This window comes from Botryllus schlosseri, chromosome 6, assembly GCF_051294905.1.
Source record: "Botryllus schlosseri isolate E-star chromosome 6, Bs_hap1, whole genome shotgun sequence".
Classification (NCBI taxonomy): Eukaryota; Metazoa; Chordata; class Ascidiacea; order Stolidobranchia; family Styelidae; genus Botryllus; species Botryllus schlosseri.
The window spans coordinates 16,696,244-16,759,827 of NC_137241.1; the positions used below are offsets into that span (position 1 = coordinate 16,696,244).

Here is a 63,584-nt window from a genome sequence, read left to right on the forward strand (position 1 = left end):
GCAAACCCCGGCACGCGTGCCATTAGTGCTACGCGAAATGATTTTTCATGGCACGCGAAATGATTTGACGAAAACGACAACCGTTTTGTTGCACAGCATGTCACATAAGTTTTCGAAATGAATAAAGCTAAAATTATATGATAAATAAACATAATACAGATTCTTTTTGGGGCAGGTTTTAGTTATCCTGAACATATTTCTGCGCTCCGCGCGATTTACGATGATCTAGTTTCTTGATTTTGGGAAACCCACGAAAATATATATACGACAACCTAATATCGTATGAAACCGTTTGGATGCTTTACTCTAGAAGTGTACATTGTTGTCCATTTTGGTATGCGAATATTTTATATGAACCAGCAATTTGGCGCTGGGCCTTTTCGCGCTAGGAGTCGCAGGTTTCGGCAACATACGACTCTGTGCGCTGTGTGCGTGGCCAAAATGATTTTCGGCGGTAAAACATTGACATGAAATAACCATTGCATGTCAGCAAAAATGTTCGACATTGATATGTCCGTCCACTGTCCAGTGTCCAGGCGCCAAAATGACCATGCGAATAGTCCAGCTCCCGCATGTTGCGACGCACGTCTCAAATGATACCCACATACGAAAATAATGATTCTCGTGTCGAAATGCAAATTTGGAATTCTGTTCGTCTCACGAAAGGATATATTGTTTTAGTTTCGTCTTATACGTGTAAGCGATTCCAATATATCTGGAGCAATGACAATAACCTTTGCAGACAAATCTAGAGTCTGAACAACTTAACTGTGACATCAAACCGACTTGCATGATACAGGATCGGCACATTTTTATATTCAGGCCACCTCATCATAACATGTTTGATGGGCCTGTCACTTATTCGCTATACCGAACACGGTAGACTTGGGAACGATCAAGGCAACCACAGAAGATCGATCATTGCGCGACTAATTATATATTACGCACATATTACGTACATCAGACGGTAGGTTTACTGCGGTAGCGGCCAAAATTTATACTCTTCGCGACCAATACAGTAGGAATCACATCTCACGCATCGAGCCTATTAACTGCAGCAAAGTTGATAGAGAGCGATTTTCAACTTTAAGATTGTTGAAAGTTCACTAGTGGTTACTACTTCGGAAAAAGATGTATTGGAATATAAATAAGTCAACTCCAGCCGAGCAATGTCGATCATCGGGCAATATCCAGACACCGTTTGCAGTAGGCCTAGACCACATGCTTCAGATCACGATACCCAATTTCGGTCGAACTAGAGACACTGCCCCTGGCACAAGCAGTGTAACAGCGTATAACAAGGCGTCCTTATCCTCACTGATACGTCAGCCTTCCATTTTTATCGAAATACGTAGGGAAAAAGGTAAGAGTGCGCTTTCCTCACGCGTACGATTAGATCAATGGACAATTTCCAGGCCGAGTCTTGCGCAAAAACAGTGAATTTTGCTAATATATATTGAGGAGTAGGCTGATCAAGTGATCAGTCGTTAGCCGTCATCGAAATCGAACTGGCTATCGCGCTTGACATGGGGAATGGGGATGTAAGCAAATGGCTGGAAAAGGCCACAATTTCACGGTGAAATTGACGTCGGAGAATATAAAATAAAGTAAATATTTGAATGCAAACCGAGAATCTTAGTAAACTGTTTCATGAGATCATCATCTCATCACCTATCTCAAAATGAAACCCAATTTAAATTAGCACAGACCAACACCGGCTTTTGCGTGAAATCCACAATGCGGTATAGTTAGGCCTATGTGTCAGATCAGCGTACATCTCTATACCATACACTTCACTCGACCTCGATAACGAAATTACTTCCCAAATCATTGAGTGTCAACCTAGGGACTTGGCACAGCGTTCGATACTACCATCAAGATATACCGTCCAAAAGCTCTTGACCGATGTACGTATTGAGCATCGTTAAAATCAATTGAGACCAATACCGGTTTTGCGTAAAATCTGTTACCGATAATTGGTGAGTCACCTCTCAGTCGACTTAGGAAACAAAATTACCACCCACATAGTTCAGTGATAAACTTAAAACTTGGTACAGCGTTCGATACTAACATTACGACTTACTATGCGAAATTTGATGACCGATCTCGGTGTGGAACATCGTCAAAATCAATGGAGATCAATTCCCGCTTTTGAGTAAAATCTGTTTGCGATGCGATACATGACGGATCAGCACACAGTCAACTTTGGAAACGCAATTATTACCCTAAACTTTGAGTAGCCACCCTAAAACTTGTAGCAGCGTTAAACACCACCATCACGACATAACGTACCGAGTTTCAAGAATTATCATGTTGCGAAACACCGTCAAATCCGACTTATACCAGCAAAGGTCGGCTCAACGCATAGGACGGTAACAGAGTTCAGTTATGTATACCATTGTTACATCACACTGGAAGGGTGACTCGCCAAGTTGTCCCGTTTGCTCGGTAATTTGATGAATAAGAGAGAGTAATTCATCGTTTCTTTATTTGTGAGCGCCTTTGACAGAACAGACAGTGAAAGCTTGTTACAAGCGCTACCGCGACAAGCCCGGGCTAGGCATTTACAAAGCGAATACACAGAAGAAAATTCGATTTTCGTAGAGACTTCGCTATATATGGGCAATAAGCATTTACAACCGAAAGCACAAAAAGAATGCGATTTTCGCCGTGATTTCGGTAGATATTGATTGCTGAGCGTTTATAAATGGTAAATCATTGTTATTGAACAGAATTTTAGGTATAGCGCAATGCTCCAGTTGCCCTATATAGGACGGGCCGCCACTGACATTTCCTATGATTTTAAAGTAATTGGCGCATTCGCCGGTAGCTCCGGTTGAAAATATTTTTGGATTGGATCTGAAATCTATTGCAAGAAAACTTTAGCAAGAGAATGTGGCAATTAGGAATGATGAAGAATTACGATGCATTAATGCATAAATATAAAAGTTGATCAACAATTCCTTGAAATCGTGGAGTAAAAATCACACTGGAATCTGAAATGTTGAGAGGATATCTATTCTAGTACCGTCATAATGTCCTATATCACGGATCTAAAAGGCTGGCCGCACTATAGGACCGTCGGTGTCAGGAGATTATGGTTTGTTCGGTCTGTGCAGTGTGCAACGATACGTTGACACCAATTCGTTAGGTGGTATTAGAGAGCAGTAAAGAGGTGGCAAGGCAACACACGAATTCTAATATTTCCAGTACAGAACTCTGACTCCGAATCCAACACCGTCTCCAGTATTCCAGTAAATCTACTCGTCAAATTATACGTTTATTGTATTTTTAGTTATTACAGCAGATGTATCAATCTTTCCTTGAATTAGAAAACATTGTGTCGCTGAAAGAAATTAAGTTTAGGAAGGTCAGTGGCGCCTATAGACTTACGTTAAAAAATTAATAACTTCTGTAACTACATAGCGCTTTCTAGTAACATTTGAGAATTGAGATTATTTTGTTTGATTTTAAGTAGTAGAAGTCGGAGTTCGAGCATCATAACTAATTCCGACTGCGACTGATGTCCTTGCCCAACTCCGACTCTAAATGAGTAGTTAAAAAAATTCTGTGACACCGACTCCACAATCCGACTGTCGATACCACTTCTTTACAAACCTATCACCGGGATTGCATTGCCACCGCATATCCATGAATTGCCGTATAATAGATTAAAAAAGACCTACTTAATCACCTCTTGTCATTATATTAACCCTGTTGGCCTACCTCGCCCAAACATTGCTTCATGGATCATTTGCTACCGTCGTTTACTTTTAATTTTTCTTTTTTAAACTAACGTTTTTTACAGCCAGACTGTATAGAGTTAGCCTAAGTGTTCGATGTGGGTGTGATCAGACTAGTTGGCCCACAACGTCGTATCCATCATTCCTATCTAATACCGAATACTGTGCAATGTGCATGCATATTTTCTGTAGCACCATCACTGCCCTCAGTTGTTGTGTATTTTGATTGGATGAAAAAAAGACTCTCTCTCTCTCTCTCAATGACGAACATCGGCGCCTGGTTTGGAAATTGTGATTGACGGCGAAAAATTTGTGACGTGTCCGCTATGGAAATGCATGGATCACTGTATCACAGTTCGGCAGAAATGAAATTCTGATCTAACGTGGATCCTGTTTCCGTGTCTGCATCCATGAACCCATTCATCGATAATTTAGTAATGGCAACTGTTACCATGTGGCATATTAACATTGAACATTGAACTTGTTCAGTCTTGAGAGATTATGTATGAATCTCGGAGGTGCAGATCTTCAGTATACAAATGAACAATAAATTCATATCGAAGTAAACGCGAAGATTTTCGAGAAAGGGGAAACGTCAGCAATAACTGTCTGTTATTTTGAATTATCTACTAGTTGTCTATGATTAGCACCACTGGCGAGTGTCAGCTAAAATATTCGATGTTATTCCAATATGAAAATTCATGTTTTCATTTATTCAGGATTACCTAGGGCTCCGGTACTGGAATCTGCGATACTAGAATAGATAGTGCATACTAAAGGGAGCATAAGCTAAAATAAGAAGGGGACACCCGGATTTGAACCAGGGACCTCTCGATCTGCAGTCGAATGCTCTACCACTGAGCTATATCCCCGTCGGCGATGGACACGAGTTCATTGTCTGATTCAAATGTTGACATATAGCGTGGTAGATATAGGAAATGAAGAGAAATTACTCTTTACGTCTTCGTAACATGTTATAAATATCTCATATTTTTCGAGTTAAGTATGCATGTCCAGTTGTCCACATATTGTATTCTAATATAGTTCATCTTAATCGATATGAAATTTTGGAAAATGTCTATATGAAATATATTTTTATGTATAAGTAACAAGTATTCTAGCAATATTATAGTTTCTGTGTAATCTATTTCTGTATATACTATTCCTTATCGAGTCGATCTCGTTGTTATACTATATGAATCCGATTAAGCACTTGGACATTTTTGACAGGTCTCATCATTGTATCGAAAACCGCCAATCAATTGATACGGATTTGGCCTAGTACGAACTTATTATTTCCATCAAATTAAATTGCGCAATAGAATTCGACGAGGATGGGAATATTTTTTGCGTAAACTGCCTTGGCGGTACTTGAACAAATTTGTGACTCAGCACTAATTTTCTTGCGGTATGTAGTATTTCATTCATACACCACTGCTTTAATTCCCATCGACCGCGAATCAATCCTCCACCTGTTACTATGACGTCTTTGCTTTTCGCTCCCTTCAAGCGGCAGGTCCCGTGCGAGAGGCGTAACTGCTCCCCGCCTTCCAGACGTGCTGCTGGTCGATACAATTTTGCTTTGTTAGCCAGAGTTGCGTGTTTGAGCGCACGGCAGAAGGCATGCTTTCAGGGTCTAACGCAACGCCCTCGCGCGTTGAAACTGTCAGAGGGCTGGTAGCTTTGTTTTAAATTCTCATGGAGAGGTAGCAGCACAGTATTTATAAGCTGGTACTATGCTAATACTACTATACTCCCGGATGCGAGGTTAGTTCACTATACTCGTAATGAGACTAATCTGTATTCCTCGACACGGTTGCGATTATTATTAATGGGAGGGAAGTCACAGCATTCGAAATAAATTAATCACGATGAATAATCGCCAAGCACCTCTCTTCTTTGTAAAAGCATTAGGGCTAGCAGTTTTTCAAAACACTCTACGGTTCCATTCTCGTGTTCCATTGACACATGACGAACGTTTGAAGTCTTTGAAGACCATAGTAGCACGCCAATTTCTGAAAGAATGTTATATTGATTGGATACTATAACTACTTCGGTTTTCATTGATACGACGTCATACGTAGCAGAGATTCAAGTGTTTATGGTGCTGGGTCAGAGACAAGGTCAGATTATCGACATTAAAGTCGAGTACCGGCTTCTTATACAATGATTTGTCGTTCGGAAGTTACTTTTTTGAATTATTACTAAAAATACCTAGTGATGGATTAACGGCCTACATTCTTAGTCCAGAATAGGTTGAATCTTGGAGATCTTATTTATCATGCGATTTGAGTTCTGTCGACCATGCATATGTTTACGTCGTTTGCGAAATGACGATACTACAACTTGAGGATCAAAATTGGAAATTGGCATTAGTTCTAGGTGGATTACAAATCGATATAGACCGCGCATTACTATTTGAGTTTGTGCATGTTTTCGACATAACCTTGGGGCGAAGTAAGAGGTGAAGTTTGTTTTTTGTATAATGGAATAATCATTCGTTTCTAGATGATAGAATATATCAATATACAGTGCATAGTTTGATTGTCGATTGTTAAAAGCATGTCGAGGAGAAAAGGCGTTCTTGTTCCTAAAAACTCATTTTTGGATACCATAGCCACTCGATTTGCCGGTGACCGTGAGTATTATACACTTTGTTAAATATTAGAATAATCACCGATCATATTCACTACTGTTTTCTAACCAGCGTTTTCATGTGAAAACCATTTTAAAAGTGATCAATGTGATACATTTTAGGAGTAAGATCAATCACTAGGCGTGTGTGTTATGATTGCTGGAGGACTGCATATACCACACGGTATCCAAGTTACGCATGGTTTCGGGGTATAGCGTATTCCGTAATTCGTTGATATAAAGGCAAAGTGTAGATAATTTCCGGGTAGTCAAAAATTATGTTCCTTACCCAAGTTTCGAGTCATTGTACCCATTCTGTTGGAAGTCACAATTACTCTACAGGTGAACTGTACCCATAAAATCAAGTACTGCCAATGTCATGACGATTAATAATTCATAGGCATGAATGACCATTTTCAAATTGCTTTTCACCACATTGCGTGAAATGATATTCGTCAATATTGCAGGCCTTAATTCAGGGTAGACGATGACTATGTTATTCTTTCTGTACAGATATTTGCAGCATAAACAGACACAATATAGCTTTTTTAGTGCTGCCAGAATTACGATTCTGCCGATTTGATCCTCTGATAATTTCTATCAATGTAGGTAAATATATAACGGAATAAAAAGACTTATAGAATGACAGCCGTCTAAGACGCCATAAGCAGCTATGCCAAATGTGTATACCTTCAAACAACGTAACTCATAACTCTGTCTATATATACCACTACCCTTTGCAGGATAAAATAGTCACCGCATGTTGTCAAATAGCAAAACACGCGCAGATGGTCCAGTGGTGTCAAATAGTCGGATTTTAGACACCTTACACGTATATATAAGCTGTTTTTTTAATAAGATCAGCCTAGTTTTAGGCTGTTACGTGGATTCCTGCATTCTTCTAGATGCGTACCTTTCGATAGTGGACAAATGCGTACACAATTTTAAAGGGTGGGGGTTCGGATCGGAGTCAGAGTCGCGAGCCGGGGTCGGGACATTTTGGGCTACTTAGACATCGGAGCCAGAGTCGCACTTTTCAATTTGTGCGAGTCGGGAGTTGGAGTCATAGTCGCGAAATACGATATCAAGGATTCAGGAGTCCCATTATTTAATTGAGGAGAGTTGTGAGTCGGAAGCGCTGTTACGATTTGATATATTGAGAGAGTCGGCGGTTGAGTCGAAGAGGATTTGTGCCATCCAGCATAGCCCTTTTTCGCCTCCTATTTGTGATTTCAGTTCTTTAGATGTCAAGACGCGAGAAATTTCTCCGAGATGCGAGAATTTTGACAAATGGAGACTTCGGTGAAAAGAAAAAATCTTGCTATGTTGATCTGCTAAGAATTTCCCCTAACACTCCAGAACTCGTGGATTAGGTATTATTCTAGCCATAGAACTTGAAATGTCCTAAGAAATTTACAATACGATTATCGCATCTATCATAGAGTGTGATGGTCGTTACAATAAACCAAATACTGTTTCGGGACAGACGTTAATGCATGACAATCGAACCACTCCACAAACATAAAATCGAGTGACTAGTGGACGGTGCATGACCTCCGATGCAAAATTGAGCGGATCTCATAGGATTATTAAATTGCGCCCTCTTGGGATGCGGTAACGCTGCAACGAAATCAATTTTCGAAAATTTCGAACGAGCGATAATAATAATGATTTCTACTTTCGAAACTCGCAATTGTTATATGTCTTTCGAGTGATATCTCGGCGATGAATTATTTACCGTCAAGATCGATAAACGATGTAAATTGCAGCAAACTGATGTTTGAATGATTGACTCTAAACTCATGACGAACTATCTATCAGCAGTACGGATGCGGAGAAGAGCTGTGACGAAGCTATGGTCTTCTAAAATTGCCACCATTGTGACAATTTGCAACCTATGGCAGTACTATATTACAAAAATCTGAGAATCTGAAACGAAAATTCAGCTTGCACCCGTTTTCAAGGTTTGCGCGCCATCTATCCGTAGTTAAATCAATACGCATTGATCGATCCGTGGTGCGATCAGTGTCCGGGCTTAGCCTTGTTGATTAACCATAGGCCTATTTATTGATGTATCGTGTGTTGCATGTTGTACTATGCTAAATGCTATCGACCTATTCTCAGTTGGGACGAATTTATCACACCACACATAAGCTGGATGATACTCAGTCGCTTAGTTAATAATAGCTCGGTAATTTTTGTTCTTCTAAGCTTGTATATCACTGTACAGTGTACAATGTACATACATATTTACATAGTAGACCAACAGTTTCCAAATGTTAGGCCATGACCCAGCGGTTTGCCATGGCGTCTCGTGAATGTTGAGAACTGTCATTCGAACTAACGGCGGGTAAATATCTATTGTTGCTCACTATCCATTCACAAGTAGGGTTATAGTACTTGAATCCAGTTCATGATTTAATTGTAATGATTCGTGTCGAGTGGTAAGAGACGATTTATTCGTGTAATGAAGTTATACGCCTCTTTCCTGTAAAAGTAATATATTGTCAACAAGAATTATGGTTTCGTTACTTTCGTCCCACCGTGGGAGCCGCCTTGAAACCTTGAGATTCGCAGGCCTATCGCAGCATTTAAATCACAACAATAACATTAGCACTACTAAACTGTCAAGACGTCATCAACCCGCAACACTGTCACAAAGTACACTGAATTAGGTGCGGCCGAAAATATACCAAATGCGATGTATAACTCGCCTAACTTCTTTGTGGTCGCAAGAATGGAACATATTTGGACTTTCCGCATCACCCATGCCGTTATGACGTCATCATTAGCGACACTCAATCTTGCCCAGCCCTGCTAACATGATGTTACTGATATTGAATACTCTTGTAGTTATTATATACACTTTATTTTGTTTTAGCATATATATTTATCGATATTATTTTCTTCGTTTTGTAAATTGGGTGAGGAAAAAAGAATTTTCTTAAATATGATTTGGGATACGCGCTATTTATGAGATTGATATCAATTCTTTATTCATCATCCCTCGCAGGCGTTAATTCCCTTCGGAAGCTACCTTCGTTCCTACTGAAGGTTATACCAGTGGAGCTGATTAGGCTCGAATGGTAGTCGTCTCGGCATACCGCGACTACTGAATCAGCGAATAGATGGATCAACAATCGATACGTGGTTTTCGCTATTTCCACATACTATAAATTGTATATAGTTCGCACATATAGAGTACCCCGACATGATAATCAATTCATCTAAGACGTCGTACAGTTTGGGCGTATTTGTATGCTACAGATAGAATAAGTTTTTCACATTCTGCAGAATGCGAGGACCTATTATTACTACTTCCTCCTCTAATTATTTTAGAGTTATAATTTTATATATTTAGTTTATTGCTAGTGAAAGTTTTTATTCGAAATATCACTCTAACAAATGGAGTAACAAGCTTCTGCTCAACCATTTGCGAGATTATTTAAGCACGGATGTTGATCAATAGGCTTATTCTTCACCAGTCACTATTGATTTATTTTACTCTATATACATACACGATGTAGAACTGTTAGTTTAAAAGGTTTTTAAAATCTGCTATAGATCTAAACCATCGATGACACATATGGTAATGAACTGAGGTTGAATCGTTGACAAGCCGCCTGTCACCTGTCATTCATATGTATATTCTGGGAAACTTAATCCTAGTGCAGACTTGTCGCTCTTCAAGATATAAAACGTTTTTCATATTTAGAAAGCTGCTTTATCCTGGGAACTGCTCAGGTGAAAGATGTCAATCCTATTATTTACTGCTCGGATGGATTTTGTACACTTACTGAACATCCACGCTCTCAAGTGAGTTCTCCGGGACGGGGTAGATGGAATGAAAATGTAGATAAAAATTGTCATTCGATTAAAAAGTGAGTCAAGTCCGGGTGTTTGCTACGCTTTAACCATGATGATGTCAGGATATTGCAAAATTATGATTAATGCGTCTGAACCATGCTTGGCAACACCGATATTGCTGGTTGCGCAATGAAGGCCCTATACAGTGGAAGTATTTATGTATGTTCTGGTTAGGGTTTCATTTCAAAGAAGAGGTGATTTCAAACACTTAGTTTTAAACCTGCTTTGAACAGTGTTATTAACATTTTCAAGATTTTCAAGCTCTGTATAATCATGTCATAATTGTGTAAATACTTTCGAAAAAACATGCAGTATGAACATTCGGACGACTTGCACTAGATATAGTCGACAAACAAGATATGGAATGGTTGTAACCCTCGAAATTGTAGTCGGTTGAACAGATATAGAAAATAGTTATATTTACTGGAGGAAACCGATGTTCTGATGATGATGACCGCCGACCGAGATAGTGCTGCATGACGATCATATTGACAAAATATTTTCAATTGAACTTCGTAAGGAGCCATATAACAATGCTCATACTATGTGGCGCAATAATTCAAGATTTGTGACGCCATGACTAAAAAACAACAAACAAAACAATACAACACATGTTTTAAACATTTTGGTTTTAAATTAATCTTTTTGTTTTAAATGCAACCCTAGTTCTGGTTCAAGAGGGGATCTTACTTAAATTATAGATCTGTAAAGATTGTCATGTGAATTCGGCAATTGGTGGATTTGGCATTGGAAATGTGATCTAGGGCGATTTTTTTGACATGTAAAAATAGTCAAAATTTTGTCAAAATTGTAGCGTTAGGTCAAAAAATGTCAAAATTGTTTATGAAGTCAAAATGTTTTTTTGCAACCTGAATTTCATTTGTATCGTAGACTTTGCACTGTCGGTGAACTTCTTATTTGACATTTTACAGCTTATAGGCTACTTAATAGGCTTACCGTTGTGGACGGCCCATTGTCTGCCCATTGTGAATCATATACATTCAAATGAAACGATTAGGTTCACATTGTGTTATTCTCAACGTACCGCAATATCCTAACTGAAGCAAGACTGCACGGGCATTGCATGGTTCTTATATCAAGAAACGCACGATAAAAAATTGTGACGTGAACATTATTGTCAGAATGAAGCAACACGGCGTGTCCCAAGCAGTGTACGCGCACAACTTCAGTGTTGTCAGCCAACAACTGCTGCTCATGAACGTTCTTTCCATTCTTGGCAACCTACTTAGTAAGGACAGATACTTTCTGCCCAAGAATGTAGGAAAGCCTCTTTCGTTGTACTACAACAAATATTAAGTATTTCTGCCATTATATGAGATATAATAACTACTGGAATTCTTCATAGGGCCAGATTCCGTTAAAATCAAAAAAATTTCATATAAAAAATTCGTCAGTTTTTCAGTCAATTCTAACATTATGTGGGAAAACACCTAATTTGCACACGTTAAGTCAAAATTTGGTCAAAATCAAGTTTTTTAAGGTAAAAAAAAATTCAAAATTTTGATTTTTCAGGTCCAAAGTTTCCGTGTTTTAGGTAAAAAAAAATCGCCGTAGTAATAACTGATATTATTGTGAAAGAGATAGATAAATATTCTTTATTTGTACTGATACATTCGGAAATATCTGTTTCACTGAATAGGATGAGTGAATCAGTGTGAATTGTGGTACGGTACTTGTTGAATGCGGCACTTGATATGTATTTGGGTTAGGATTATATTTTAGTTTCAGTAGTTAAGTTAGAGTTGGGTTCTGCGGTCAGGGTTTAGGTTATATTTAAAGTTAGGGGCATGGCAGGGGAAGGTTAGGAAAAGGATTAGTGGCCGCTAAGTGCCGAATTGAACATGCCGAATTCACGAAGTGCCAAAGTCATTGGCATCCTCTGTATCACAGAAAAATCATAGTATAACCAATGATCATGCAAATATATAATTGTCGAAGTGTTTCCGTGACTAGACATTTGAATCGGGAAAATCTGAGTGTTGCGTAATACTGCTCTTACCAGTATTACACTAGCTACGGAATAAGTGTGTGTTTGTGTAAGATAACTAACCTACGGTCCTGTTTCGGTTATAATAGGCTTACCATATTTTGGAAATGTAAAAAGAGGACACTTTTTCAGAAATTTCAGACATGCAAAACTGGAGAAGAATTCTCAAAAACCGGTAAATTTCTCCCACTTCGTGATCGGTTGACTAAAAAAAAAAGAAAAAAAGGTCATCACTTCTGCTCAGAGCTCAAAATAACGTCTTTCTCTCCACATTGCCAGGTGGATGACTAAAAAAAAAAGGGTCTTCTTTTCGCTCAGTGCTTAAATCACCACTTATCTTTCCGAAATACCCGCCGGAGCTTCACTTCTGCGCTAATTTACGGCATATCACTCGCGATTTCCTCTAAATCTGACCTAAATTTTCAAAAAAGAGGACAAAATCTCAAAAAAGAGGACAAAAGGGCGTCCTCCGAGGACACTTTCAAAAAAGTCAAAAAAGAGGACAAATCCTCTTGAACGAGGACGTATGGTAAGCCTAGGTTATAACGATAACACTGCATAAACATAGATGATAATAATTTTGCCTCGAAATTCATTCTAGTCCAATGCATTGTGTAGGTGATGCACAGAAGCTGCTCTTGCGACTTTCTGTTTGGTCCCAAGACCAGCATAATTCAGCAGAGAAAAATATGGCAAGCGCTCTCGCAAGGAACGGAATTGAAATGCGAAATATCTCTATACAAAAAGAGCGGTGAGAGCAGTGAAACGTTTCGCGTTGATACAGAATGTTTTTAGTAAACCTTCTTAGGCTCCTTATTCCGTTGTCTACTGGACATTGTTACCGTGAACAACCAACAGAAATCAGGCGTACCACGCGTTTTTCTCGTCTGCTTGAAAGAAGACACGTGTAGCAAAATAACGATCAACGATGATTCCGACGACCAAGAAACCCCTTCGACGATGCCTGACGGACTTCCGAAAAACTGTAAGCTGGATTAAACCTCGAAATCTCAGATCTATTTCCAATTTTGCGATCATCAATGAGCAGATTCCACACCACCGGATTCACCAGCAGAAGTAACAACGCCAGGAGCCTTCGCACAGCGTAGACGGAGTAGAGCCGTGTTGTACAATCTACTGGACGGAGACATTGATACGCAAAGGAGGAACGGCCTTTCTCCGGTTTCCACGGTATATATATATATATTCGTAAATTTTGTTTTCATTCTCCAAATCAATAACGAGACACGGAACCACAGAGGGATGGTAATGATAAACAAACGCAAAATCAGTACGTATATCTCTATAGAATACCGACTTTCGGGTAGATAGATACGCTACTCCCGGTGGTTACGCTTGGACAAGCAGTGTCTCTTATTCCTGAGCGTTGTGAGCAATCTAAAAGTAGCATGATTGTTAGTGCTACAGCAGGCGGCCTGAGTGCTGAAATCGGTCTGAATTGGTCTTAATCGAAAGCTAGTGCCGCACTGACTTCGAAAATATAAATTAAAATCTTGTCAGGGCGATGGAAGCACCACAAAATGACACTTCGAGTCTGAAAATCGGCATTGTTCCAACAATGGTATCGCCGCAACACAATTAACATATAACAATGACCTGGCCAATTTCGTCAAGCAATTGTTTGGAGCAATGCCGATTTTCAGAATTTCAAGGCTGTTTTGAGGTGGTACCATTTTCATGACAAGTACTTTATTTGTATTGTCGAAATCAATACGACACTAGCTTTCGATTATTACCAGTTTTATTAATTTTCAGCTCTCGGGCCGTTATATACAGCGCTACCAATTATGCTGCTTTTAGATTGCTTAGTAATAAGAGAGAGACTGCTTGCCCGAGCGGAACGACGAGTTTTACGAGAGTTGCGTCGTATTCATCCACATTTTAGTAATCTATAATATTTCCTTCGAGCTTATCAAGCGGGTCATCGTTCCATGTGTCATCGTCGGTCAGTGATTAAGAAATGTAAAGTTACGATTCCTATTGATAGCGATAACATAATAGAAATACATGCTCTTTCATTTGATCTCGGGTAGTACCTTAGATATTGACAAACTGATTGGACTATGGCAAATGCCTGTATGTGGATTTCCGATCCACCAACATCTCTTACGTATTGCGATTTAATCGAACGCGACGCAGCTATATTTTGACATCGTGACATCCACTCGATCCATATTAATTTTTTATTGCAGATATTTTCCGGAAACGACCGTAAGGTGTTGGAGCATCAGATCAGCCATTCTTTCAAGAAATCAAGAACGGTTGTTTTGCATTACGGCACCTTGAGAACGTTATGGGACTGGCTTATTATGCTGTTCATACTTTATATCGCCGCCACTGTTCCATACTATATCGCCGTACAGGTACGAAGCCTATTATAGAAACGGTTCGAACACAACGTGCGAACAATCTACATATGTCATATGTATCAAATGTAGCAAGTAGTACCGTATCGCTGGCAAAAGATTTCAACTAGAACAATACGTGACAGCTTTGTCTCTTTATAACGAAAAACGTGACGACTCCGTTGTGACATCACACTTGTAATTAGTGTGGCAACAAAAGCACAGAGGTGGTCAGTAAGTTCCATCGTCAGTAACAGTACTTCTAGATTTTGCCTACTTACGTTACTTTCTTCAGTGGTTATGGTTTAGGCTACTTCTACTTCTACTGGACAGTTTTCAGTTTTCTATTCAAAACTGGGCTTTGAATAGTTATTTCTATTATTTACTTGGAAATCGGTAATTCTACTTGACTTGAAATTTACGACGTCACTACTACTCAGAGGTGATCAAAGTAGTCAAGAAAGCCACTCAAGTAGAAGTAGAATCGGCGACGCATAAATCTACTCAAGTAAAAGTACCAGTGTTTGTAAGATGCAACCTAGAACTACTTCAGTAGAAGTAGAATTGACTGGCTTTAAATCATACCCAAGTAACTCCTTACAGTATTGTAAAGCAGTTTTAAATACGCTCTTATGGACTGTCAAAATTGGATGTAGAACTGCGATAGATCTTCTTGGAGGTACAGAACTTCAATATACAATTGAATAACATATTCATATTGAAATGAAAACGATAATTTTCGCTGACACTCGTCAGGGGTAATAGTTAGAAACTAGTGTAGAGACTCGGAAATAGCACTGTATATCAACAATCGTATTTCAAAATAAGACGTCACCAGCATGAAATTTCGAATAAGAGAGCATTCAATGTACTATTTTTAGATGGTACCCCAACTCATTTTGTTGACATAGAATTAGCTGATGTATTTTGATAAAAGTCGACTCCAAGGCACACAAATGAAACTGTGAACGCCCTCCCCCCAACGACGCGAAATCTTTCGTCTCGATAATTTTTCGCACAAGCGGCGTCATCCAACAGATGTTTGCCAATGGTGGAATTTATGGCCTTTGATTTCTCGGCATCAAGCTTGCGCGGATGAGTCAAGGGTAGAGGTGGTAAGTAACGAAGTACTTCTACTTTTTCTAAGTACTCAAGTAGTTTTCCTCTACTTCTGGTACTTACTCAAGTAGATATAATCTTCTCTACTTCTACTTCGAAATATTTTGTGATCTACTTACTTACTTCTCGCTATTTTCAGTTTGTCAAGTAGAAGTAGTGTAACCCTCCAATTAGAAAGAGAAACTGGGGAATTCCCGAGCTGTTTTAACTTTCAATTTTAGTAAAATTTGAGTCAAACCCAGAATTTCCGTCGCGCTTCACATAAAGTGGATATAGAGTTACAAATTTGTTTTCACAAAATTGAATATTATTTAGGTTGCAGGGTGCATTGCACCCCATTGTCGCCCATATGACATATTTCATCACAGTAAATATCATCCATCATAACGTTTGAAACAACCATTTCGCAATTTAGTCTTATCGTAATCTAGCTGCCCATGACGTGTCCTAATCTGGAAAAGTGGGCTCTGACTTTCTAAGCGTTATATCTGTTTTAGCAGCCACCGTAAAAAATGTCTCGACAAAAGACATAGAATACATTTTCCGCTTTTCTGATGTAGTATTGGTAGTTCTCGTTCAATTCGAAGTATCAGTACTTAGAGTTCTAATTAGTGTCATTTTTTTTGTCTGGAGAACATACGTGTTCATTGTTCAAGTTTTAAAGCAAGTGTAGCATCGCCGTCTACTTTCCTAAAATACAATTACACTATATGGCATTTTTACGTTACGCCATCTTATTTCATCGTTTACGAATCGCACAAAGTGTTATCATCGTATTCAAATTCATACAACTTCTCCGTATTGCTCTTCAACTAAACTAAATGCCGTCATTAGTAGATTAGTGCCTCATTTCCATATCACCAAGTTCATTTGCATCTCATGATGCGGTCAAATGCGCATGCTGTCGGAAATTTATACCTTCTGGGATGCATCAATATGCATTGTACATGAAGCTCTCTGCACCTTCCGCACGCAGCTCAATTTACAGCTTTTAAAAGTCCATGCGAGCTTATCATGACCGTTTTCAAAACTACTTACTTACTTGAGTAGATTTAGAGCCTGCAAATTCTATTTTTACTTTAAGTAGTTTTAGGTTGCTCATGGAAGAAGTACTTCTACTCGTACCTGAGTAGATTTTTGCGTCGCTACTTCTAATTCAGCTTGAGTAGCTTTCTTGACTACTTTGACTACCTATTGTCAAGGGTGAGCTTTTCACCGAGCGTGATACGCATGTTCTAATAAATCTAGGCACATGGTGTTTTATGCGTTCCTGCAAACGCGTTGACGTTCTTCCCGCATAGCCAAAAAATAGTAGCAAATTGAGCTAGTACAATAGGATAGTTCCAAACGTACTGCTGAGCCGTATATGCTGTGATGAAACATGTCACATGGGCGATATGAAACAACCTCGCAAACAGGTATACCTGAATTAGACTGAGCGATGCTTTCCGAAAACTTGTTGTCACTATCTATTCTTATAGCGCACGACAAAATTATGGACTTTACTTACCTTTTGTGATGATTATATTCTTGTTGACACTCCGTGAAAACTGCCCCTAAATATCTTCGTCTCATTCTCTCTCTCTCTCTCTCTCTCTCTCTCTCTCTCTCTCTCATTGAATGAACATAACACTTCTAATTGAAAACCTGTAACTAGCGAAAAGTAAGTAAGTAAATCACAAAATATTACCCAGTAGAAGTAGCGGAATAGTAGATTTACTTAAGTAAATAGTGCAAGTAGAAGAAAACTACTTGATTACTTCGAAAAACTAGAAGTACTTCGTTATTGGCCACGACCAACTCTCTTTAACTGAAAAAACAGTGTTGGGATCAAGTAACTGTACTGTACCTTCGACACCAGTCCTATCGAGTCATTACACATTTTGACTCGAGTCAAGTCACCTGATTTTTGGAGGTGACTCGAATCAAGTGAAAGGAAGTCAAGTCAAGTCAGGTCGTATTTACGAAGTATGACGCATGGCTCATGTCATTGCATTTTGTAAGATTATTGAAGTACAGATTGAGTCGCTATTAATTGTGAATCGAGCAATCAATATGGAGTTAATTAGCCTACGTAGAAATGCTAAACTACGTGGGTATCCACATTTTTGAAAGGCCGAGTCAAATCATCTGGAAAAGTTGACGCGAGTTCAAGTCATGACTGGAGTCGTGCCAACACCGGCAAAAACAACATCACCACTGCTTTGATAGTGCTATACCGGCATATTTTACTGTTTAAAATATCCCTCGAATAATGCTGGCTTTACCAATTTTCTCAGTCCATTGGAACGGAATACTTCAAGCGGCGAAACTCGATTTATCCGTACAGATTTCCTACCGTTTGGTTCGACGTGTTTCTTGAGTTCATATTCATCTTTGGTGAGTCTAATACCACAATAAACCTATCGATTATTTGCTTTTTGTTTCTTCTTTCGTCGCTTGTCGAAGTGGATATTTGAAATCATGTTGCTAATGTGATTATAGGCTTGGACGATCCTGTCAACCGGACCTGACACGCGTTGAAGGAGATGTCTCTATGTAATCAATAGTGTGATTACGTCCGCCAGGTTCGCTGTTGCGGGTATCCGGGCGAACCAGTTATTGATATTAATCGTAGAATTAAATTACAGTTGTGTAGGCCTATACTCTCGACGATGTGCTGTCGTATGAAAATTCGCAACAATCGGTCCATTATATTTTCCAGATATTGGGCTTAAATTCCGGACGACTTACGTTAACAGCAGAGGACAACTTGTATCTAATCCAAAAGAAATTGCACTTCATTATCTCAAGACTACTTTCATTATCGATCTGGTTACAGCGGTGCCAGTCGATATAATTTGTCAGCTATTTCCTCTCATTTGGGTGAGCAATAATTTGGCTGAAATGCTCTGGAGATTGACACTTCGCGATTTATGTTGCTGCTGTCTAATAGATTTTTCTTTGTTCGTAATCTATTAATGAAAGAAGCAGTCACCTTTAATTTTTGCGACTGCGAAAATCTCTTAACCCTCATATATCACGGGTGCGGGAGTAGCCCCTTATTCTTTCATTCAGCACTTTGTTGCTGCAATCGTCCTTTCTTCTGCTGTAAAATTCGAACTCTGGCTACTCCTTGCGCACAGCACTGAGATTCGGAAAAATTTATACCAAATTTGCGTGACGAAGTATCTTATTATTGTGTTCAAAACAGACTTTCGCTGGTAAACTTGATTCTCCATTGCAATATAAATATTAAAAGCTCATTAAAAGCGGCATTAATATTAGATGAGCTGTATTTTAAAAGAAGTCTTCAGGTGGTAACAGGGGAATATATTTAGGAAATGTTACAGTCCGAACTTGGTTCAGAACGAATTCGGGTAATGCTGCAATATCACGGTTCCAATCAAAACGATATCCAATATATTTCAGGAGTGTGCGACCTATTTGATCAGCAAACCCGTTATATATATAACGACAGGACACTGCAGACCGCGTTTGAGCGTTCTAGTAGTTGCAACTTGCAGGGTCCACTAACTCATTTGAAATTGATAACGGTGATAACAAGACTTACTAATAACTCGGTATCGAACTACACGTAGCAATCATGACACCCGACCGTCCCGGAGGCAAATTGATAGTAGCGCGAAAGTACAAATCCTGTTATCGAATTGATTTGTCAAAATATTCCAGTGCCAAGTCAGCATATGGATATTTTAGTGCTATTTTGGCACTTTTCCGTAGCCGCAGACAACAACCTATTAAAAATCGGTAGGCCTATATCTTCACGTTTCGTCACCGGTCGCAGTCACGCATATAGACACACGCCACATTTTGCAACTAGAAATATTTCTGCAACCATGTAGCGTCAGGAATCACGATATATTTGTATTTCCAGCCTCCCGCGAGCCTGTCGTCTCAGATTTTCAAAGGTCTGAGACTTTGTAGAATGTACAAGTTGATAAAAGTTTGCAAGTGGTCGCGGTTTCGTTGGCTTGTGCTCCTAATATTGATGGTAACTTTCGGCATGCTCGCGCATTGGCTGGCTTGCATATGGTTCAGCATCGGTTGGATGGAATACAATGCATTGCCGCAAGGGGCGGTAGCAGGGCCAGGTGGATTCAAAGATTCGTGGGCAATTTATTTCACGATATGCATACTGTATATCTTTTTCGGAAGGCTGGATATTCGAACTAGCTCACGATATGAACACGCCATTTTTTACAAACAAAACCGGAGGTCCCGAAATCACGGCCGCATACATCACTTCGCTGTATTTCACATTGAGTAGTTTGACGAGCGTGGGATTCGGCAATGTATCAGCGAACACCAACCTCGAGAAAATCATTTCCAATATCGTGATGCTAATAGGAGGTGAGTATCTGTCTCTCACAAAGTTCTATGATTGACATTCTTTAAGATCGAATTGATATAATCTCATCACGCGCTGGGATGTGATGTCAAGGTTGTCCTGCGAATTTCTGCCGTCTAATTTATGGTTCACATCGGTGAATGATCGCTATTGAGCGGAAACGACTTCACCCGATCCATTCATATTTATCGGGAATTTATGGAATGGAATAAATTAAGATCTCTTGGAATTCGTTGGAGAACGGAATTTTCAAACACCGACATACGAGTGCAGTATTCAAGTATCGAACTATTACATCGTGCAGCTCACAGTCCCAAACTGACGTCGATGGTACAAATGTTGGTTCTCGAATCCGACATCAGAATAAATACGCCTTATTATCGAATTAGGAAGCTGGAGGGTCATGCTGTTTTGACTTCATTCTTGATATGCGACGGCGGTATCTTTTCGTGAACACTTTTTACCGATTTATCAGATTTTCAGACATCCGACTTCATGTTGGAATAATTCACCATCGAAATAACATTCAGCAATTTTGCTTGGTGTTTTAATATTAAAACGAATATTCCTGCCACCGAGCCAGTCACCGAGTGACTGAAAATCCCAGCATTAACAACAATCAAATAGAGAATGCCAATACCGCTTGTCTTCAGCTTGCATGCACGCTGTCGTGTTCGGAAACATCACCTCCATCATACAGAGAATGGGCGAGAAGCAATGCGAATTTGACAAGCGGGAAAGGAATCTAAATCATTTTTTGATGAAACACGGGTACAGTATATGAAGCGGGTAATTGGCGGTTTCATTAATTCTACAAGTATCTCCGGGCTTACAGCTTTGGGAAGCCGCTGTCACGCAGACTAACAGACTACTTCCAGGCGAATTGGGCAATGAATAAAGGAGTAAATGAAAAAGAGGTATTGATATCATTTTTGTTATCCCCTACAATTTTTACACTGATTACTTTCAATTATGCTTCTGTAGTGTATATGCTAAACTATAGTCGTATACCTAACCTACGACCTTGAACAAAAGGCACTCCTTGCCAATACCGTGTTTTGTTTGGATAGTGAAACGTCGTTATAGCGTGACATCACAAGGACGATACATGTGAATAAGGATGGGCAAACACGAGTCATAGGTAATTCGAATCAGATGTTTGAAATAAAGCTTGAATCGAATCGAATTACCACTTTTCTATATTATTATTGACGAAAGTTTCAGCGTGACATTGGTCAATCGAAACGAAATTCAAAGCAATTGATATAGTGTCAGACAACTATTACGTAACGAATTCATAAAATAATTATGGAGCGGAAATGACATAACTGCTTCACATAGTCAAATTCTTTCCATCAGCGGAAATAGTCTTTCTGATGCGTAGAGGTAGCTGGAACTTGAAGTCATCTATTTGCCTGAATGGAAATGAAATCAATGAACCCTTTCCTGATTTGCGTTCCACCATTTTAAGTACTTGCTGATCAACTCTGATGTCATCTCATTAAAAAATACATCGCCATATAATTCCGAACTTCCACAGTCTCCTGCTCTTAATTTCCGGGGGTAATGTAGACCAGATGTCCGAGAGCAACTGCACAGAGGGCGACCCTCTACACTACAGTTACGCCACGATGATCATTTATGTTGGGGGTGGACGGCATCTCGACCACAACATTGGCATGAGGAGCACGGGCATGATGTTTGAATAAGCGGGTTGAGTGCAGCAAACCCAATTGCAGACCTTTAAGTTGAACGGGATCTCTGAGAGCAGATCACGCCGTACAAGTCAGCTAACAGTTGTCACTGTTATAGGGATCTCTCAATCAAAACCGCTTTGACCGTGATGTGATTATTCTACTAGATTCGATTGGACATGACTTGATTTAGTTAGACATACCAAATTGCGAATCAGTGATTCGTTTTGCCCACCCGCACGAGTGATGTCAATGCCTAGAAACATATTTCACGCCAGCTTTGTAAACTATACTATACACCCGCGGTATCAAGGTGCCACTTTGCAAGTAATACACCACTGTCATCGGTTGTGACGTAGCCAATTTTATTTCCCAATCAAAATCTCTTGAATTTTACTTATGCGAGCACGGTTTGTTGTTTGTTTGTGGTATTCATGGTGATTATCGGCTATACAATGGTCATTTACACCAGGCCTATATTTCTTATTATTTGATTCCGTAGCCGCCGACTTGGAGCACGGCCCACTCCTAGACTTTTTTAAGGACACTGCATACGCTGATGAGATGGCGAGGAGTAGCCTATATAAAACTCCAACACTTTGATAGGAATTCTGAGGTCGACCTTGGTCGGACTCTAACCCACAATTCATTGCTGTTGTAGCTGTGGATTATGCCACTACGCTATCTTGCCACTATGTGAGCACGGTAATCAATACTCGAACTGAATTAAGTTAGTTGCTACTTCTTGAGTTTCGTATTGATTTATGCATGTGTTTTATTGATTTATTAGCAATATGGATACTTGCATCATCTGCTCATCAACTATCAACGTCGCTGTAAATTCAGCCATATATAGTCAGGATTTTATGAATCGCGAAAGAATTCTGCAGCGAGCTAGCGTTATTTTTATTTCTATCACTCAGTGAAAATGACAAATGCACTCAGTCGGAATTCTTCACTAATACATAACTTGGTCGATTTTTGCCAGGTTATAAAGGATTTTCCCGAAGATCTTCAAGCAGATATTGCTATGCACCTCCATTGTGATCTGCTAAACCTACCGGTATTCAAAGATGCTTGTCAGGTAAGTTCAGTTTCAGTAAGAAACATGTGTGAAGTCAAGGGGCAGGATATGCCCCATTTCCACCGTTATTCGAGAGGGTCATCCGTTATCTGTCGCCGGATCAGAATGTTTTCGGCTACTTATATGACGTTCAGAGCCGGCAACACTGCCATGCATGGCCGCTCGCTCGGGTCTGCAAAGCGGGAAAATATGAGCCGAACCACTGAGCACGTCAATTTGACTCTACGTGATTTAAGTTTGCTGTGAATAGTCGTCAAGATACGTACAGTCGTACACATATTCATCGCATCTTTGTCATCACGAAGTTGTTGTGCCTATCTCATGTCAAATACAGCTTTAAGATGCTCAATCAAACGTCCTACTCTTTGTCGCTAAAATATGGTGTGAAATTACCGGACAAGGGATCTTTTTATGAAGTTTCTTGTGGAATTATTACAGGCCTACTTATCGAGATTCAACTAGCGGACTAGCCGGGAGTTGGTCTCATTTCAAAATACGTTTATAAGCATTTGCATTCCGCCAATAATACATAGCATCTATAGTATAGCCTACAATATCTATATGCTGCGTCCAATATACGGACTCATGTCGAGGGCTTTGATGTAGGGTAGGTCTTCGTGGCTCGTGGCCACACAAAGTGCCATATATATTATCGGTATTATCATTACATAGAAATATAGACCACCGTGTCAAGTAATTAGCTATGTTACGAAACCGAATAAGTTCAGGTCCGAGTCCCAGTCGCTCATCGCAGTCCGGTAGACTGCACCTAGGTAGGCTGCATGACTCGCCGACACGAGCATCCAATATTCTAATTTTAAACAGACGTGTCAAATACAGATCGCCTGTGTACTCCTTGGAGACGAGTATATTTAGCATTGTTCATGCGATCGCTGCGCGAAAGATGTAAGAATAAACAATGTGAAGGTATATCGATTTTCGTAACCGTGTAATTCCCTAACTCTATTAACACCAAATTTGTGACATAACACGTTTTTAAGGAGGTCTAACACAAAATCAAATTGACTGAAATTGCCAGTAATTTACAATCGCCGACACGGGTGATCTCAATTACATGAGTTGATCAAGTCAAAACAAACGCCACAGCGTTATGTCAAAGTTGTTTACCGTGTGTGTTCTCTTCTACCAGGGTTGCAAGCGTTATGCGGCCATGCATGCGTCAAGGCGACAGGTGGCGGTGTCGGAGATATTTATTCACGAGGGTGATCCTCTGGAACATGTCTTCCTTGTGTGCAGCGGCTCGCTCGAGGTTTCTCAAAACACCATCATTTCAGCGATTTTAGGTGAGTCACGCCATTGCAGTCTTGCCTAATAGTGTGGCTTGATCATGAGAATGTACCGACTTTTGTAACACTCAAGTTGGTTTGAATTCATGATAAGATTTGTCCGACTAGTTTCGCTGGAAAATATCGTCGAACACTTTTAAGATGAGTGTATAGGGGTGTGCAACGAGCGAGTTCGGGCCTGTGAGACACATTCATTTCGAGGCCAACTCCTTCTTCGTCGGGGCACATGAAGACGTCAAGTTTTGTCCAAAACACAGCTCATAAATTATAGTACCAAAAAGATCAGCGGCGACGAAACCTTTGCCAAAAATGATCGTCGCTGGTTGGCCATAACTTTCTATATGGATCTGCTGCGTTGTCGAAATGGTCGACAGTCGGCACCGAATAGTCCTGCTATTGCAACCTCAGCATCGTGAGCAATGAGCAGACAGTAGTACAAATGTGACGCGCAGAGGAATTTAATTCACCCCAATTTGAAATCGCGTGCGTCAGACATGTTTCGTAGAGCTGTGTTGGGTACAATTTTGGTGTCCGCGTTCTTTATGTCATACATGTCCGTAAAATCGTAACCTACTACTATAATATTACAAATGCATTCTTTTTGTGTGTGAGTCTCGGGTCGCAAGATGCCACTAAAACTCGGTCTAAAAAGCAGTATCTTCATCTACTTTTTGTATAACAATTTTCGGTTGGATTGTGCGAATGAAATTTATTTTGCAAAAAAGTTGAAAAGTACTACCCTTGTTCATAACTTTTTGGAATGAGATCTATCTCGTCCTACGTACAGGCAAAGGTGATTTATTCGGCGGCGACGTCACAAACGACGCTGTCGTAACATCAAAGTCACAAGTGAAAGCATATACATTTTGTGAACTGCAATGCATATCCCTGGACGGGTTGAGAAAGATCGCCACTATGTATCCGGCGCAATACGATATTACGGAGGATTTCAGAAATGATTACTCCTTTCAACTTTGGGAAGAAGTTAATTTTGACAAAGCAGGTATGGGGATACGATTGTCAAAATGTTAGAACGACACGCTATCAGCGCTCTTGCTTCGAATACAACAAATGTAAAGATAAGCTCAGAACATTCTGGTTAAAATAGCCGAAAAGACCTTCCACCGACTTGATCCCCGTACTGATAGTATATTATCAAGATGTAAAGTCGAGTTAGCGTAGTGATGCGTTCCACTATAGTTGTAAACTACATAGCTGTAACATCAATGAGTTTCGAGTTCGAGTCTGACCGAAGTCGATCAATGTAGTCATAGCAGCATGAGTACCACAAAAGCAACGAGATATAATCTGATTGCCATGCTTTATTTATAAATGATATACGAGGAAGGAAGGTGGTGCTGCATCATTTTCTTCTAATCCGCACTCCTTTCTAATCAGGAAATTGCCGCCTCCGGTTCGATTGTGACGATTTTGCGACTTCATTGCGGCGACAGCGCAATACGAAGATAGAGAACTGGAACAAGCATTACAGCGTGGATGAACCGAGCGACGATGACTCGTACGTTTGCTACCCAGCGGTGACCATTCGTACGGATACGGAGCCTGCTCAGCATGTAAATGACATTCATTCGCCATCTGATTCGATCGAGGAGGATTTAAAGGGTACTGGTAAGCACAATCCTATCTGTTACCATCGGGTGAAGCACACAGCAGTCACAATGACAAAACCTAAATCGAAGTCTTGGGCATGTATTAGCAATGACATTTTAAAACTTAACGTCAGTACAACGTCGTGCTCTCTAACATAGGCGGTAGGGATAGTTTTATTCTGAACTTTGAGCTGTGCACGACAGCTGTCGACGCTTTTTAGCGACTAGGGAATCGATAGTGGGGATAGGGAGACACGGTACTAGCTGAAAGACCATCTCCCCGTAAAGCTTGATCTTGTGGGAAAGCCCGAAGCGGTTTTCAAAGCGTCTCGGTCTTAGGAGGGGCTGGCCCATCGCACGTCAAGGTAATATGCCCAATTGTTCATTCATATCAGCTGATTCTCCCTCGATGGAATGATGTTGCCATTATGACCTCGCGGGTAACGTGTTGGTGGCCCCTGATATATATGCTGTGCAATGCAAGCGTGCAATTGTGCATAGCATATCCGCTGAAACAGGCTATATGCCATCAATATAATTCTGTTTAGGTCACTTGCTCTTTGTCATGAATGCTAAGCACCGTTAATAATGCTATTCGTAGCATAATCCGCTGGATTTTATACAATGCCTGGCATCGCACAAAGCAGCACGATTATGTTTTCGTTTTCACACAGAACACTCAAGCGAGGATGGATATGAGACAGAACTTAAACAGCACACCCTACAAATTCCCGGTCTTTCTGCAGCAGGTAATTGAAAACATTGTTTCTGTATTAACTAAAGTATTTATCATGTTGCCAAAGCCACACTGGTAGGCAATCAAAGGTCTTGATTATTATAATGGTAAATTGGTAATACGTGAACTTGAATAATGAGGCACGGGTGGTATTCTTAATCAACACTGAACAAGTTAGATTGCAAATTCGATAAAAAGTTGTGTTACGACTGTGATTGTTCATCCCATATATAATACCTTGCAAGAGCTATATGCATAGGCCTAACCAGGTGAAAATTAAGTGGAAGGGGGTGGAATAATGTCCTAACGTCACGAATGTCTATTGTGAACAAATATATTACTAATGCAGAAGTCGAAAATTTGGAGGGGCATTCACATCTTTAACCCATGGATCGCCACTGGCTCTATGATGAATCATAACAAACGGTTATTCGTATACGTGAAAATCCAATTGATCTTTCAGATGATTGCGTTTCGCCTCTTTTGACAACGAGATCGCCATCACCGTGTTTACGTTCACATATTCGCACACACTCTATAAAAAAGTGGGTATCATTCGGAGTTGTACGCTACCTTAAATGTGTCTGTTATCAGTAGGGCGGTTTTTTTACCTAAAAAATAGGAAAATTTTGACTTTTTTGACCTAAACAAACTGAATTTTGACCTATAACGTATGCAAATTAGGTGTTTTCCCACATAATGTTAAAATTGTACCGGTTATCTTCATTTCTGGTTGGAACTGACTGTCCTAACGAAGTAGCTTGGCCTGAAAAAACGATTTTGGCTCAGAAATAGGCAACATTTTACATGAAACAAACCATTATTTTAACGAAATCTGGCCCTATTAAGAATTCCAGTGGTTACAATATGTATTATGGTAGAAATAATAAAAAAAATTGTAGTGCAGCGAGAGATATTTTCCTACATTCTTGGGTAGAAAGTGCATGTCCTTGCTAAGAAGCTTGCAAAGGACGTTCAACAGCAGCAGTTGGCTGACAACACCCAAGTTGTGCGTACACTGCTGGTGAAACACCGTGTTGCGTCATTCTGACATTGTTGTCAACATCACAATTTTTCATCATGCGCTTCTTAATATAAGAATGATGCAATGCCCAAGAAGTCTTTCTTCAGTTGGGATATTGCGGTACGTTGACCGTAACACCATGTCTACCAATTTGTTTTATTTGACCGTTTACGATTCACAATGAGCAGACAATTAGCCGTTTACAACGATAGGCCTATAAAATAGGCTACAAGCTGTAAAATATCAAATGATAAGTTCACCGACAGTGCAGAATCTACGATACAAACGAAATGCGGACGTCAAAAAAACATTGACTTTATGAAAAATTTTACCAAATTTTGACCTAACGCCACAATTTTTACAAATTTTGACATGTCAAAAAAAAACCGCCCTAGTTATCAGTTATGACGCGCGTTGCGTGGTGCAGTCAATTGCGAATTACTTGAGATAGATGCATTACGTTCATTTTTTAACAGACGAGTCAGCTTCAATGATCGAACATCAAGCGAAAGCTTCGAAAGAAAAACTAGCGAGTAGGTTTCGGATATAGCCTATTTATCGACTTTCCGAGCTGCACGCGAATTCCATATTAAAGCTGTCGTCATTCCGTGACGTATCGGATCACGCATTCGGTGATTTTACTGCAAAATTGAATAGCGGCGTATGACGCATATAGGCCGAAATCGAATAAATATTTGTAATGAGATGACTTCCCTCTGCTACTTCGAGCCCCAGGAGGAATAAGCAGGCACGGCAATTCGATACAAGCCCGGCGTTGACCAGGGAGTACCCTCTGTTTCAAAACAACAATGCTATAGGAATTATGTGAGCTGTGACGTTCTATAGACGTCGGAAATTGAATCCTTAATCAGATATTACGGAATATCGCAGCGTGCATTGATAATAGTGCCCAATGTGTGTCACGTAATCAAGATACATCCGCTCGAATGATAACCAGAAAAAGCTATCCGTTGATCATTTCATTATGGATTATTATCGCACCTTATTCAGCGTTCGTGTTGGAGTAGCCTACAATGAGCTTTAGATACGATGTATCAGTTGGTTTCAATTAAAAAATCCCCTCGGGTGCAACTCCTTCAGTTATTTCTTACTTTTGATGTAGAGTTCGGGTTAAAGTAAAGTAGGTCAATGTTTTTGATCTTCAGAGCTGACGGAGCCACCACGGTCTTCAACGAAGTCTTCGCACTCGACAATACTGATTTAAGCAATCCCATTTCAAGCAGCCCTGACGCTCGCTCTCCGCAGAATTCGCATTTTGAATACGAGCAAGAGCACGAAGACAATTCCTTTGACAGCAATTTGAAAACGACAGGACAAGGAAATGGCGACAGTAACTCGATATCACCTATCAACAAGAGACAACATGACCCTGCCGGACTTGGTGTGTGTCCAAATTTTACCGCAGATAGCGATGCGCATATATCTTCGCCCTTCGTTTCTTATTTTGAAAACAGTGGGCAATGTATGCAGATCTTGTTGCTGCGAATGAAGTTGCTGTGAGAAATAGATAGATCACAGTCAGGGTTTGTGACTTGTATTTCGTTACAGGTCGCAGGTCATTCTCGCCGGGATCGTACGGAGAGTTAAGAAGACGTCGTCGGCGGAAAAAACATGCGCAGAAACTTGCGAGGACATCGTCATCGTCACTTGAGGAAGGCAAGTATAGCCTACTTTATATTCCCTTCCGATTAGTCCTATGCTTTTCACTATAGCTAATATAATCTGTTACGATGCGTCTCAATTCATTGTCGTGATATGCACACATTTCGGTTTCGACTGGAATCCCAATAGCAGTTAGTAACCTTTTTCGTGAAGTTCCGCGCGATAGACATGCATTATTTCGCTACGTTCCTGACTTGGATTGTTTTCCAAACATGGTGAAAATTACGTCATTAAATATTGTCGCCCCAAATGTACTTTCGCAAATTTAGATGATGCGACCAAAATATTTTAAAGTCAATGTCACGGACGTAGCTCCAGCTGATCTGCGGCGCCAGGACCAGAAGTTTCAATGATGATGTGGCGTCAGATAGCTATTGTAAACAAACATGACGCCACAATGTAGCGGATTTTTATCGAAGCTGCGCTGGCGAAGGCAATTTGAATGGTAAAACAGCGCTAAAAATAAATGCATATCTTACATTCCCTAGTTATATGACTCAAACTGCTTCGTATATACCGTTATGTGCCATTTATAAATATTTTAGATACCAGATGTTGTATACAGTGACTGCACGGAAGTCTGTTTCAATCTCTTGCGACTGCACTTAGCGCGATGAATGTAAATTACTTTTCATGCTTTCCATATAATTCAATTTTGATGTTTGCAGATTCTCCGAAACTCGATCATCCAAAGGAAAGAAAGATCTCAGTCGTTGAATTTTGCCGAGACCCGACAAAGTCGCGAACTTATCAACGTCATTCCAGTCCGGAAAGTCGCAGCTCGGAATCCGGGAGCCGTGTGACAGCTTTAGAACGGAAAATAGATCGCCTTCAAACCGTAGTAAGGCAGATAGATTGCGTAACAATAACTGTTGAATAGCATATTCACATTGAAATGAACCCGCATATTTTCAGCTGACACTCGTCAAAGGTAATCGTCAACAACTAGTAGAGAATTGGAAAGAACATTGTATATAAAAAAATCGCATAACAAATTTTGATGTCACTGGCATGAACTTTCGAATAATCGGGGCGAAGAGAGCACAGCTCAACATACTATTTTTAGATGGTACACGAACTCCTTCTGTTGGTACAGACTTGGTTGGCGTATTTTTTTATAAAAGTCGACTCCAAACTCCAAGACACCCAAATGAAAGTGTGAACGGCCTCTGCCGACAACGCGAAATATGTCGTCTCAGTAATTTTTGGCGCAAACAGGATTATCCAACAAATGTTTGCAAATGACAGAATTAATGGCCTTTGCCTGTTTTGAATCAAGCTTCATGGGATGTAGCATAAGGTTACCATACGTCCTCTTTTAAGAGGATTTGTCCTCTTTTTCAATAAATTGAAAGTGTCCTCGGAGGACACCTAAATATCCTCTCTTTTGGGAATTTGTCCTCGTTTTCTGGAAAAAGTATTAAACTGCGATCGAAAACTCGAGTCGAGCCGACGTGATGACCTATTTTTTTGTTAGTCAACACAGTACTATCGGTCGAAAAGTTTTCAAAATAACCGTTTTCTTTTCCGGTGCTGCAGCTTTGAGAATTTTTAAAAAGTATTCTCCATTTCGGATCTCAGAACATGGTTACCCCAACGTTAACCATTAGTTAAGCTGAAACGACTTTTAAATGAATTTACAATACTTCATATAAAATGTCGCGACTCTTTCTCCAACTACTGACTCGCACAAATTTAAAAGTGCAGCTTCCGACTCCGACTCCCCAGGCATGGCTTACCCCTTTCGGTACCATAAGAGCTGTCATAAGACTGAAGTGTGAAAATGTAAAAATTCGCATGATTTAGTACTGAAGGACGTAAAAAATCGCGTACAAAGGTCAAAACAATGCCTTTATCTCATCAACACAATAGAATCGGACTGACTCGCTGTCATTGTACGGCTGTTGAACATTAGAACGATAGATCACTGAATTTTCATTCAACGGATATAGATTATATGTTCATCAATCCAAGCAGTCTGAACTGAGTAAATCAAGCGATAGAATCGTGTTGTCGAAAATATCATCGACCAGAAGTCAATCCGGCCAGATAAAAATCCGACCGAGTCAAGACAATAATTATTGACAGTGCGATGTGAGCAAATCTTTCCAAGAAGTATTCAGTATTCACCAGTATAATCAACACGGTCATATTCACGACATGTAGGACGATCTGTCACGGAGATTCGCCAGGAAGCTGGTCACTGCAGCTCATTTCACAGTCATACATATCGCTATCGATTGGCGGATACTCCTATTACAGATTACACGCATACAATAACCGGAGGTGGTCACTAACGAATTACTTCTACTTGGGTTTTCCAACTTCCCCTACCTACTCCAGTCCATGGTTATGATAGGATACTTAATTTTTTCTTACTTAGAAATCGCTACTTCTAATTGTACTTGAGTAGAAAATTTACGACATTACTTCTACTGCTGCCCGAGTGCCAAAGATGACTACTTCAACCGCCTCTGAAAATAACAAGTAATGTTTTTCAGGTGTTTGCAATTGCCAAGAACGTCGAAAAAATTCTTCAGCTGCATGAGACGGAACGTACTTCTACAGTCGAAGGGTACGGCGGACCTACGATGGACTACGAGCCTAAGCCAGCATTTCCCGAACAGCGATTCGTTGAGTATGCGGTTACGGGAAGCGAAAGCAATGATCATTTGAATTGCTCCCGCCATTCCGAAGTTCCGACTAGCGAATACCTACACTCCACGTCTCATCCGGTTGTACTGCAGCGGCCGAATTCCGCGCCTTCATTTTGCTACGCGTTTGCGTCTTTTACGAATGAATGCGAAATTCCCAAAGCCAATTTCCACAGACGCAGCGCAAGTACAGCGTTCAAGTCGATAAAGCCGAGCTTGTATGGTTGTACTCAGTTCAATGAAGCGGAACGGAATGATTTTAGCGATTACGGTGACGGGTGTCCGACAGCCAGCGACTGCCGTATGCAAATCGCTTGCCTGAAAACGCCGACCGCGCGTAGGAATGTACCTGAGATATCAGTTAGCAACTACGATGATTATAGCGAATGTGGTACAATGGAACGACCGTCACCCAAGCGTAGAGACGGCACGGGATTTCTTCAAATACCGGTGAAACGCAGAGTTGGAGGTTCGGAAAGTGGATACAGCACGTCAAGTCCGTCTCCGGATGTGGCCTGCGTTTAGAAAATTCGGGGGAACTTACTTTTCGCGGCTGATGTGGCATTTTCGTACATCCAAGTGCATTCTCTCGCCGAGGATGATAATGTTATGTTGGATCTCAGACCCAGGCCTAACACAATTCAGAATACAGCAGATGACTTTGTTTAGTGATTATCGTTATACACGATATACGATCAGCTAAGTGCGTTGTTTTACGGTTGGTGGTCATCGGACGGCTTGGGTAAGCGTTCACTAGCACAAAGATTGTTGGAAAATCATTTTATTCTTGCCGTGATTTTGATGCTCCACTGATACTATTATTGGCTTTGGATTATGGCTGCTATAACTATCATTATATGATTTATATATATTTGTCGATTATATTGACCCTATAGCTTACTTCAGCCAGGTCGTATAGTGAAATTGTAAAATGTATATGAATTTGGTGTTGCGTGAATTTAACATGGACGGAGTGGATATATATTTTACACTATGACTGAAATCTTTATTGCCAAATGAATTCTGTTGTCGTCAAACTGATGCATTTCTACTTTGCTTTGATTAAAAAATGTTTTGTACAATCGAATCTGCAGCACTTTTATATTTCTAAAGTATGGGTAGGTGGGATACCTGTTATATTCCCCACGTACAATTTTTATTCGCAATATTTGAGAACACACAAATTGAGCAAGTACGTCTTGACTTCCCTTCTGTTTCGCGGTTCGTTTATCCGTTGCAGTTGAGTGTTTAAGTTCCAGCGTAAACTATAACATGTGGGTCATCGACAGTGATGTCATGGGATGAGCTTGATTGTATGACTCATTCAAGCTCGTACTATTGCTTGTAACATCATGAATATTCAATTAATTCAAAAATACGACCACCAGGAATGGGACTATTTTAAAATCTTGTGTTACGCTTATGCTATAAAATACTGACAATTTTCAGGCCGATTTAACTGGACGCAATAGGTCCTTATCCTCAGGGCCGTGATTCATCATGTGGGGCATTGAACATATACGTGTAATGTACCCCTAGCAGCGTCTAAAAGAATATTTGTGTTTTAAAGTTTGGTGCTTAAATTTCCTAATATGCCCGGGTGTCATATCAACAGTGAACCAAAATCGACAATACGGAAGCAAAACCAAATATATGGGGTTGCTACAGAAGGCGAGAGATTTTACACCTGTTCACTGTTCAGTGTGTTCATCGAAAATGGCCTGACTTTTATAACGTGAAGTCATTTTGCAGGCGAAGACCGTGAATATAAATATATGATTAACTGAAAAAAAAACATCCTATAGCTTACATCCTGCATGTCAGGGTGGCCCAAGGCTGTGAGCAAGGCGGGTCGCAAAAGCGAAAACGGCGTAATTCGATGTCCTGATCATTTTCTGCGATCGACCTAAATGGCATCCTCTTTGGGAATTCGTTCTCCTTTATCACTTTAAGAGCCAGGCATAATTAGAAAACGCCACAAATGAAGTAAAATCTGTGATGCGGACGCTAGGGCGGGTATTTCAGGAGTAGGAAGTGGTTCATTAGGAAGTCGAGGCGTTAAAACTGACCTTTTTGACATCAAAACACAACACTTTTGCAATTTGTAAAAAGTGTCCTCTTTTCCGTATCCCTAAATATGGTAACCCTACGGGCAGGGCCGTAACAGCACTTCGTCAGCCACTCCCAAAACGTTGGTCTTGGGCCCCCCATAGGGTGATAAACCGACCTTCTGGGGGCCTTCGCCCCCCAGACCCCCCTCGGGCTATACGCTGTTTACCGCTACTTATCTACATTGGGTGTCCATTTGGTGAGACAGCTTTTCTAGACTAAACGCGCCAAGCGCGAAACATTTCCATAATTCATGACTGAATCGGTCAATATGATAGGAAACAGACACGGGGTGATTAGTTCACGAATGTAATCGATTGCGATTACGATTACTTGTGAATCCCGCGATTACGATTACGATTACGATTACGATTACAGCCAAATCAGGAATTAGTCGATTACGATTACGATTACTTTTCAAAAGTAATCACGATTACTCACGATTACATTTGTTTTGCTTCTTAGAACTAATTTCAGAAGAGATATTGGAAGACAATATAAATAAGGCTTGCGATGAAACGGTCTAATGAGATAACAACTTTCTTTATAAATCATACGTCATTTGCTTGTTACGTCATAATGCACCAATTTTCCACCTCTATGCAGGACTATTCGTCGCACCCAACGATTTACATTCTTGCCAGGTCCGTAACTGCCACACCCTAAACTCCCCAATAGGACCAGGAGCAAGCTCTATGGGGACTCAAAAGTATTTCGTAAATCAACATATTTTCAAGAGAGTTAATTAACTTGAAGATTTTCTTCGAGCTTCGGGATTTAATGTCTCTAAATAGCTTGATTTTGAAATGCATACCTCTCCCCTTCAAGAAAAAAGCATGCATAATTTATAGCAGTGGTTCTCAACCGGGGGTCCGCGGACCCCTAGGGGTCCGCGAAGCATTTTCAGTGGGGTCCGCGAAGCCTCTAAATGTTAAAAATGATTGATAACCTAATTTGCATTTATAATTATAGGGAAATCACGATGCAGTTTCGTTTCCCATCTGCTAAAACTTCAGGACTCACATGAACAGCATGGCCTTCTGAGATGAAACATCCTAGGCTATAGTGTGAATAGCCTATACTGATACATACATATTATCGTTTAGGGGTGTTTTGATGGAGTTTGTGGACAAAATAACAAGTTAGAGTAGTAAGGTCAATTAGGGTTACTACTAAAGGTTTGTCGTCAGTCTCAACAAATTAGTGAACAGTAGTTTGAAGTATAAATTCCTGTAGTGTTTTCCTTATCTGTCCCAATAACGGCATTGAAACCTTGCCACAGAATCCATTTTTATCTGTAATAAACATTACCGCTATTCCAGAATAAATTCGAGGTGAGCTGCTACATGGAAATGACATGGCTTAACGTTCATTAAAAAATTTCTTTCTCAATTTTGGTGCTATATATGCTGCGATCATACCCATATGTGTCGTCGGAAGCGTTAGGCGTAAATATTACATTCGCCACCACCTATCTTTATGGAAATAGATTTTCGTCAATCGTTTATATCAAATCGAAGGCGCGGATTTCCTAGACACGACTGCGTACTGATACCGAATTTACACACATAGTATGATGTTATTGCCACGAAAAGTAATTTTGTTGCTGTTTATCACTAGCCTAAAGTTAATATTTGCACAAGACAGATGACGGTTGCAGGATAATTGAGCTAAATTTGAATTGAAACTTGAAGGGGTCCGCGGGGGTCCGTGACGGTCGAAAAGGGGTCCGCGAAGACAAAAAGGTTGAGAACCACTGATCCATAGGAATAGGCATTTCGGTAGCGGTCATTACCCCGCCACGACTCACCAAAAGACGCATGCAGTTTCGGCCAACATGCAACTCCACAAAGTGTGCTACCAAAGAATGACATTGGATAAAACGTTGGGTATGTGTCCATTGTCAGTAGCCGCGCTCTGTGGGCGTGACGAATAGTCCGGTCCTTCCAATCTGAGCCCCAACAATGCAAATGCCACCCGGGGCACTCACAGAAGAATGAAGACATGACAATTTGTGTGTGCGTCTCACGAAAGTTTTTCTTTTAGTCTGCTACGTATGGGCGACTACAGTATCTTGATTATACAAAAGACGGGAGGTCACGAATTGACAATATACAATAATGAAAATATAACAACATACCAGATGCTATAATTATGAATTACTTGCTCCCAGCTCTACCGGTAAATCTGAATGAATAGCAAGATAATGCAATTACCAATATTATTGACGAAATTCAGTCATCAACTTAAAAACTGACCACCCTATGGGGCCCCAATACCCAGGGTTGTAATGACTCGAGTCGCGATTTTTTGATGACTAGACTTGACTCGGGTCAATTTTTGTATTGACTCGACTTGTACTCAAGTCTTTTTGCATGACTCGAACCAAGTCATATGACTCGAGACTAGAACGGCCAAGACAGACATTCCATATAACTTCGAAGAACAGTAAAGTTACCACATTATTTGTATTTCGTCTATCAGTCCTGATACTTGGAAATGGGGCCGTAAACTGTGAAAACTGATGAAAATTACTATATTATGAATACGAGCCATTCTATATCACTCGAGCAGAGTTGAAAAACGTGGGTTGAATCGGATTGATCAGAAAACTGATCTGTGAACATAACGACTTGGACTCGTACTTGAGTCAAAAAATATGACTCGGACTCGACCCTATACTAGCTGACTTGGACTCGGACTTGACTCGGGGGTGAATTGAAAATGAATCGACTTGACTCGAGTCAAAACTATAAAAGTGAGATTGACTTGTGACTCGGAACATTGTAACTTGGTTACAACCTTACCAATACCAACGTTTGGAGCGGGGGACGAATTGCTGTTTTGGTCCTGATTGTACCTACAACCCACGCTAACATGGTGTATAAGCTTATGGCTATGGCGACAGGTATAAATGTCGAGTGAAGAATTGTGAAATAACGATTGGCGCCCGTTTCAAGTTGTCATATGAGAATAAGATAAAGTGAACTTAAAATTCTACCTTCCACTTAATACAAATACTGCAAGCTGCCGTTATGCCGTTACGAGAAACGGCAAAGAACGGCTCGGTTATGATATATAAACGCAGCTGTTGATTTAAACCATCGTAATGTTTTATCTGACGAGTACAAAACTTCAAATCTTTGTCCGGTGTACGTACAATACATACGTATACTACATAGATAGGCCTACTGCTCGCCAAGCAGCAACGGTCAAACTGCGTTTAACTATAAGCATAACCAAACATCAATACATAAGTTACTATTTGAAACTAGGCAGAGTGGTGATTATTATCTTGCTGCGAGGTAGTGGCGTTTGGAGTGTATTGATAACCTGATATACAGCATGGCTTACACTGTTCTAACAATCACACAACAATGTACATCGAATATATATTTACTACGTGTAGATACTTCTTACGCAAGGACGAGCAAAGCTAATACTTCTGACGTAATAATTAGCAGTGGCGTTTGAAAATCAACCGCTTGCGCTATCAATAACCTGGTATAATATCTCTTCCTTGTTCACGAATGTCATATTCATTGTACAAAGAAAAAGTAATCGTTCTTTCACAAAGAAATCGATTAGATATGTGAAGTAGTCGATTACGATTACTTTGGATTTTTTTCGAATGTAATCGATTGCGATTACGATTACTTGAAATGCAGTAATCGTCGTAATCGATTACGATTACTAATCGCGATTACTCCATGTCTGATCGGGAATCGCATATATATTTCTATAAATTTTTATCCTCTCTCTGCTCATGTAATCTGATTTAGCGGTAGAGCTGAGTCAGGTGTCTTGAAACTGTAGAGGCCGTAAATAATAATTAAACATCTTCGGTCGGGCGGACCCGTTGGTATGACTTCGTTACATGTCGTCATTTCGTGACCTGCTGTCTGCTTTATCAAAAATATAGAATCGAATTGTTATTTTTAACGTTATATAATTATGCCATAATTGTTTAAATACTTTCTAAAAACAAGTAGTATGAGCCTGCGGACGTTTTGCAACCAATATAATCGAAATATACGATATGGAGTGGCTGGAACGCGCGAATTCGTCATCGGCTCAACAGTTAGAACAAGTAGATATAGAACATTGGTGCAGAATTGGTGTTCTGAGGATGACGACCGCCGACCGTAAATATGCTGCCAAACAATGTAGTCCTTGTTAAAGATATATTTGTTTGTTTATGACAGGCAGGACCGTAACAGCACTTCGTCAGCACTCCCTCCAAAAAAAACGGTGGTCTTGGGCCCCCATAGAGTGATAAACCGAGCTTCTGGGGGGCATTGGGTGAGTGCGCTTTTCTGGACTAAACGCGCCGAGCGCGAATTTTTTTTATAATTCATGACTGAATCGGTCAATATGATCGAGAATCGCATATATATTGCTATAAAATTTTATCCTCTCTCTGCTCACATCATCTGATTTACCGGCAGAGCCGAGTAAAGTGTGTTTGAAAAGGTGTAGGACACCTCAATATTAATTAAACATCTCCTGGTGTATACCCGTTGGCAGGAACGAAACGACACTTCGTCAGCCCCCACCCACAAAAAAGAAATGAGTCCGGGGCTCCCATTGGGTGATAAACCGACCCCCCATCCCGTTGTTCGCCTTTGCCACGAAATTATAGACGTATCGTTTAGTGAGCCGGCGCCAAGCGCTAAAATTTTATATAATTCATGATAAATAGGTCAATAAGATCGGGAATTGTATATATATTGCTATCAATATATTGTCCTCTCTGCTCACGTAATCAGATTTAACGGTAGAGCTGAGTGAGGTGTCTTGAAACCGTAGAGCCCGTAAATAATAATTAAACATCTTCGGTCGGGCGGACCCGTTTATGACTTCGTTACATGTTGTTATTTCGTGACCTGCTGTCTGCTTTATCAAAAATTATAGAATCGCCCAAACGTACTAAACTAAAAGATCACACGAATTCAAATTGGTATTTCTTCACTGCCATATAATTTTTGCCTGCGGGATGGTATTTGTCTTGTGAGGTTCAGATTGCCAAGACAGGAGCATTCGGCGCCAGTCATTTAGGTGCCTATGGACAATTTAACCTATATGTATTTTGAATATATAACAAAGTTTTCGGTCAGCATAAGGGCAGTCCTTTTCGGCCAAGGTTTTCTCGTTGCAGATCGTTCTGGCACACTTCGTGTAGTCGCATGTTACATTTTTTCATGGCTTAAAACTTTAGGTGTCTTGGTGCATCGTGGCGCGGAAATGGCCAACGCTGATATGCCCATTTCTATATATATTGCTTTTTTTTCTTCTTGGGGGAAGAGTATGCAATATTCGAGAAACTTGGCAAATTCAAATCGCGCCAAGCGCGAAAAAAATGGAAAAAGTTGCATAAATTTTCAAAGAATACTCTGTAATTTATGCTAATTCACGAAATAATTTCGGCCCACCCAATTGGGGGGGGGGGGGTTGGGGTGCGACAGTCACGGCCCTGCCTATGGGGCACTGGGAACTAAATATGATGCGGTTTCAAATAAAAGTTGAAATTGTTAAATTGCATTCACGAGTGGTAGCATAGCCCTTCATGCATCTCTGTAGTAAGGAGGTCTTTCGTCGTCACTAGGGCTGGGCACAATGATTCGAGTACTCGAATCTGAATCGAGTATTAATTTTAATGATTCGAGTCGAGTAGTAAAAGACGATTTTTTCGAGTACTGAAATTGTACGCTCCTCACAACTGAAAGTTAATGAACTAACAAGAATTATAGTTTTGATAATATTTTCCACTGATGAAGCCTTGAAACCTTGATTGGCCGTGTTGTAGCATGATAGATATAGTACAAAGCTACTAACATTACTGGAAATAACACATTTCCGAAGTCATGATCGTTCCACAACATTGTCAAGAAGTGCAATGAAGTCGGTATCGTCGAAAACATACCGAAGTATCATTAATGTGACGGATAACAGGCATTATGTTCTTCGTGGTGGCATAAAAGGTACATATGTGAACTTTGACATGGTACATTATGTTGTGACGTCATAATGAGTGATACTCGAATACTCGACTCGACTCGAAGCATTTTACGTGATTCAGAATCGAATCACTCAGGTACTCGATTTTGCCCAGCCCTAGTCGTCACCAGTCATCGCTTCTAATCCTTTGCGAAATCTCTGGCACGCATTTGCTCACGGTTGCACTTTTTCGAGCCGAACTCTGTCATAGTCTCGTTTCTTTAGGAATTACGTGGAAAATATGTGATGCGTCACCCACTTCGCTCCCACATGATGCAACAAACTTTCATTGCAACTTGCAACATATATACAGACACTGGCCAAGATTCAGTTTTATATACCGGTACGCAGGATTGACATCGTCATATTCAATGGTCAATGGTCAAAGGTCATTGTCAGTCGTAGAAAATCAACAGACGGAAGTCGATAGGAGCACATTGTATTCTGGTGCGGTGCTACATCTACGGTTCGTAAGCAAATACTTTCACGTCCAAGTGCATGACTATTGACTACTACAATTACTGATTTTATTCCAGCGCCGGCATTTAAATCCGAGAGAATACACTTATTCAGGAATATAAGTAAACTTCGTTTAGCCTAGCCCAGTGGTTCCCAACGTGGGCGATATCGCCCCCCAGGGGGCGATTTGGCGATCTAGGGGGGCGAAAATAACTAAGGGGGCGATAGGGGGGCGAAAACGGACGAAGGGGGCGATAGGGGGGCGAAAACGTTGGACCTTTCAATCAAATCATATTCATTATATGCTTGGTTTATTGCTTAGTTCAAGTTATATGAGATCGATGTTGATAGAGAAGGGACTCAATAGTTGACCCAATCTAGCCTGTGATACCTGAAAAGGATTTCACGTCCCGTAAATTTGCCTCATATTACATCTATTTCACTTGTTTACGAGCTCTCTCAACCTCGTACCATCGAGTTGTTGGTGTACGTTTATTCTCAATGGGGCAATTCCCTGCACAGACAACCGATGTTCCCACCACTACCTCTTCAAATCTCTTGAAATTTGGTACACGCACAGACGAGCTAATTTTAAACAGGATGAACTTTATTTCATGAAAATTGGACTTTGGGGTCAAAAGTTACGTCACTTTGAAAATTGACAATTTTCTGCTCATTTCGGGTCTGCAATTTAAGGTTTTATCAATGCAATATTCAAGAAGGTGTAGCTAGATGTTAGAGGACAGTTGAGATATGGCACTTGGATTTATTTGAAGCTTGTCCGATCGTCTATATTTCCAAGTGAAATTTATTGCCCTTTAGGTTAGGGTCGAAGGTTAAATTGAGGGGGAATTTGGTCAATGGTCTAAAATCAGTCAGGCGTTACACGATTTAGACTGCGGATTGCTCAAAAACATATTAAAATATTTTGGAAAATAGGATCTTAAATGAAAGTTTGCTTCAAGATGACTTCGTTCATAGCTGTTTGATTTTGGCTTTTAGACCGTAAAGTGATGAAATTGCAGTTTCAAGAGCACACTTCATTTTCACATGGAAATGCTGTAGTAGTAGGGTGTTTTCGGACATCTATTCTGGGGTGCGTGTGGAAATCATGTCTGGGGTGTGTTCCGAGATCACGTCTTGGGTCTGTTAGGACTGTGTTGCCATTCGAACATCGTGTCTGGGGCGAGTTCGGACTGTTTTGTCCCTCGGACATCGTGTATGAGGGGGGTGCTCAGACACCATGTCGGGCGTGTGTTAGGACTGTGTTCTCACTCGCTGACATAGTATCTGGGATCTGTTTGTGTTGCGCCAGACATGACTCAGACCTGATATCTGCGCACTTATTTTATCCGGACATGCTCCAGAGATGATACCTGCCCATTAAATACCCCCAGACATGGTCCGAACCGGATATATGCGCGCTTAATGGACACAGATATGCGTCAGACGTGATGCCCGTGTCCTAAACGACGCGTTTTTGCTGATATCTGCGATAGCTGGGTATATCCACAGTAGTGGTGGCTGAGTATATCCACATTCACAGTAGAGATAGCTGAGTACATCCAAAGCTATCACTACTGTGGTTATACTCAGCTATCACTGCTGTAGTTATACCCAGCTATCGCAGATATCAGCAAAAACCGCAAATATAGAGGTCATATATAGACCAAATGTCGTTTAGGACGTGGGTATCACGTCTGACGCATGTATGTGTCCATTAATCGCGCAGATATCAGGTCAGGACTATGCCTGGGGGTATTTGGTGCGCAGGTATCAGCTACGACACATGTTCAGATTAAAATAGTGCGCAGGTATCAGGTCTGAGGCATGTTTGGCGTATCACAAACATATTCCAGACATGATGTCCGAGTAGCAAACACAGTCTGGACACAGCCCAGGCATGATGTCCGAACACCTTCCAGACACGATGTCCGAATGACAACACAGTCCGAGCTCATCCCCCGATACGATGTCCGCGTTGCAAAACAGTCAAAACACACCCGAGCCATGATATCTGTGGTGAGTAGTATAGTCGATCGGTCGCAGATCGTAATGGGTTCTTATGGGCGGGGTCGCATGCTAACGCGAAAACCGGGGGTGGCATGCTAACGTTTTCGTCTTATGGCGGGGGTGGCATGCTAACGTTTTCGTCTTATGGTGGGGGTGGCATGCTAACGTTTTCGTCTTATGGTGGGGGTGGCATGCTAACGTTTTCGTCTTATGGCGGGGGTGTCATGCTAACGTTTTCGTCTTATGGGTGCGGTCGCATGATAACGCGAAACTCGTGGTGACATGCTAACGTTTTCGTCTTATGGGTGCAGTCGCATGATAACGCGAAACTCGTGGTGACATGCTAATGTTTTTGGTATACGTGCGGCGACATGCTAACGACGATAAATGTGTCTGTCGTGTATTCTTACGGTATCTGTGGTGATTCACCATGTGTTCTTATGGGTGCGGTCGTGATTCGCACTTTCAGACATCTCTCGCGTGGTGTTGAATATGTACGAGTCACCAACAATAACCGCACAAACGGAAACGCGGTTTGTTGTGAGGATTAAGCAGTGCGACCTATATTTCGAATGACCTGCGTGCGGAATTGTTTCTCGTCCAGCCGCTACTATCGATGATTACACTATAGACCGGTCAGTGTGAAATAATTTGATCGTAAATTATAATATATGATGTAGTTTAGTCGTGTCAAATGACCGATCGTGTTCTCTTTCCTCGCTATTGATTGCCACCTGAATAATACTTTCGACTTATTCGCTGTTTCGCGCCTATAGAATAGTCTGCTGTTCACAGTCGCAACAAGAATCACAAGTATACACATTTACACATTCGTTTATTACTCTGAAATCAAACTCTTCACAAAAGCACGTACAATCGTATCATTCACTTTTTTATCATCACCAAAATTATCCAAGTATTCCTCGGTTGAAAACCCTTGAGCTCTTTTTATCAAGAATGCGATAGCATGATCTCCACACACATCCGAAGTTTTACTCTGTAGCTGTTTCCCAGTCACAGAAAATTCATCCGACTCCAGGAATTGGAATATCCGAGGTTTTAGTGGTCCGAAACCTAGCGAATCATGAAAATGAGTATCGTCATCTCGGTATATAGACACCCAGTGAGACCCAGGCAAACTCGACTCATCGTAATTAATGACGATAGCGAATTTTCCGCTAATTGGTTTCTTCGGTAACTGGTCTACTGGATAAGTTCCTAGATATAGACTTCGTGTGTCAGGATGGTTATAGAGAATATCATTGATCTCAGACGTATTCATATTTCGACGACTTGTCTTTTTTGATTCAGTTGTAGAAGATGTTGAAACTCCTTCAAACATAACAAGGTTACGGAGGTTGGTAACGGCTTCGATGTAGTCAAAACCAGATGCACAGTTCCTGTCTTATGAAGTTGATAACATCCCAAACTATTATCGGGCGTCAAATCAAACACAAAAAGAGTGTATCCATTGACATAATCTTTGCGTGAAATATTTAAAGGTGCCTCGGATTCCCAGCGACCTGTCTGAGAGAATAGTGCCATATATCCTTCGAGTCCGCCATGTTTATCAAAATCGAAATGAAATTCGCGTCCGTTAATTTGACGCCCATCCACACTTAACGAAAGATTTTGAACATCAAAGTGTTTAAAGTTGAATGGGTTTTTGGTCCGAACACCGTTAAATGTCGTGGTCTCAACTAAACCAATTACGATCTTCTTTGGCATGGTGCCGCTAACTAACTCTCTATCAATTTTCGACAAGCCCGCCGCGAATGTATGAGTCGACATTTGTAAGCGTATCCAGGGATACTTTGCAGTATTCTTCTGTAATACAGACTTGTGTGCCAAGCTTACACTTTCAGCGATCTTCATCTGTTTGACATACACCTCCATTTCGAGTAAAACAATTTGTACATCTTCCGCATCACCGAGCAGACAGAAATTATCTTCGTTACGTGTAAATTTTAATTTCATGTCGACATTATCCAACATACATCTAGACTGTTCAAAAAGACCCATTCGAATTTTTCCGATCAACTCTAACGGAGTGCTGTTTTTTGTAAGGTCTTTTCGTTTAACATATCCAGTATTCGCTGCACCAAGAACATCCATAGATCCAGCGACATCTTTATAAAAACCTTGTCCTTGCACAAAACTCTCCGAGGCCTCGTGAGTATCATTCAACAACCGAGAGATATAAGCTTTGTACGCATGACAATTATCCGAATTTGTGATAACCTCATTTGAAATAGTTACATCGATTTGTTTGAAAAGAGAATCCAACATGTTATTGACCAGGCCCACTTGTGTATCGTTTGCTAAATCAGTTCCATCGCGTTTAGTGAGCTTCAAACGTAATCTCAAGAACGTGTTTTGTAGATCCATATATCGATCCGTCCTTGGTAATTGTACTTCCATGACATTACCTAAACTATGGGGTTTGACGACGACATATTGCGATTCCTCAATACTGGTTTGTGTGTGGGGTATACTAAATATGTTTAATCCCGAGTTATGACATTCTCTGGAACCCGCGTGCATCAACATAGTTCTTAGTCGAATATATCCTGTTGTTTACGACGACGTTTGGATGAAGTGTTCTTTGACTTTGTTTTTTTCCTTTTTATAGCTTTTGGGGTTAAAATTTTATCAATCACTCGACCGCCAGCTTGTTTACTTCTCTTGACAACACTAGACTTGATCGAGTTACCCCGTAATAGATCTCTCGCTATTTCACCTCCAGTCCGTAACAATTGACCGCCGGCGTATTTCGCAATAGGTGTCACTAAACGACCGAGTGATTTAAACAAACTCCCAATACCGGAACCGGCTTGAACTCCACCACTAAAATATCCATAACCATCACCTGTCTGGTTATAATGACGATGGACAGAATGATGATCACACGTGAAAACAACTTTCATATTCGCTTCCTAATGTTAAATGTAGCTTGCAATGAACGACTTATTATATTTATAGGTTCCCCAAACTCATCCCTGAGGTAAAGACATACAGAATCTACAACATCTTTTGAAACAGGGAAATAATACGGATTTGTCGCTACCCAATTATGCGTGACATCACCAGGTGTCAGCGGTATAACTCGTAATAAACGCGCTAACACATCTCCAAGTAAGTGAGGGTGAATAATATCACAATACACAAACAAATATTGACCAATCGCCGGTTCGGTTAAAGTGAAATCGATCTCCATGAGGGCTAATTCGCAATATCTCGTCGGGATGTTGTTGATGGTGAGTAGTCTGTGTTCAAAATCAACACCAAGCATAGAGGTGGTTAACGTCACTATTTTCATCGTGCGTGGAGTGTCAATGTGGTCTCTATATCATGTACTAACTGACCGTATTGATCCCGGATGGTGATTTTTATATCGCGGATGTGGTTAATCGATACTGGGAAATAAAACGGTTTTTCATATACAACTTCTTGTCTCATACACGTCTCGTTATTTACTTGGATCACACGAAGCAATTGACTCATGTAATCACCCACCGGATGATGTCGTAGTACATTGATATACACAAAAAGATATCTGAGGTGGGGTTGAGTTGGTTTAGGTTTGATCGACGTGACATTACATACTGGTGTCGACACTTGATCAACTACACTGAAATAATTCGTGAATATATCCGTGGGGTGGAGTGTGATACGTTTCGAGTAACGAATTCGGAAAAGTTCATCGTTGATTCTTTCGGTGAAACAGTGTTTGAAACTGTCAGATAATATTCTTCGCGTCAACTCGAGGTTGTTTGCATAATTCCCAAGTGGTGTTAGGTACGCTTCTACTATTCGATCTTTCTCATTATGTAGCTCCCAGAGTGCTTGATCACGATTGATTATAATTCGATCAAGAGATTCACTGACAAAACTCATATCCATCAACGCGAGTTCATTACAAATAATTTCATTCGGTAACACCACTGAGAATTCACCTTGGGTGCCAGACAACGTGATGTAACTCATATCGAATCAACAGCTCTACGACGGAAGCGTAGGGTTACTGTCACTGGTGCTTTTCGAAATTTAATAGGGTTGCCAGCTGCATCACGTAGATAAATTCGTATCGTTCTAAAATTGTTTCTCGCTAAAGCAAAGAAGTATGGTTTTGGGAATATGTTGATTTGGTTTTCATTCGGTTTAGCGGTTACAGTAACCACCCGTAAAAGTTGTTGCAGCTTGTCACCGTGTGGTCTTGGTTGTATCAGATCGCAATACACATAAACCTTATCAATCCGTTCCAACTTTATCGCGGGTGTAAAGATAAATTCTACCACTCCACGGCGACGAGATACAACGCGTCTAAATGTTATTGTGTCCAACACAGAACCAAGCGGTATCAGTCCGTAAGGCTCGGGTGAATCATGCGTGGTACGGGGTATGTGTTTGACGCTAGAGTCTGCGGTATCGGTATTTATGGGTACACCCCGCTTGTGTCTTTTTTTACTCGTGACTAATCTTCTGAATGTGATTCTAAAGTCACCGAATCCTTGTAAAATGAAAATGTCCCCCATGTAATATTTCTCGTACGATTCTAACATTTCACCGATGCTGTAATACGAACCTTCGGGAATATAATACCGATCGGTGTATCCATTCGCATCGACAAACCCAAAACCGATACTTTTCGCTGTCACTTCAATTCGCGGTTGGAAATCATGGGGGAAGGTCAGCTCACATAATCCTAGCTCATGGCGATTCATTTCTAATTCTTTGTAAAGTTCCGTTTGAAAATCTGTGCTAGTATTCGGAAATTTATCCAAACTCGCATTCGAAGGTAGAGTCAACAACATTTTATTGTTTCTTTCAACATATACGGCGAGGTGATGGATTCGGTAATAAATACCCAAGTGAAGAAGACAGTAGCGTTAAATATATCTCACGATCCACCCCGACAGAAATTTGATATAATGAAAACACGATTACACACACTAACATACAAATCTGTACAATAAACACAATCTGGTTTTTCAGACTGTTCGAGACTTGACCCATGCGAGATGAGACGGGATCAGAATCCATAGTTTGGTTGAACAACATTTTCAGCGTCTATTTATACAAATCCGATACCCAGGAATTAAATTTAGACGGGTAACCCAACCATTTTACAAAATATTGCGTTTTCTGTCCTTTCTTGCGAGTAGACAGGATTTTCTCGATATTGTAAATATTATTATTTTTAGTTATTGGTTGTAATTCTTCACGTTGGAATCTACCGTCTATAACTTCGCCGTGGTAGTCTTTCAACTGATAAGTAGGAGGGTCACCTTTACGACATTGAGATACGAAAAAGATTTCTTCCAACTCGCCAAGGCACATTTTACAAAATTACCACGTGATTTCGAAATCCTGACGGGTGTGCCGATAGTTAGTTTGGGTTTTTTAGGGGTCATGTCGCCGTATAACCTATGGAAAATTTGTTCTTGATTTGAATAATCAACATCCGCTGGAGGACACCCTATAGCCACGTGAAAAGTAGTGTTATACCCTCGACATATCTCGGACAGGACATCGACATAATTCAAAGTCTTATTATGCGTGAAATAACGGTATAACACTTGCTTAACAGTACGAATAACACGCTCACATATCGATGCTTTCAGTTCACTATTTGTATGAAAATGTCGCACATTGTTATCTTTCAAGAAAGTCTGAAACGCACGGTTAGTAAACTCAGAACCCTGATCACTTTGAATAACATGAGGTATACGATCCTTAAATATTTCCTTGAATCCACGAATAATACCTTGCGCGGTTTTGTTCTTGAGCGGATACAGATATAAAAATCGGCTGAAACAATCGATCGTCACCAACACATATTTAAAATTATCGTTTTCTTTTGAAAGGTTTTGCATATGCATGAGATCGGTTTGATACTGAACACCAAGACCGGACGTAATCACTCTAGGTCTCTTAAATTTCTTTCGATATGGAAAATGTTTTGTGTACGCGTCCTTGCTCGAAAGAAACTCCTTGACTTTGGCTCTATTCCGCCCTCTAGAGAATACGTATGCACCGCGGTAACTACCAGGGAGCCCTGGTGTGAAATACTTAGTATGGCTCCCATCCGTATCGTCTCGGGGTCTTGGGTGTACGACCGCTTTTCGTCGGGGCATGCTGAGTCTTTACTTTGCTTCGTTGGCGACTCGGCGATGGTATAGGAATCCTTGATAGTTCACCCTTGATCAGGCGTCGCAGTGCATCCAACTCACTAGCCGAAAATAGATTCCTTTGTTCTGATATATCGATTTTCATCGGTTGATTCAGTGTGTCGTGTTTTGTTTGATAACGATTTAGTGCGTCGTTATATAAGGCTAATTTTCGTTCTTGGGGTATGTTCATCTGTAATATGTCGCTCATACATTTGTCGATATCCAAATTCAATTTCTGAACGTCAGCTCCGTTGATCGGACTCGGATTTATGAAGATTTTTTTAAAAGAAGTCATTTTTTGAAAAGATTACCGAGTAAACCAGTGACGACGGGTAGGATGCTTGATAATAGAGTCATAAACATACCCCCATTCTGGTTGACCATACGTTTTTTATGTCGAATAGGGATGTCTTTCCTGACAAGTCGACGTAAACTACATTTATGAGCTGATAGTCGCTTTCTTTTATACTTTGAAAGAGGGATGTTGCCGTTTAAAATGTTCTTTGTACAATCGCATATACACTCGATCAATTCTTTGCTGGCCCCCGATATAATTTGCTTGCGTATCTCGGGTTTACTTTTATGTAGGAACTCTAGTGTGGGAATATGCCGCCGTGTCCGAGCTGGTACCTTGGTCATTTTGAGTTTAAAGTCGGCTCTGCGTCTGGCTATTTATACCATCGGGCTATAAACCACCATGGTTTCACCAGGGAATATATTGGTCATAACGCGTCGATTTTCAGGTGCTTCTTGCGTGAGATCGAGGAATAAATAACTATGAGGTTGTCTAGCAGCGTCACGATAAGCCTCTGTTAAAAATCTAGAGTTTGGATACATTTGTCGACCAAGAAAACTGATCTGCTGTTGGTCGCGCGGATTCTTGAAAATCACCATATACGAGCTCGAGAGACTCAAGTCACGTGCTCCTTTACCCTTGTGATACAGGTTCTGTGTGATATAGCAAATTGACTTGGCTGAATGATGAGAAAATCTTGTAAAGTAGTCTGCAATTTTCGCTGTCTCAGTCATGAAATCATCCACTATAATCAAGGTGTCTTCAGAGCAAACCTTCAACTCTTCTAAAATATCTAGACCAGCGTGGAATTCTACGTTATGCATCGTCTTGAAAACCTCCTGATAATTATTGTAACAATATACGACCCTGGACACACTAGGTTTAATCATTGATGTCGCATGTCTAATCAGCTTGGCAACGAAAGTAGTCTTCCCACTTCTTGAAGGACCACTCACAATACACGCGAATGGGTGGATCAATTCCATCGTTTGTTGTTTATTGAAACTCGATAAAGTGCATGTGTTTATATATCAACAAGGTTGGGAATATCCACTGTTGTAGTCATCTTGTTCTAGCGGAATATATAAACCCAGTAAAGTTCGATTTAGCAATTTTCGCCGGGTTATGAAATCTTCATCTGTTTCTCATCGTCAGTGGAAGTTGTAGCGTTACGAATGCTTCAGGTCGTCAAGCAGCTGATCCCAATCTGTAAAATAATAAATCACATAAGAGGATTCATAATACGTTCATAGCGCTTTAAAATCTAACAGTGTTACTATACCAAACTATAGACCTTACCACGATCACAAGTTTTGGTGGTCTGCTTTTCATCAATCGGGTATCATCGACATTGGGGGTTGTTTGGTAGAACCAAGAATCGTGAACTGTGGTAATTCCCGCTCCAAGGTAATCATCTCTACATGTAAACCATTAAAATCTAACGACATGACAGACTTTAGATAGGTAATAGTGTTATCCATCTGGAAAACAAATGATACATGAACACACAATACAAATAAATCACATCAAACATACAGTATATACAAATAAATTAAAGTCACACAAAATATATACAAGTACACCACAATAACATTCAACGCCGTGATTTATTTTATCTTGGGTCACTGTGAAAGCGATTGAGAGCGTGGAAAGATGCATCGGCGTCGTATCTCACTTCCATCAAACCAGGTTGATGAAGATAATGAGCATACGCATCTTTACAGCATTGTCTCGAGCGGTCAAAAGAAATCGGATCAGTCAAGAATTCGTTTCGATGCTCATCACAAAAATAACGCGGAAACCAATTCTCGTAATCACAGTAAAATTCGTTCCTTTTCTCGGAAATGAGAATATCATCGAGCGGTGCTGAATGCGCGATGAAAAACGAGTTGATATCCATCGAAAGTAGCATGAAGCAGTCGGCTCGAAAATATTTGCATAAACAATCATAAAAAAACGACAACATCCGTAATTTGACATTATTATACAACCAGAACGATACTTGAATGCAGTTATCTTGCTCGATCTTTTGAGGATGCTTCGTTATTTCAAATAGATCTGTGTTTAATTGTTCACACTTGATGAAAAAGCGATCCTCCACATTTGCGTCCAATTCACTTTTATCACAGAACGTGGTTTGTTTGAGTTTACGCGGATTCATTAACTCGCAATCATAACAAGAATTCGCAGCGAGTTTTTGCGTTAGCTCAATTATATCCATGTTAGGCTCGCGATCCCCAGCGCGTCGACAGTCTGAGACATTTTTCGCAAAGTTGTCAAAACATGTCTTTTTTGTGAATTCGACAGCCTCATGAATTTTTGATACCACCAACCCGTGATCTACATACCATTTGATCAAGTCGGAGGTTAGCAAGATTTTCTTACCGCAGTACGACGCAACCAACATGTCAGTGGGTTTACTGGGTGATTTCCGATCTACAGCAAGCTGATTCATGTCACTTTTCACGGTATCGCGAGACACCGTGGTATTTTTGAATATCGGGCGGAGTTGAGCGAATCGCTTTTTCGACCGTGGTCGAGTACAAATATCAACCAACAAACAACCAAAGAAAGTACCATTCATCACCATCTCCATCAATTTCTGTGGGGTGACAGACTTGGCACGAGTCAGTTGCGGTTGAATGCCATCGAGATATCGCACAATATGAGGATTTCTCTTCTCGATATTCCACTCGCATTCCCATTTACATACAACTCGATAATTTAGACTTTCGTAATAATCATGAATGCGTTTAGCTCGCTCTCGACGTACTGGGTCGTCACATCCGAATCTGCAATCGTGGGCGTGAAAATCGCATCTAAGGAACAATAAGATTATCCCTTGTCCGCCCGAATTACGATAAAACCCATCAGGTCGATAATTGCGTATCCCCACGTGAATTTCAGACCCGTTAAAAGCGTGGTGAACATGCACCTTATGAATATGAGAATACCAATTCATCCACTGGGTTACAGTCTCTGAGCATTTCGGCGCGGTCTTGACAGGTTTGAATTTAGTACACTCGGCGTCGGTTGGTTGCCAACGTACCGCAAATCCGGTTGGACTTGGTCGACTTAAAGCATACAGATAGAGTGAGTCGCTGGTCAAACTTGTTATATGTCGCGCAATCTGTGCATTTCCCTTATAGAAATGTTCTTTTATTCGAGTTACACCTGGTTTTGGGTATCGATGGAAAATGATCGATGGTCCACCCACTAAATTGTCTCTGAATAGCGAAAACAGATCCCGGTGTTTATCATTGAACAAGGTGAAATCACGTGGGATGCTATTAAAAAGATGTCTCGATACAACCCCGAGCAGACAGACCGCATCCTTGAATATATCAACATTGAATTGACTTTTGAAAGATTGGAATTGTTTTTCTAAAGCCTCTATGAGGTAGCGAGTATCGTTCGCGTTGCACCATCCGAGATAATCACGCAGAGAGGTCATTTTGTTGTCGTTCCAAACCTTCAAACAGTTTTCATATTCCGATGTTGATATATTGTAACCTTTTAGTGGGTTATAAAACTCGTCGTGGTTAGGAAGCCTCGAGTTATCCAACTTTTCCAAACTAGTCAGAAACTGGTGCGGGAAGTGAGCTTTAGTGGTGCTACATTTGAAGGCTTCCAAATATGAATCATACGAGAACCCGGGTGCCAAGTAATTCACAATATCCAAGAATTTGAGTCTGTTGGTCGTCATTGAGAGAAATTTGTTACCGCGTTTCCATACACTGAGATTGTCGTCAACGAGAAAACCAAACAAATACGCTTTGAGCCAGTTCAAGTCATACCGATCACCATTGAACGACAAAACAGGAATTTGACGTAAATAACACATAAACTCCTCCTGTAAACGCTCAAGGGGTATTGGGTGTTTTGAAGGATCAAGCGCTTTCATTTCGGTAATTTTTGATTTGAGCATCTCCAAGTAGGGTTGATATTCTGTGAGTGACAGTCTGAATGATTCGCTTTGAATATCATGAAAATGATCAATCATTTGTGCGCACAAATCGTTTGTGTCACCGCTCGAGGCAATCACATGCGACTCCGAGTAACCTTCCACATTAGACGATATGCTAACAGAGATGGGGATGTTCTGGTGCTCTCGCAAAGTTTTTGAGGTATCGTACAAGCTCTCTATACTGAACGCGATACGGTATTTGAAATAACGAAGTTCGTGAGGAACGAACACCCCTTCTAGATCAAGTTTTTCAAAGATGTTCAGAGGAGGGCTATAAACCCAGCCGGGGAACACTTCAACAGGACCCGTTACACATTTGTGTCTGGTCAAATCATATTGTTCATCAAATAATCGTTGGCAAACATCACATTTATAGGTCTGTATATATCGCCTCATATCAGTAATGAGACAGAAGTGTGCATGTTCTAAATGTAAATACACAGGTTTCGCTTCAAAGGTACTACGACGTAGTGCGACAGCTTTACCCTCGGTCTTGGTGTACACGAATATGGCCACATTAAACAAGACCTCGATATCATGTAACATGTCAAGTGTCACACCAGATTCTACACTGACGCCATATACCGAAGTAAATTGTTGAGCCAAATCTTTGGTATCTTTTCCTAGTGAGTGCGCGATACAGCGAAAAGCACAGAGATTATCGTTGTACTTCGTGTTATTTTTTCGACGCGTAAATGTCGAGATACATCTTGATTGTGCGAGTCCTGGGGGTATTTTAATACCGACACAACCAATCAACACACCGTCGGTAGGATATACATAAAACTGCGGGTTGATCAGACATATCGATTGGGTATCTTGGAAAACATCCGATCGCTTACGATCGATGACTCGAATATTATACACACGGCTACTGTTCACTACATACGATTTCACCGCTTGCCAGTTCTGAGATGTAATTTGTTGGTGTTGGTTGTCAATCTCTGGTGGCTCATTCTCGTCCTCGTGATTTCCCCGTCGTCGACTCATCTGTAGAAGCGATAACACACAGTCAAATTCAGAACTTGGGGAACATTAAACTAGTCTTACTTACAATCTATTTTCTTTGTCGGTGTCTTCCTTGACTCTTTATGCTTAATAAAATCAGCGACGTATTAAACTACGCTCGCTAACGTTGTGTTATAGCGGATAACTTACCGGTAGACTTGCGTGTTGTTATTAATCCTTGAGTTTACTCTGCCTGTTCAACAACAAAAATCGTTACATCACACTCACTAGTTCTGAATAGTAATAACTCACCAATCCAATTCTTTGCTCAAATTTCGATGATTGTTTTGTCTGTAGTATAAACAAATATTAAATTATGTTCATAAATCAAAGTACTCGTACCGAATAACTTACTCATTAAACCCTTGATCCCTGCGTCGATGTAATCTCTATATGTAAACTATTTAAATCTAATTACATAACCGACTTGAGATATGAAATAATGCTATCCACCTGAAACAAATGATACATTAACAAACAATACAAAAAAATTCATATTGAACAAAGATAATGTACAAATAAACCCCAATAACACCACACACATTATATACAAGTAAATCTCAATAAAATTCAATGACAGGATTATTTTCTTTGATCGCTATGAAAATGATTGAGATCATGAAAAGACACATCGGCGTCGTAGTTTTTTTTTTTAACCGTATAAATGGTGTGGCACATCTTGATTGTGCAAGTCCTGGCGGTATTTCGATATCAGCTCAACCAATCAACATACCATCGGTAGGATATACATAAAACTGTACATTAGTCAGACAGACCGGCAGTGACTTTGTATCTGCTCGAGAGTTTTGTAACAAATCAAGTGCGGTTTCCAAGCGAATAGATTCAACAAATTCATCGAATTCAGGTAATGTTGAAATTAGCGCTGGTGTTTCTAATACACTATCGACATTCGCCGACGCATGAAAATAACGAAATCTCAGAGTCTCAGTGTGATATAAAATGAAGGCCAGTGCGTAGTTCACTTTAAAGGTGTGTGACTCGGAGAAAAATATCGCTTGGATATCGCGGTAAACATCTGTTAGCTCACGATCGATAACTCGAATATTATACACATGACTGGTCTTTTTCACTACATACGATTTTATCGCTTGCCAGTTCTGATTTACAACTTCTTGGCGTTCGTCGCCTGTCTCTGGTGGTGTGTCTTCTTCCTCGCGAACACGATTCCGTCTGCGTCGACTCACCGACTTCAGCGACGCCTGGCGCGCTATATCTGCGTGGTTTGGCCGCATTTCGATCGTTGTCGTAAGGTCGCGTTCTGCGGATTCAACTCTTAAATCAGGCGTCGTCAGATCACCAGGATTAATCACGTCAAAGATATCCGCATTCTCTTCAAATTGCGATTCGAATGCATTTGGTTCATAACCAAATGTATCAATATTGTCTATCTGAACCTCGGCCATTGTACAATCTAACTGCTCCAACCAACGTTTATGTCTGCGACAGCAAAGTATAACAATCGGATCGTGGTGTTGGCTATTTATAGATTTATTTCGATAGTAGCATGCGGCTGGCCGGGAAATAATTCAGCGTGCAGGTCATTCGAAATATAGGTCGCGCACGCACTGCGTAATCCTCAGAACGGACCGTGTTTCCTAATTTCAGAACCGGACGTGTTTAGCGTGTCACACAGATCAAAACGCCACCACGGACATCTGTTTTTTCAAAATCGCACAGCCCACTGCGCTTTAGTGAATTTCCTGTTTAGCGAAACGGGCGATTTTATTGTGTCGCACATGTCAAACGCACCCACCGACATCTGTTTTTTCGAAATCTGAGTGGTGTATTTCACCATTTTAACACATTGTGGTGTCATTCTCATGGTTTACTTTTTCAGGTGATAGTTACATATACTCGTTATGGCAACTAGCGCGATTATTGAGAATTACCTTCTCTATTATCATAACTTGACAACCCCCACATTGAGCGAGACGGAAAAATTCATCCACGGAGTACTAGATTTCTATGTACATGGACAAAACGTGAGCCGTGTTCGAAAGTGTGATTTTACCGCATTGGTTAACTCGATTCGATCATACGGCATCGACTGGAATGGGGTTTTTAGTGTCATAAGCATTGCGGCGATGAAAAGTGACATACGTACCCTAGCGGCGTACAGAGATTTAGCAACAGACGTCTTGAATACTCACTACAGTACATTGATAAGTGACTGGGTAAGAAGAAAATTCATTCGTGCCGTTTGTCACTTGTGAACGACATCCTTTCTTACAGAACTCCTGTAAATTTTATTTCAATCCAAGTCTATTCACGCGGGTCATCAGGATTATACAAAGACTGTTAACTCACTCAATATCACGCACGTAATTCTATAAATGTCGGCGGGTTTGCTGATGACTCTCACTTTACCAAACGATATGGCATCGAACAGCATCATTAACAATATGCGAGTCGGAGCAACTTCAAATTTTCACGTCGGCGTCAAATTCGTCTCATCACCCAAAAGAGGTGGCGTTAGCCAATATCTCAAAGGTATATTCATCGACGGCAATAACGAAGAGATATCTTTCACGTGTTTCAATCGTGATTTGTTCGGGGTCATTGAGAAAGCATTCGCCAAACGAAAAAAACTCATGGTCAAATCCGGTTGGGTCCAAATTGACAAATTTACTGGAAAACCTGCTGTATTACTGGGACGGGCTTCGTCAGTAACTCTGCATGGAAAATCGAGACATACGACCGAAGAATACCCATTATTGACCTGTGAATCGGTATACGGAAATAAAGATGAATACGTCTCGATCGCTGCTACTTGTGTTTCTCGAGAGGAGAAGACGGTCAATTCTGGTGCCGGAAAGGAGTTGAAATTATACAGTTTTACATTGAAGGATGATACTGGCGAGGTGGTTTTGGATCAATGGAACAAAGCCTCGCTCGTACCTGGGAAGAGATATCAACTCACTCGTGTTAAAAACTGTGACGGTAGCTTGAAAATCGATTCGTTAACTAGACTTGTTGAATTGAAAGAATAGTTTGCATATTTGTATACCGCAATACAATATTTCATTTCGCGTAAAATGTATGACCTATGTGATTCGACAACTGGGTTAGTGCGGTGTTGTTCTACTGATCGAGGTGTGAAAATTGTGCTATCGCGATGAAGTTGCGACGGTGAACAGCAGACTATTCTATAGGTGCGAAACAGCGAATAAGTCGAAAGTATTATTCAGGTGGCAATCAATAGCGAGGAAAGAGAACACGATCGGTCATTTGACACGACTAAACTACATCATATATTATAATTTACGATCAAATTATTTCACACTGACCGGTCTATAGTGTAATCATCGATAGTAGCGGCTGGACGAGAAACAATTCCGCACGCAGGTCATTCGAAATATAGGTCGCACTGCTTAATCCTCACAACAAACCGCGTTTCCGTTTGTGCGGTTATTGTTGGTGACTCGTACATATTCAACACCACGCGAGAGATGTCTGAAAGTGCGAATCACGACCGCACCCATAAGAACACATGGTGAATCACCACAGATACCGTAAGAATACACGACAGACACATTTATCGTCGTTAGCATGTCGCCGCACGTATACCAAAAACATTAGCATGTCACCACGAGTTTCGCGTTATCATGCGACTGCACCCATAAGACGAAAACGTTAGCATGTCACCACGAGTTTCGCGTTATCATGCGACCGCACCCATAAGACGAAAACGTTAGCATGACACCCCCGCCATAAGACGAAAACGTTAGCATGCCACCCCCACCATAAGACGAAAACGTTAGCATGCCACCCCCACCATAAGACGAAAACGTTAGCATGCCACCCCCGCCATAAGACGAAAACGTTAGCATGCCACCCCCGGTTTTCGCGTTAGCATGCGACCCCGCCCATAAGAACCCATTACGATCTGCGACCGATCGACTATACTACTGTGGTGAGCTCGGACTGTGTTGTCATAAGGACATCGTGTCTGGAAGGTGTTCGGACATCATGCCTGGGGTGTGTCCGGACTGTGTTTTCTACTCGGACATCGTGTCTGGGATATGTTTGTGATACGCCAAACATGCCTCAGAGCTGATATCTGCCCACTAGTTTAATCTGGACATGTGTCGTAGCTGATACCTGCGCACCAAATTCCCCCCAGGCATAGTCCGGACCTGATATCCGCGGGCTTAATGGACACATACATGCGTCAGACGTGTTACCCATGTCCTAAACGACATTTGGCCTATATATGACCTCTATATTTGCAGTTTTTGCTGATATCTGCGATAGCTGGGTATATCTACAGCAGTGATAGCTGAGTATAACCACAGTAGTGATAGCTTAGGATGTACTCAGCTATCTCTTTGAATGTGAATATACTCAGCTACCACTACTGTGGATATACCCAGCTATCGCAGATATCAGCAAAAACGCGTCGTTTAGGACGCGGGTATCACGTCTGTCGCATATAATATGTGTCCATTAAGCGCGCATATATCCGGTTCGGACCATGCCTGGGGGTATTTAATGGGCAGGTATCATCTCTGGAGCATGTCCGGATAAAATTAGTGCTTAGATATCAGGTCTGAGTCATGTCTGGCGCAACACAAACATATCCCAGATACTATGTCAGAGTGACATCACAGTCCTAACACACGCCCGGCATGGTGTCTGAACACCCCCCTCATACACGATGTCCGAGGGACAAAACAGTCCGAACTCGCCCCAGACACGATGTTCGAATGGAAACACAGTCCTAACAGACCCAAGACGTGATGTCGGAACACACCCCAGACATGATGTACACACGCACCCCAGAATAGATGTCCGAAAACACCCTACTACTACAGCATTTCCATGTGAAAATGAAGTGTGCTCTTGAAACTGCAATTTCATCACTTTACAGTCTAAAAGCCAGAATCAAACAGCTATGAACGAAGTCATCTTGAAGCAAACTTTCATTTAAGATCCTATTTTCCAAAATATTTTAATATGTTTTTGAGCAATCCGCAGTCCAAATCGTGTAACGCCTGACTGATTTTAGACCATTGACCAAATTCACCCTCAATTTAACCTTTGACCCTAACCTACAGGGCATTAAATTTCACTTGAAAATATAGACGATCAGACAAGCTTCAAATAAATCCAAGTGCCGTATCTCAACTGTCGTATATCATCTAGCTACACCTTCTTGAATATTGCATTGATAAAACCTGAAAGTGCAGACCCGAAATGAGCAGAAAATTGTCAATTTTCAAAGTGACGTAACTTTTGACCCCAAAGTCGAATTTTCATGAAATAAAGTTCATCCTGTTTGAAATTAGTTCATCTGTGCGTGTACCAAATTTCAGAAGATTTGAAGAGGTAGTGGTGGGAGCATCGGTTGTCTGTGCAGGGAATTGCCCAATGGCTATACCGCAATAGTTACATCATAGTCGAACATCAGCTGTTTCTGCGTGAGCCAGCAAGCACGAACACTTTCTGTCAGAACTGCTAATTAGTGTGTCGTGTCGTTGCGAAGTAGCCAGTGTTGTCAATTGGCGCATATCGGGGCCAAATTTGGGAATATTGGCACGTTGGCACTATTTCAGCTCGTTCGAATTTCTTCAACTATCACTGTGAAAATTTGTTTTTAGCATTTACATAAGTAGCAAGTGGTGCTTACTCGCGCACACAAGGACATATTGGGGTTGTTTTACATAATTTTGACCTGCAGTAGGCATACTGGGGTATTACGCCCCACAAACCGTTGTCCTATATAACATCGATATCATAGGTCCCGAGTCACTTTATCTGCTTCCCACTGCAAGAGCCAATTTGTTGTGTAGGTTATCATTTAGGCTACCAGGCCTACGAAACCAAGCTGATATATTGAAAAATTTGCTGGTTCGTTTTCGCGTCGATTTGGTAGTAGAATTCTTGACGTCTGTAAATGTACCTTGGGCTTGACGCCGTTATGCGCATGGAAATGAATTCCACCACTTTCTTGCAGCGTAATTTAAGCGAAATTGAACAATTGAAGCTTATTTCTATGAACATGTAAAGACATCTCGAACGATGAAGATAATTTAGGTATATTTCAGTCAGTTTGGCCTTATGTTTTGCAATATTTGACTCCCAGAGCTTTTGCACAGTTGGCAACCCTATGTATCATATCTCAAGCAAGCGAAACAGTTGATTTTCAATCACCGATGTAGTTTTCATTCGTCTACTTTTTAGACGTGACACAACATTGCTTCTTGATGTGCCCTATTTTATAGCCTACTAGTAACTACAATGGTTGCCAAAACGTTGATAACCCTGTGCGGTTAGATTTGTGGAGTACAGTAAATTGTTATGATACCGAATAGTACAGTAATGGCCATCTAACTTATTGTAGAACGTTAAGGATTTAGGCAAACCCCTGTGTCTGCGCACTGCGCAATCACCAACTCACTGCGCGGTCCATTGGACAGCAGTGCCTAACGACTAAAAGAGGTCATCACTTTGATTTGACTACTGAATTCCCTATTTTCTTCTTAATTTTGTGGTGTTGACTAAAAGTAGGTCATCACATCGTTTTTTTTTTGTGCGCAGAGGCCATGTCAGCAATGCGCATGGGGCATGCGCGCAGCTTAGAGGGAACTGTGGTAACGAGAGGTCAATGAAACTCTGATTTGGGATGCTTTCTTATAGGGGGGCGATGAAAATGTTTTGAGCTTCATAAGGGGGCGATGAGTCAAAAAAGGTTGGGAACCACTGGCCTAGCCAAACGTGAGAATTTGGGAAAGATTATAATCTAGTCATGCATATACTCCAGGTTTTTATAAACGCTCCAATATATATCGGATGTGGCAGATCATGATTCTTGATCCACACGAAAACAACTTTGATCGCAAACGAACCGAACATACCTCGAACAGTTTTGTTCAAAACAAGTCCATTAGAACCCCACACATGGACAAAAATTCTTCAGAGAGTAGTAAGACAATGTCCAATCGTAACTGTTCTGTTTATGGTTCTTTCAAAAACAGATAGCCTTTGACTAATAGCCTTCCGTTACTTGCGATAGGAGCAACGATAATATATTTAGCCGACAAAACTCATGCGGTTACAGAATAGACCGCAAGAATGCATTTGATGTGCGTCTATGGGTCATGGCTTCACAAGTGTTCGCAGCGAGGCAAGACAACTTAAATTCTCAACATACCTGCGTGGCGTGTTCGACATTGACATTTCATATGTACAGTGGATAGATAAATAATATTATGGCAAAAGTAAAACGCGCGTTTATTCCGGCGATACGTAACCGGCTGCATCACACGGAAAGGAAATGTTTAACGGCACCGTAGAAGCGGGAGGAAAACAGCGAGGCTAACACTTTCACTGCAACTTGACTTCAATTAAGATAACAGGCGAGCTATAGTGCTTGAAAATTTCGACTTTCATGGATGAACAGCACCGCATAGTTTGCGGCCGTGCAGCAGTTTGCGACAAAATGGAAATACATCATCACACCCATGAGATCTTTCCAGATTATGGTCTACGCCTACGCGATCCATGGACCCCAGAATCCATTTCCTCGTCTGGGATTCGCAAGTCGATCATGAGCCGGATACCATACGGGAACTGCGGTGTCGTTGTAATACGCAAGTCGACTGAGGAGAAAGTTGACCACTCCACGCCTCTCCCTCGAAAGGTCATATTTTTCATACGGGTCACGGTCAATGTTATACAAACGAAACAATTTTCGGTAACCGGGCAAATGGATTTGGCGACCCTTAAATTCTGGCGGCTGTGTCCAACCACCAGGTCCTGGGTACCCGGTGATTAATTTCCAGGGTCCGTTGCGAATGGCTGCTTTCACGTGCATGTCGAACCCCTTTCTGATTGCGTTTTTCTTTTTACGATACGACACACTCACCGGGTCTATATTGTGCAAAATTTCCGTGCGCGGAGAAGGCGCCTTATTTATAAGAGATTCCCACTGACTTATACCATCTAATGGCAGGCTGTCGTTCTCGAGCGGACATTTAGCTGCGCTCATGAAGGTAGGCATCCAATCGGAAACGTGAAACAGCTGCTTTGACTTGAATTGTTTGGGTATCTTGTACCCGCCACTCACGAACCCGACAGACTTCAACCCACCTTCCCACATCGCTCCCTTGGCTCCACGCAATGGCCAGTTGTTGCCCCCGTGAAGCGGTTGGCCGCCGTTATCAGAAGAGAACACCAATATCGTGTCTTTCCACATTCTCTTCTTCCGCAGTGATGTAACAATTTTGCAAATTGAACCGTCCAAATACGTTACCATGCGAGCGAAACTGCGGCGTTTCGCGTCCTTAATATGCTTATACAGCTTGGCATAATGTCGAGGGGCTTGCAGAGGCGTATGCGGCGCCTGATAGGCCAAATACATGAACAAGGACTTTGATTTATCGTGACCTTCAATTGCCTCCTTTGCTTTATTTGTGTATAACGTTGTGGAGTATATACCGTTATGTTTCTTTGTTGGACCATTTTCGGCGTCGTACATCGCTCTGCCATGCCATCCCTTGTACGATTTCCTGTACGTAAAGTGGTCGGCGCCGCCAGTTAAAATCCCCGTGAAGTTATCGAAGCCGCGATTCCACGGCAGATAATCCTTTTTGAAAAAACCTAGATGCCATTTGCCGAACATGTGGGTGCGGTACCCGCAACCTTTCAGCTGTTCCGGCAACAGCACGTTGTTTAAAGGTATGCCAAATGGCTGGTCGGGGTGTATGACGGAATGTTGCAAGCCAGTGTGAATCTGATATCGGCCGGTCAGCAACTGCGATCTAGTCGGAGAGCATATGGGTTGGACGTAGTAGTTTTCTAGTGTAGTTCCACTTCGTGCCAAGCGGTCAATACACGGTGTTTGAATTTGATTTCGTTTGTGATATCCAACATCGTTGTATCCGAGGTCGTCTGCGAGTATGAAGATGATATGAGGCTTCTTGCCGTCGCTGCTTTTTCGTGAAAATCCTGTCGATATCAAAGTCCCCAATATGATGTACAGCCAAAACATTGAAATAAAATATTATTCTGATCGTGCAAGCAAATTATGAATAAAATGCCTGGATCTATATAGCAAGGTTATGTTAATGAATTGATGTACTGCTGGCCTGTAATAGCTGTTGAGTGCTACTACCTGGTAACCGATACGTATATGTTCACTCGTTATATCCCTGTCTGTAGTCTCTACTCTAGATTCTAAAGCCTACGCATAACGCAAAAGGATTAGAACGAGGAGTCGTCGAAAAGGCATTCCGAACGCCGATGTTTAGACAACAACTTTCACGAAGAAATGGCAAAAGCCAATACACTGCATCACACATTGCTCAGGTTTGGAGTTCGACGGAATGTTTTCTTAATTAGTAGCATAGCGAAGCAAATGCGATAACGATTTAGCAATACGATGCTACAGGTTATGCTATCTGCGCTGTATGACGACAACGTGAGTGGATGGCGAAAGCAAGCAAAGTGTTATTTGTCAGAGTAGTTACGTGCAACATTCCTTTTTATATCGTCGTCTCTAGGGGCATTCTACTACAAGCATAAAATATGCACTAATGGCCTTACGTGTAAAGATGATTCATGCAGAGTTGCCTCGTACACCATTCGCACTTGCTGTTATCATACATCATCATTAATTTTCAAAACAAAACAGACGTCCTTACATTGAGCCATCCAAATTA

General features: G+C 40.9%; 2 protein-coding genes, 1 non-coding gene and 1 pseudogene across 4 annotated transcripts; 1 reads left to right on the plus strand and 3 right to left on the minus strand.

Moving 5' to 3' along the window:
* Positions 1–4,543: 4,543 nt before the first annotated feature.
* On the minus strand, positions 4,544–4,615 carry Trnac-gca (transfer RNA cysteine (anticodon GCA)). Its single transcript has one exon. It is a non-coding gene; the product is annotated as a tRNA-Cys (tRNA).
* Positions 4,616–5,376: 761 nt separating this feature from the next.
* Positions 5,377–32,967, plus strand: LOC145441229 (voltage-gated delayed rectifier potassium channel KCNH8-like). Of its 2 annotated transcripts, XM_080319052.1 has the most exons (23): positions 5,378–6,381; positions 10,093–10,193; positions 12,871–13,003; positions 13,061–13,237; positions 13,301–13,443; positions 14,466–14,636; positions 18,017–18,116; positions 18,442–18,602; positions 19,615–19,831; positions 19,896–20,090; positions 20,742–20,859; positions 20,924–21,005; positions 22,771–22,866; positions 24,017–24,170; positions 24,961–25,176; positions 25,572–25,802; positions 26,458–26,532; positions 26,983–27,064; positions 28,020–28,076; positions 28,710–28,945; positions 29,113–29,220; positions 29,895–30,067; positions 31,728–32,967. In XM_080319052.1, exons 1-23 carry the CDS (start codon positions 6,306–6,308, stop codon positions 32,403–32,405), a joined length of 3,780 nt encoding a protein of 1,259 aa, XP_080175178.1. In that variant the 5' UTR covers positions 5,378–6,305; the 3' UTR covers positions 32,406–32,967. The 2 variants fall into 2 exon arrangements, with proteins under 2 accessions (XP_080175179.1, XP_080175178.1); XM_080319053.1 differs by lacking the exon at positions 26,458–26,532 and having other exon boundaries at positions 5,377–6,381.
* A 16,927-nt stretch (positions 32,968–49,894) lies between these two features.
* On the minus strand, positions 49,895–51,949 carry LOC145441903 (uncharacterized). Its single transcript, XM_080319853.1, has 2 exons — positions 50,226–51,949; positions 49,895–50,133 (listed from the first exon to the last, which is right to left on the minus strand). The coding sequence occupies exon 1, from the start codon at positions 51,886–51,888 to the stop codon at positions 50,539–50,541; it is 1,350 nt and encodes a 449-aa protein (XP_080175979.1). The 5' UTR covers positions 51,889–51,949; the 3' UTR covers positions 49,895–50,133; positions 50,226–50,538.
* Positions 51,950–61,129: 9,180 nt separating this feature from the next.
* On the minus strand, positions 61,130–63,032 carry LOC145441231 (arylsulfatase J pseudogene; annotated as a pseudogene).
* Between the last annotated feature and the right edge of the window lie 552 nt (positions 63,033–63,584).

Bases quoted from the DNA above. Each gene is read 5' to 3' on its own strand.
- LOC145441229 (XM_080319052.1), top strand. From the start codon at position 6,306: ATGTCGAGGAGAAAAGGCGTTCTTGTTCCTAAAAACTCATTTTTGGAT. The intron at 13,444-14,465 runs GTATATATATAT...TTTTTATTGCAG, and splicing joins GCCTTTCTCCGGTTTCCACG to ATATTTTCCGGAAACGACCG. The intron at 19,832-19,895 runs GTGGATTCAAAG...CTTTTTCGGAAG, and splicing joins AGGGGCGGTAGCAGGGCCAG to GCTGGATATTCGAACTAGCT.
- LOC145441903 (XM_080319853.1), bottom strand. From the start codon at position 51,888: ATGAATTGGTATTCTCATATTCATAAGGTGCATGTTCACCACGCTTTT.